General features: G+C 45.1%; 3 protein-coding genes across 5 annotated transcripts; 1 reads left to right on the forward strand and 2 right to left on the reverse strand.

Moving 5' to 3' along the window:
• Positions 1-16,558: 16,558 nt before the first annotated feature.
• Positions 16,559-24,406, forward strand: LOC136550209 (uncharacterized). The gene is made up of 9 exons (XM_066541693.1): positions 16,559-17,287; positions 17,375-17,438; positions 17,547-17,613; positions 17,716-17,761; positions 17,859-17,957; positions 20,109-20,177; positions 20,266-21,268; positions 22,047-22,180; positions 22,285-24,406. The coding sequence occupies exons 1-9, from the start codon at positions 16,757-16,759 to the stop codon at positions 24,094-24,096; spliced, it is 3,825 nt and encodes a 1,274-aa protein (XP_066397790.1). The 5' UTR covers positions 16,559-16,756; the 3' UTR covers positions 24,097-24,406.
• A 1,347-nt stretch (positions 24,407-25,753) lies between these two features.
• LOC136552419 (probable GPI-anchored adhesin-like protein PGA55) lies at positions 25,754-31,009 on the reverse strand. Its single transcript, XM_066543979.1, has 10 exons — positions 30,688-31,009; positions 30,381-30,575; positions 28,472-28,753; positions 28,325-28,359; positions 28,156-28,242; positions 27,751-27,880; positions 27,047-27,666; positions 26,670-26,954; positions 26,317-26,583; positions 25,754-26,211 (listed from the first exon to the last, which is right to left on the reverse strand). The coding sequence occupies exons 1-10, from the start codon at positions 30,782-30,784 to the stop codon at positions 25,960-25,962; spliced, it is 2,250 nt and encodes a 749-aa protein (XP_066400076.1). The 5' UTR covers positions 30,785-31,009; the 3' UTR covers positions 25,754-25,959.
• Positions 31,010-31,853: 844 nt separating this feature from the next.
• LOC136552420 (arogenate dehydratase/prephenate dehydratase 1, chloroplastic-like) lies at positions 31,854-46,776 on the reverse strand. 3 transcript variants are annotated; one of them, XM_066543981.1, is made up of 11 exons: positions 46,469-46,776; positions 35,569-35,633; positions 35,236-35,328; positions 34,945-35,145; positions 34,730-34,810; positions 34,557-34,652; positions 33,433-33,510; positions 33,238-33,327; positions 33,096-33,148; positions 32,484-32,565; positions 31,854-32,172 (listed from the first exon to the last, which is right to left on the reverse strand). In XM_066543981.1, the coding sequence occupies exons 1-11, from the start codon at positions 46,704-46,706 to the stop codon at positions 32,113-32,115; spliced, it is 1,137 nt and encodes a 378-aa protein (XP_066400078.1). In that variant the 5' UTR covers positions 46,707-46,776; the 3' UTR covers positions 31,854-32,112. The 3 variants fall into 3 exon arrangements, with proteins under 3 accessions (XP_066400078.1, XP_066400079.1, XP_066400080.1); XM_066543982.1 differs by lacking the exon at positions 46,469-46,776 and adding an exon at positions 45,227-45,536; XM_066543983.1 differs by lacking the exon at positions 32,484-32,565.
• Positions 46,777-71,738: the final 24,962 nt, after the last annotated feature.

Genomic DNA, 71,738 nt, shown 5'->3' on the forward strand with positions numbered 1-71,738 from the left:
CAAACTATCACATCGAATCTTGCGGCACATGCATGGAGTATTAAATATAGACTTAAAAAACTAATTGCACAGTTTGGTTGGAAATCGCGATGCGAATGTTTTAAGACTAATTAGTCTATGATTAGCCATAAGTGCTACAGTAACTAATGTGCGCTAATGACGGATTAATTAGGCTTAATAAATTCGTCTCGTAGTTTCCAGGCGAGCTATGTAATTAGTTTTTTTATTAGTATCCAAAAACCCCTTTTGACATTTCCGAAACATCTAACATGACATCAAAAAATTTTATTTCGCGAACTAAACGCAGCATGAAAGTAAAACCAACCTGTGCGATCCTGATGACTGATGAATATGAATCCCTGATAGACTGACTAGTCATCAGTCACCAAGGGCAGCTTGCTTGCCCTGCAGTTTGTTTCATTTCATTGACCCAAGCGGTGCTGCAGTAACATACATAGACTAGTAGTTACTCCTAGACCAGAGTACCAGATCAGTCAGGGAGGTGCAACCAACAAGCTGCACATTTCTACGGTCATAGTTATTGGAGTCTTTTACTTGTATGCCATTAAAAAAGATGGTCTAATCATCTATGTTCCTAAAAAGTTTGATTTATCGTCAGTGTCCAAGCTCGAAAAACTTTTCTCTCTCACGCCATTCTATCACTAACTGTGTGAAATATGGGTGATAAAGGACTTGAATGCCCCTGGAACTTTTGTTTCTCATGTGCCACTGCCTTCTGGCCGACGACATTGCCACGCTTGCAGAGGTGAAGGTGAACGGGTTCCCGTGCAAGGCGTCCGCCACCGCCGACGACTTCTTCTCGAGCATCCTGGCGAAGCCGGGCGCCACCAACACCACGTCCGGCTCCGTCGTCACAGGCGCCAACGTGGAGAAGGTCCCGGGGCTGAACACGCTGGGCGTCTCGCTGTCCCGCATCGACTACGCGCCAGGCGGGCTCAACCCGCCGCACACGCACCCGCGCGCCACCGAGCTCGTCTTCGTGCTCTACGGCACACTCGACGTCGGCCCGATGGCGTCTCCAGCGTCTGGGACGCGTACTTGCGCTGGTCATCTGCCTCCAGCTCCGCCACCCTCGCGGCCGTGAACGGGAACGCCCGCTCGCCGTAGCGGTGCACGAGGTCGGCGGCGTCCGGGTGAACAACCGCGCCGTCCGGAGTAAGCACCACCAGGCGTGGGATGCCCTCCACCTGGAACCTCTCGCTGAGGCGCTTCTTGCAGCGGAGGTCGCCGAAAGGCACGGCGGGCCACGGCATGGTTCGGTGGAACCGCTCGAACGACGGCCGTTCCTCGTCGCACGACACCAGCACGACCTCGAAGCCAGCACCGGGGTGAAAGCCTCGCATTTCGGGTACCAGTTCGCCGCGAAGTAGAGGCCGATGATCTTGCCGTCGATCTCTGCAAACTGAACCTGCCAGCAGGAAGACGACACCTTCGGTGTTTTGATCATGATAATTCACATGAGCAACAGAGAAGTGGAAACATGGATTTCATCATTTCGAAAAGAAAATGCTCCTATAAAGAATGACTGCAATACCATGTATTACGATTAAGTAAGCTCAATCTGCACAGTGCGATTCTGGTTCTTGTCGTACGTGGGAACAGAATGAACTGAACGGTTCTAAAAGCAAAAGTACAACACAAATAATGGTGCATATATTCTGGTTCGATTTCACGTACAGGTTATAAAGGGAGGACGTACGTGGAAGTTTAGAGAGGTCCCAACATGAGCACGTGTGATGTTGTTAGAGGCGAGATTAAAAAAAAATATGATCGATTTTTCCGCTGAACAAAGAAAGATGAGTTTGGACGCGCATATATTACGCGTGGCACAATTCTGATGAAACTGTACAGGCTCACATCTTTAGCTGAACAAAGATGAGCTTGTACGCGATAATGATGCCACACTTCTAGGTAAAGGCTCACATCAGTACGTGTTACATTTAGCTTTAAGATCCCTGTTCCCAAACCATACTAAAGTAGAATTTTATATAAAGCTCAACCACCAAGAGTCTGATAAGTCTATTGGAGACCAAACTTTAAACAGTGTTAAACTTTAAATCTGAAGCCCTCAAAAGCAATATCTTGATTAACTAGGATCCGTTGTCTAACTAAGTTTATACTTGCATGCCACACAAAATATGGCTATTAGCCTATTAGCATGTTTTTTGTGTGTGTTATCGATCTCCTATTAGATGTATCTTAACTTTTATTTGCATGTGCCAAATCCTTTCTATGAAGCAAGGTTGCACACGTACACATGATTTCAACATACCAAAAGAGGAGCGAGAAATCTGAAAACATACTGCTCGTTTCACATATACCAAACCTTCCTAACTTAGGTGTGTTTTAGATCAAACGTACGAGTAAAAGAAACTGAAGGAGAAGAACAACGATGAACCTTACTATATCGATCTACTCAAAAGTCAAATCACTACTACCAGAAAACGGGGGTGGGAGGGGGGGGGGGGGGGGGGGGCCTAGAGGGACAGACAACCGAAGCAGATGTAGAACAAACATGAGCTGAAACTGAACGAGATTTTACCTCGTTCCCGGAGGGAGCGACGAGCGAGCCCATGGTGAGCACGGAGCGTATGCCACCTTCCCCCACCGTCTCGCTGTCCCGCATCGACTACGCGCCAGGCGGGCTCAACCCGCCGCACACGCACCCGCGCGCCACCGAGCTCGTCTTCGTGCTCTACGGCACACTCGACGTCGGCCCGATGGATTTTTTTGGTTTAATCTAAACCGTTCGACCATCATAAAATTCATTGGTGAGGGTTTTTCTTCACTTTCCGATTAATCTTATAGTTTCTAAGTCATCTTGGCGAATATGGTGGCTTGATTTATTGGCGAAATACTAAGATAACAGATTTGATTTGAAAAAAACAACAACAAAAGGTAGTCTGCTTTGTACTGGCCCAATCATCTGGGAGGTTTTGTTTAAACCGCATTAATATTACTACAACAACTACCTTTATTTTAATAACAAAACAACTACCTTTATAATTTACCATCTTAGCATGGTTTTGTTGTCGCTCTTCTTTAATTTGGATTATCACGCTGCAAGCTGCATATGATCTGCATGGTTTAGTAAATACTAATTTTGTTGTCGCCGATGGCCCGAGTAGAGTACGTAGTATACTGTACACTACATATAGTAGCATGAGAAACAAAAGTTAATAATAGAAGGCAGTGGCACATGAGAAACAAAAGTTCCAGGGGCATTCAAGTCTTTTGCCACCCATATTTCACATCGTTAGTGACAGAATGGCGTGAGAGAGAAAAGTTTTTCGAGCTTGGACACTGACGATAGATCGAACTTTTTAGAGACATAGACGATTAGACCATCTTTTTTAATGGCATACAAGTAAAAAACTCTAGTTATTGCTGGGGTCAGATACGACCAGCGTGTTTACCTATCTTCAAAATTCAAAAATCAATCAAAAGCAAATGAAACGGCAGCATGCACACCCTTCTTGCCCTCTTGCTTGGCCCACTAAAACCACATTAGTAGATCAAGACTAGTACTACATTACTACTTGGAAACAGAGTACAAAACCACGCTATCGATCGAGTCAATCCCAAGCTGCAGATGCAGCTATCCGGAATTTCCTAATAATTGGGCTGAGAGCTCTCTCCTATACTTGCCGTTTTCTGTACACCAACCCAAGCCTTCGTGTCATGGGATGAGCTTGGGAAAGAGAGTAATGTACCTCACCTGCTGCTGCTGCTGCTAGAGCAAAAAATGACAAGAGTGGGTCAAGAGCAATGCATGACTCCAAAACAGTGCTCGTGCTTAGATTTATCACAGCCACCAATCCAACCACTATTATTGTTCCCCCTTTGTTGACTAGGTACACATTTTTTACAATATTGTGGAGCTACAATCTAGCAACAATTCAGAAACCATTAGCTAAACTTTCCCAGGCCATTTAAATAAACACCTGCGCATGTATATTATGCAAATGGAAGGTGCACATCTTCCTGCCAAAGCATGGCCACCCCCCATCGTAGCACCATGCTTCACACATCTTGCGCCTTATTAGCTTTTACCTCTCATTTTTCTCTTCAAATCTTAACCATCCACCTTAATGCTAACACATTGACCCATTCATTAATTATTATTCCTTATGGGTGCAGTTCCGTGTAGCTGCGGTTGCCAATTGCCACCACCAGTGTCTCAGACATTACTCGCATGTAACCCCGTGGCTCTAACCTAGACGAACATAACAACTAAGATCAAATTTACACAAACACATCAAATACTAATAGAATCAAAGTCAACAACATGGGTAGTTTTAGGGCCAGTTTGGCACCGCTCCTGTGTGCTCCGGCTCCGGCACTGTTCACGCACTGTAGCCGGAGCCGCAGGAGCTGGAAAACGAGCTCCGCCGGTTTCGTGAACAGTGAGACGAAAAAGTAGGAGGGAGAAAAACAGCTTTAATGAACAGTGTTGCTACAGTATAGAAGAGAGAAAATCGGCTTCATAAACAGTACCAGTGTCGATGGAAGCCGGAGCCGTCGGAGCCGAAACAAACGAGTCCGAAAAATTACTAACGGTAAGTACATATATGAACAAGCTTACGTTAAGAATTAATGTTCGAACAAGCATACACAAATGTTCTTCTAGAATTTGAGACGAAACCGTGATACAGTCGATCATGTGAATTCCTATTATGAGTCTGTTTGGTTCCAAGCCAAGGGCAACCACGCCTTTGTTGCGGCAGCGCCGCAGTTGCGGCGAAGAAATATGGCGCCTCCCCTTTTTAGTTCTACCTTAACTTTCAAAAAGTTGCTATAGTACCTGTCATATCGAATATTTGTGGCTCGTGCATGGAGCATTAAATGTAGACGAAAAGAAAAACTAATTGCACAGTTTGGTAGGAAATTGCGAGACGAACGTTTTGAGCCTAATTAGTCCATGTTTGAACACTATTTATCAAATAAAAACGAGCATGCTATAGTAGCCCCAAAATCCAAATTCCTATAACTTAGGCCTCGTTTAGATGCTGAAAAAATTTCAAACCGATGAATAGTACCACTTTCGTCTTATTTGACAAATATTGTCCAATCGTGAACCAACTAGGCTCAAAAGATTCATCTCGTGATTTCCAACTAAACTATGTAATTAGTTATTTTTTTACCTACATTTAATATTCCATACAGACGGCTAAAAATTGATGTGACGGAGAGAGAGTGAAAAAACTTGAAATTTTGGTAGCATCTAAACAAGGCGTAAACAAGGCAGCAGGAAATTGAACTTGCATGTGCTGTGGCTGCCGCAGCTTTGTCATAAACCAGACAACATCTTCGGTTTCCGTGGGCAACAGCAACTGTGGCATGGCGTGTTGTGGTGTACATCAAAATACGCCTAAGGCCCGTTTAGTTCATCCAAAATACCAATTTTGACACTATATAAAAAGAAAATTCCCCATCACATTAAACTTATGGTATATGCATGGAGTACTAAATGTTGACGAAATAAAAAATTAATTGCACAGTTTAGTTGTACTTTACGAGACGAACGTTTTGAGCCTAATTAGTCAATGTTTGGACAATTATTACCAAATAAAAACGAACAACTTACTGTACCTACAGTGCTTCGCGAAATCAGTCGGCGCCAACTTGGTGACCAACTAAACGTGGCCTAAGGGGGTGTTTGGTTCCATAGACTAAATTTTAGTCTATGTCACATCGGACGTTCGGATGCTATTTAGGAGAACTAAATATGAGTTAATTATAAAACTAATTATATAGATGGAGACTAATTTACGAGACGAATTTATTAAGCCTAATTAATCCACCATTAGCACATATTTACTGTAGCACCACATTATCAAATCATGGACTAATTAGGCTTAAAAAATTCGTCTCACAAATTAGCCACAATCTGTGCAATTAGTTATTTTTTCGTCTATATTTAATAGTTCATGCACGTGTCTAAATATCCGATGGGACAGGGACTAAAATTTTCCTGTAGGAACCAAACAGCCCTTAAGTTCTCATCAGGTGGCTATAGCCTAAAGGATGATCGATGTATCTCTCCCATACGTGTACTGCTCTTTCTTTGCTTGCCTGACCTATACCGCTATCTGCTCCACTGTCACTCAAGAAGGAGCCCGGGCAGACGCCTAGGGTCATCGGGCCCTAAGTCTGCCCCTGATGTAACCTAATGTGATTGAATGTCTAGCTCTATTTGGACCTGTCCAACCTAAAGTTATAACAGACATCACTACTCCAAGAGCATTACCTGGCATAGCTTGGAGGTATGGCTATTGTATTTTTAAACGAAACCACCACATATGCTAGAAATACCCTTCAAAATAAGAAAATACCGACTTTCACTACGGTGTAGGTATTTTGATGACCATAATACTCTTACACTACATGTACCATAAAATCCTTTTTTAAACGATAGCCTATAACATAGTACTTTGACTACTGACTCTTGATCAAAACAAAGATCTTAGGGTTGGACTTGTATTTAAGGCTCTTGAGGGTAGGACCAAGTTGCCTTCAGTGTGCTAATATTGTTAGAATCAGTTATATTGCGTTACTACACGAAACAAGTCTGCCCAGTAGAGTCTCAACCCTAAACATCGCATTGATGCATATGGTCTTGCAATTATGAATTTTTTATGAATCAGTGGCGAGTAAAGTTGAAAACGGACCGGAAAAATCTTGTTCCGACCTGTTCCGTTTTCTACTTTCTTCCATCCGTTTTTGTATTTGTGAGATCCCGTTTACGTATTTACGGAAACGGGAAAGTGGTTTTTCCGTCCGTTTCCGCGAGATCCGTTTTTATTCAGAATTGACCCATATTTATTCCGTTTTTCATCCCGTTTTCAATCTATGTGAGATATGTCTAGAAATTGATATGTTCATAAACCTACTAATCATAAATTATGCAGGTTAACATGTTAACACATGGTATACTAGTGAATATTGGACCGATAATTTCGTACGTGTATATTATTTTGTGACTTTGTTCATGTATACTCAAGAATATTTGATCATGTTATTCTAACTTATTTTTTCGGCTCTCCGTTTGTATTTGTCTGTTTCCGTATTTCCGTATATCCCCATTCGTTTTTAATTCCGTTTTTTCCCGAACCCGATCCCGTTTCCGCTAAAAATATAGAAACAGAAATGGGCGAGGAGTTTTTCTGTCCGTTTTCATCCCTAGTGGCGAGTGCATAATAACTTTAATCCAACCTAGTGGTTTGAATGTAATTTTTTCGAATAAAATGGGAATTATATTAGACCTTTGCATAATATATTTCCAAATTATATATGAAAGAACCTAAAATAATAAGAAGAAAATAATATCCTATCCAAATCTTTCCATCTTATTCGTCCCTAGTAGTCTTAGTCGATGCAACAAATGATCTAGAGGAATATAACCCCATTGAACACTGAAGCAAGAGTACATCCTTACGCCGACTAACCTAAAAATATTGGACGTGCCGCAAAATCTAATATTCCAGACTAGACAAAAACGCATCTAAAACGATGAAAGAACATCAACAATTAAATCATTGGGTATAGCACGGGCTGCAGATTCAAAACATCCAACCCTTGATCCTCAAGTTGGATGTCTGATTTTCTCTTAGCAGCCATCGATTTTGAGGTAGACCAACCGGAGTTAATACGCCCACGGGAGTGAACCGCGGCACTCGTACACCTGCATATATTAACCACAAACCGACTTTCTGCCGATAAAAACGACTCCGCGCACGACAACCTCTCGTCATGATCGTCATCACTGGTAAAAAGTGTTTGATCAAATATGTAATGATTTTACTAGTAGATTTATTTAGATTGAAATCTAATTGATCTAAAGAAATTCTTGACTTGAGAGGAGGGATGGGGCCTTGTCTTTCCTGCCACCGGTGACGTCGCCGAAGAAGAAGGTCCCAAGCCAACGACAGCATAAGAGTTTAGCTATTTTAGCTCTAACTTTTTTATAGAAATTGATAGTAAAAGTCTCGACATACAGTCAAGTAGCCCTGTTTAATTCCATTTGCCATGGTAAAAGATTAGCCCCTAAACTTTAGTCTTGCTTGTGGTGTTTAGATACATAGCAAAAGTTTAGGCTAAAAATATAAAATAAGGAGTCCTTCACACCTCTAATGCTTTTAGCCTAGTTTTTGCACCTTTTGAGGTGCAAATGGCAAAATTTTAACCTCTTCTTTTGCTTCACCTGTTTAGATTTATTTGTCCAAAACTGTGGGGGTATCAACCCCTATACCCTTACGGCTAAGCTTGGGCTGGCCCGGATCAATGGGTTCAGTCCACCCGAAAAACGACGTGCGGCTCGGTCCACCTGATCGGAGTCCCGCACAAGGAATCAAGACGGGTTTGGCGACCAAGCAGGATCCTGGTCGGTTAGAATAGGAATCCTTATCCGGCCACATATGGCAATTGTAACTGACTAGGATTAGTTTCCAGATTTGTAACCCTGCCCCCGGACTATATAAGGCGGGCAGGGGACCCCTCTAAAAAACATCTCTCATTGACATACAGCAATACAAATCAGACGCAGGACGTAGGCATTACGCCTTTTTGGCGGCCGAACCTGGATAAAACCTCGTGTCTGTCTTGCGTCACCGTCTTGTTTGGGGCTTGCGCATCTGTCTGCCGATAATCTACTACCTTGGGCATACCCCTAGGTAGACTGCCGACCATATTTCGTCGACAGTGGCGCGCCAGGTAGGGGTCCCCTTTAGGGGTTGTGCGCGCTGATCCTTCGGTGAACCAGATGGACCTCAAGTTCAACATGACGTTGTCCACAGGATCGTTCTTCGGTTTTGCACGGAAACTTCTTCGTCATCATCTACGGCGATTCGGCTACCTACAGAGCATCAGGGGCCAGTGCAACCGCCTTGACCTGCTCGGAAGGCACCTGGTCGAATCGTCGAGTTAGATTCCAGTGTCCAACTTCTGCTGAGTCCACACCGGCTCCGGCACGTGGGCAGTCTACCCTGACCGGCTCTGACTCTTCGAGAGAAAGCCTACGATCACCGTGCGGGACTCGGGCACGATGGGCAGCCTGTCTGCGACACACGATCAGATCCGTGTCTCCGAGAAACTCCTGCCGATCAGATCCAATCTCATCATCATGCCTAGGCACTTGAACGTGGTCCATTCAGGCTCATGCATGATCGACGGGCATGCAAGCAAATAAGGAAGGTGTAACGTGTACATCTATATGGAAGCCAACAACTCCGTCCGTTATGGAGTCGACCGAAACTCCAGATAGCAAGCTAGCCAAGAGTCATGCATATACGCGTATACGTCTACACAAAAGCATACATGCAAGCCATCTGATCGGGCAGAAGAGGTCAAGACGACTTGTCTATTTGCCGAAAAAGCTAACAAGATACGTAGCATGTATACATGTATATACATCTGCACGGATGCAAGCCAATAGCAACGCACGGAGGTCTACGCACAAGCAAATAGAGGAGTATGTGTGCATCTACAAGCCCATATATGCGTTGGGAGCAGATCCACTTGCTTGCATGTCGTGCTAAGGCATCCATCGGAGGCATCCATACAATACTAATACGTACAATGAAATACGTCCAAGTCCAAATACATGGAGCCATCCGAATCAAGTTGTTAACTGAGCCGCACGAGCTACCAAAAGAAGCGTCCGAGCCGTTTAAATTAGCCACGTCGAGACATCAAGAGAGCCGGCCAAGCCGTACGCAAGCCACGCCAAGCCGCGGAGCGAGCCGCTGAGCGAGCCACACCGAGCTCCGACCACGTCGACCGCGACCACGTCGACTACGTCCCGAGCAGCTCCGCCGAGCTCCGACCACGTTGACCGCGACCACGTCGACCTCGTCCCGAGCAGCTTCGCCGAGCTCCGACCACATCGACCACCAGACCATGTCGCAATGATGATCACCGCGAAGAACGGCGCTACGACAATCGCGACCACAGTCATGGCGACAGGCCGAAAAGCTCGAGGACTGGACAACTTCATCGCAACCAACCAGATGTCTATCAAAGATAAGTACACTTCTAATATTTATATTTAATATAATTTTCATTACGACGTTTCTCCACAATGTCCTTGTCATGATTATTCTTCAAATAACGTTTGTCTATGTATATAATCTAACATACAACTATACTTAATGCAAATCCTCGACCAGTCATGTTGACGCTCGATGCCTACAGAGACGGCCCTGTCTCCGGCTCCTCCCTACACGTGCACGAGCGTCTGCCCTCTGCGTTATGGGTGGTCGACAGCGGCTCCTTAGCGACGCCTTGTTCTTCCTACACGTGCACGGGCTCCGCGCCCCACGTTATAGTTCACGGGCTAGCTAGGGCTGGAGACTCAGCTACATACTAACTGGTCGGGCGGTTTATGTTAAGTGTAAACACAAACTTTACATTAACACTGATGTTTACAAAGCACCAACTGCTTTATCACATCATGCTCATTTGCAAATGACTACTGAGCGTCATACGCTATTTCTTCACCGCTGATTCTTCTCCATAATTTATTATTTTGTACATCATGTACTACCATTCTACATATTTATATTGCAGGAATTTCGAGCTATGCTCGGGGACTTCGTCGCTCGCAACTCGACATGTGCTCGGGGACTGCCCCGATCACTCTCCAACCACGGCTCGGGGACTTCGTCGCTCGCTCCTCGACCTGTGCTCGGGGACTGCCTCGATCACTCTCCGACCACAGCTCGAGGACTTCGTCGCTCGCTCCTCGACCTGTGCTCGGGGACTCTCTCGATCACTCTTCGACCACGGCTCGGGGACTTCGTCGCTCGCTCCTCGACCTGTGCTCGGGGACTGCTTCGATCACTCTCCGACCATGGCTCGGGGACTTCGTCGCTCGCTCCTCGACCTACGCTCGGGGACTGCCTCGACCACTCTCCGACCACGGCTCGGGGACTTCGTCGCTCGCTTCTCGACCTGTGCTCGGGGACTATCTCGATCACTCTCCGACCACGGCTCTAGGATTTCCTCGCTCGCTCCTCGACCTATGCTCGGTGACTGCCTCGACCACTCTCCGACCACGGCTCGGGGACTTTGCGTCTCGACTACATGTGACTGGCAACTCGCATACAGTTGGGATATTTTTCTCACTTAGACCTTGCTACAAGGCTCGTACCTCGCCTTCCAGCAAGCTCGGGGACTACATCGGTACGATGCACCTGTCGGTGCATCTCGTATCGCCTGTACGACGATTAGGTTCTCAATTTAACTGGGAATTCTTTTTAGACCCTGGCACCACGTGCCTAAGTCACCTACTACCAGGCTCGGGGACTAAGTGGGCACACTTCACCTTGCGGTGAATGTGCTTGTTTTTCGACCACTACGCCTCTGATGATCAAAGATGCTACGCTTCAAGACGCACTTACATTTCTTTTCAGAAATACAAGTGGGCACACTTTCCGGGATAGAAATCTTTTTCTTTCTTCTTAAGAGCACCATACATTCTTTGGACAACCTACTTCTCCGGCGACAACGGTGGTCGGAGATATCAAGAACTCAAGCCTCGCTGTTCGGAGAAGGTTAAAATGGCGTGTCGCATCAGAATACATGGCGCTCGGGGACTAGCTGTGGGGGATATACCCCCGGGTACCACAAGATGGTACATGGGCCGCACCATCCGAGGTGGCCCGGCCCGTAAGATCAAAGCTTACATCAAAAATATGGATACTTACAGTTTCGATTTGCGGAAGGATGTGGCGAAGGAACGTCTCCTCGACCGTCCCTGCTCAGCTTGCTCGGCAGTTCCCACCGGGATTTGATCAACCTCTGGTACGGGCGTCGGAGTATGACGCGGCATGTTCCCTTCGTCGGTCCTCTGTGCAGCAGTGGTCGGTGCTGTGACCACTACTGGTCCAGAGGAGCCACCCTGCTCTGTCGGTCCCACCTGCCTTCTCCTCTTTCGGGGGACGAGCCGGAAGATGTCAGCATCCTCTGCTTCGTCGTCCGACAGGGGGAAGATGGCTTGACGCCGTTTGCTGGCAGCCGGACGCTTGCCAGCGGCTCTGGTCGAGGCGTCTTCTACGGTCTCGAGTACCGCCCAGTGAACGTCGTCGGTCCTGGTGCTGGTCTGGGCGGCTGGGCCGGTAGCTTGTGGCCATTCTACACCAGGGGGAGGCGACACGAACACTCCCGCCCGGTCACGGCCATTATACTGTGACACAAAATGAAGGAAAAGACAGTTATTTTCTTGATACAACATGACTCTACAGTTAAAAGGAAGCGTCATTTACCTTTGGGGGAGGTCGAGCCAGCTTGAAAGCGTGCTCGATGGCGTTCAGTGCAACATAATTTGGATCGGCCAGATTGAACAGCTCTCCAATCCTGGCCTTGATCTCCGTCTTGTCGAGCGGCTCTTTCCTGGTCCTTGTCGGATCCGCGCCACCTTGGTATTCGAAGCCAGGATGAATCCTTTTCTGGCATGGCTGAATTCGTCGGCTAATGAAGTTGCCGACCACGCTCGGGCCATCAAGCCTTCCCCACGGGATCATCCCGAGCAGTTCGGCTATCTGTTCCAAGTTCTCGGGCTTCTCCGACCAGCTGTTCTTCTTCTCTGGAATTAGCCCCACGTCGCACAAAGTGATGGTGTTCGGCTCTTCACGGATGTAGAACCATTTCTTGTACCACTCGTCCAATGAGGTGTTCCAGGGACAGTGCAGGTATTGGGCTTTCATGCCGTCACGCAAGTTCAGATAGACGCCTCCGGCGATCTTTGAGCCACCACTTCCCTTTTTCCGAAGGCAAAACAGGTGGCGAAAGAGGTCGAAATGGGGCTGGAAGCCGCCATACGCCTCACAGAGATGGATGAAGGTAGAGACGAGAAGAATCGAGTTAGGATGCAGATTGCAAATCCCAATCTCGTAGTACAAGCAGAGACCCTGAAGGAAAGGGTGCACTGGAATCCCAAAACCCCGTTTGAAGAAATCTTCAAAAACCACAATTTCACCTGGTTGTGGATCGGGGAAGCTTTCTCCTTCGGGTGCACGCCATCCCGCAAGTGCCTTGTTGTGGAGCACTCCCATGGTGACGAGGTCCTCGATGGTCTGCTCGTTGCTCCGCGACTTCCACCATTCCTTCGCCATGACCCCGCCTTTCTTCTGGGCGTCTCTCTTCGCCATTAGTTCGTCCTTACTAAGTGGGTGGATGCGGGAGACCGAGGGGATTGGTGATGATTTTTGGGGGAATAGGGTTTGGCAGGAGGAAGAAGAAGGTTGCGGCGGCGGATGACAATGGGGAATGGTGAGGGTAACTTACCAGACCTACATTATATAAAGCAAAAGGGCACCGTCGTTTCGTTCACCCGAGAATATTGGGAGTCGTGCGCACGCGCCGCAGACGGTTGTTCACACAACCTCGAAATCTGCGCCAATAAACGCGCTCCTTCGTTAACAGTGTACGCGCCTCTTCGTTGATGGTGTAAGAGGGCCCACACTGACACACCTCAATACAGGTGTCAACCGACTGTTTGCCAAAAAAAAATAATAAAAATAAAAATAAGAAGACAGAATGACGTACTATACCTATTTACTTTTTCGACCAGACGTGTCAGACTGGTCAGACTGGACTTGGCAGAGAGTAGAGAAAAATAAATACACAAAATAATAGTACAAGCAGCGCACGCGATCGTGGATTTGCCCTGACCACTACTGTGCTCGGAGACTGCCCTGACCACCACTGCGCTCGGGGACTGCCCAGACCACTACCGTGCTCGGGTACTGTCCGGATCACTTTTGTGCTCGGGGGACTGCTCCGACCACGGTTGTGCTCGGGGACTGCCCAGACCACTACCGTGCTCGGGCACTGTCCGGATCACTTTTGTGCTCGGGGACTGCTCCGACCACGGTTGTGCTCGGGGACTGCTCCGACTATTACCGTATTCAGGAGCTGCTATGACAACCGCTGTGCTCGGGGACTCTCCCGACCACTTCTTGGAGTTTTGCTCTCCTCGGCTACATGTGATTTGTACTCACATACAGTTGAGAGACATTTATTTGGACTTTGCTACAAGGCTCATACTTCGCCTTCCAGCAAGCTTGGCGACTACGTCGGTACGATGCACCTGCCGGTGTGTCTTGTTTGGCATGTACGGCAATTGGATTCTTAACTTCAGCGGAGTTTCTTTTTTAGACCCTGGCACCACGTGCCTGTGTCACCTACTACCAGGCTCGGGGACTAAGTGGGCACACTTCATCTTGCGGTGAATGTGTTTGTTTAAATCGACCCCTGTGCTTTGAATGATTAAAAGGATTATTAATATGCTCGGGGACTGCCCCGACCACTGCTTGAATAATGGTTCTCCTTGGCTACATGTGATTTGTACTCACATACAGTTAAGAGACATTTCTTTAGACCTTGCTACAAGACTCATACTTTGCTTTCCAGCAAGCTCGGGGACTACGTCGGTACGATGCACCTGCCGGTGCATCATGTTTGCCTGTACGACAATTCGGTTTTCAACTAAACTATGAATTCTTTTTAGACCCTGGCACCATGTGCCTACGTCACCTCCTACCAGGCTCGGGGACTAAGTGGGCACACTTCACCTTGCGGTGAATGTGTTTGTTTTTCGACCCCTACGCTTCTGATGTTCAAGAATGCTATGCTTCAAGACCACTTACATTTCTTTTCAGAAATACAAGTGGGCACACTTCTCAGGACAGAAATCTTTTCTTTTTTTATATAAGAGCACCATACATTCTTCGGACAACCTACTTCTCCGGTGATGACGGTGGTCGGAGGCGTCAAGGTTCCAAGCCTCGCTTGTCGGAGAAGGTGAAAATGGCGTGTCGCAGCATAATACATGATGCTCGGGGACTAGCTGTGGGGGTATCAACCCCTATACCCTTACGGCTAAGCTTGGGCTGGCCCGGATCAATGGGTTCAGTCCACCCGAAAAACGACGTGCGGCTCGGTCCACCTGATCGGAGTCCCGCACAAGGAATCAAGACGGGTTTGGCGACCAAGCAGGATCCTGGTCGGTTAGAATAGGAATCCTTGTCCGGCCACATATGGCAATTGTAACTGACTAGGATTAGTTTCCAGATTTGTAACCCTGCCCCCCGGACTATATAAGGCGGGCAGGGGACCCCTCTAAAAAACATCTCTCATTGACATACAGCAATACAAATCAGACGCAGGACGTAGGCATTACGTCTTTTTGGCGGCCGAACCTGGATAAAACCTCGTGTCTGTCTTGCGTCACCGTCTTGTTTGGGGCTTGCGCATCTGTCTGTCGATAATCTACTACCTTGGGCATACCCCTAGATAGACTGCCGACCATATTTCGTCGACAAAAACATAGGATAAAAGTGTTGGATAAAAGTTTTACCAAAGAAAATAAACCGCCGCGCCTTTTGTGCTCGGTATTGAATGCCGCCATCATGTGCTCGCTAGTCAACAAAAAAGATTAGAGAAAAAGCAATAGAAAACGCAAGGAGGCCATGCGAAATTTCCTGTTGTAAAGCAAAGCGTGTGCCCCTAGCAGGCCATGTGGGAAAGGAGAAACTGGACCCCGGCAAAGACGGGCATGGATTTATTATCGAATATAAAAAGGACCAGAAATTGTCGTGCTGTCAGAGAAGATCGAAAGCAGAGCGGAAAAATAAGAGGAGAGAGAAAATATGAAAGCGACGCGGTCTCGCCGCTGCGTAGACCTGGCCCATGCGCCAAAACCCGAGGGACACCCTCGGATCTCCTGTCTCGGAGGAGCTCTTTGGCGGCAAACGGGGACTCAAATACGCTCTTCTTTTAAACCACTCAAATGCGTACATGGAAGGAACCAAAGTTAGCTTGATGTTTGAATTGGATTTTTTACATAGAGGAAAAAGTGTGTTATATGAAGAAGGAATGCCCCCGTGTTAGCCTTCTATAGTTAATGTGTTGTGCAGATTTTACATTTGATTATCATTTATAAACACTTTTGAACTAGGGAAAATGCTTTCCTTTTTACTAAGACAATGCCTGGATGTCAAAGTGCTGGTAAGTCTGGCTAAGAAAAGCAATAACCTGAATTGACAGAAAAAGCCATGATAAATGAAAAAAGAGCAATCTTCGCAACATGAAATCGGAACCCAACGTTCTCTCTGGGTTATAAGCTGAAGAAAACATTGGAGATTTAGATGGAACAAAGAGTTTTTGCAAGCCCAAAATGTGAGTGGTTTGTGTGGAAAGCTCAAACATGTAAATCCACTATGTTATCATATTACTATAACACAAGAAAGGTCTACCTAAGTATTTAAGAGTATATCCATTGTGTAACTAGTGTATTTATACTTTTTATCAAACCTTTTGCTCTTTAAGATGATTATTGGTACTCCATCGACCAAACCCTGACAGAAGTTATACGCTAATTCAATTCTGCTGTACCAGTAGTAGTCGGCAATAATTTCACTCCTCCATGGACCAAGCTCATCGTCCTCCCGGAGGAGAGAGAAAGAGATCAGCAAAAGTGGTTGGTGCAAGTCGCTAGGAGAGAGAAGAGAGAGGGATAGGAAGAGAGAGAGAGAGTGAGGAGTGTGTGGAAGCTAGGGAAGAGAGAGATGGCAACGCAGAGACGCAAGCGATAGAATTTTACTAAACAAACAAAAGCAGCCGTAAGGAAGAGAGAGAAAAAAAAGGGAAAGGCGAGCAAGAAAGAGAAGGCAGGCGAACCAAACCCCAAGGAGGCCAAGACGCGGACGGCAGCAGGCAAGGCAGGCAGCCAGCCATGCCGCGGTCGCCGTCGCCGTCGCCGGAGAGGCACCAGCAGCCCGCGCGCCGGAGGGTCGGCGCCGCCCCGTCCCAGATGCAGCTGCATCACCACCACCACCGCGGCTGCGGCCGCTCGCCGTCGCCGCCGCCCCGCCGCTCGCTCCGCCCGCGCCGCGCCGCCGCGCCCTCCTCCCGCCCGCTCGTCGACGACTTCTTCCCCTTCCCCTCCTCGCCGTCGTCCTCGCCCTCCCGCCCCCACCAGCGGGGGCCGTCGCCGGAGCCGTCCAGCTCCGACTCCGGCGCCGACGGTGGCGCCGCCGGCTCCTCGGCCTCCGACCGGCGCCAGCGCAAGCTCAAGCTCGTAGTCAAGCTCTCCCAGCTGCCCCTTGACCAGCACCACCGCCGGGCCCCACCTCCCCCGCCGTACTCTGACGGCTCCGACGGGGCGGAGGACCTGACCGGGGACGGAAGCGGCGACGAGGAGCAGGTCAAGCCGCCCAAGAAGCGCCGGATCGAGCCGCGCGCCGACAGATCTCGCCATCGCGAGGTGGGCCATGCCGCCGGATAAGCCGCCAGCCTTGACTTTTCTTCGCCGCGCAGCTGCTCGCTAACGCTAGATCTGCGCTTCTTGCAGGTTGGTGGTGGTGGGAGGAGCGACCCCGCGAGCGCGCCGCGGACGAAGCGGCCTTCGGTGCCAGGTCCGATTTGCTTTCTGTTCGCTCGGCCTCTGCTTGTTCGATGTTTGATTTTTGAGCGCCTTTTTGCGTGAAAATTTGATTTATTTTTTTCCCGCTTCGTGGATTTAGGGACCGCGAGGACGACGCCGCTGCCGGACCGGAAGGCGCTGGAGATGATTCTCGAGAAGCTTCAAAAGTGCGTGTTTCACATCTTTGTCGCAAACGCAAGATGGGATTTGTTGCGTCAAGTTTTAATGAGCTCGATTTCTCCCCCTTTTGCCACTGTTCTATTCCGCAGGAAGGATACGTACGGAGTGTTTGCGGAGCCAGTGGATCCAGAGGAGGTAAGAGCCCATATTCATTTGCCATGCTTCCTGGAGTTGCCAATTTGTTTGGTACGGAGCTGTTGAGTATTGAAATCGCGCTTATTGATTGACACAGCTGCCTGATTACCACGATGTGATTGAGCACCCAATGGACTTTGGCACCGTCAGGAAGAAGCTTGCCAGGAATGCATATCGCTCGTTCGAGCAATTTGAGGTCAGATTGCTAGGCTTTGGTCGTATATTTAGGCAGCGAATGGATAATGAAATATCATATTGCGATTTGTTGGCCGTTGAAGAGTTACTTTTCAGTTCATTTTGCTTTTGTCGTGAGCGAATTTGATGTGTAACGGTCTCCCAAAGCAGCAACCTGTGATACGTTAGATTTGCCTAAGAGAGTCAGGTTTGCCGTGCAGCCTGACAAATTCAGCGAGGTAGCTGGACTTCTCGATTTCATCATTCATTTGGAACCACATTTCTTGGTCTTGCCTTTCATGACAATTTTGTGCACAAGGAAGGTGGATAGCTTTCCGCTTTGTCTGTTGTGCTAAATTTGTGCTGCCTCATGCAAATAGTCATTAACCAGTGTTATTCTGCCCTACAAAAGTTGCCTTTTCTAAAATAGGCTTACATTAACCGCATGTAACAAAATACTAGTGATTTCTAATCATAGAATCACCATTGGTCGGCATGTGAATGAATCCAGGCTATGGGATATACTGGTTTCATTGGGCTTGAGTCGCAAACCATGTCTCATCTGGTTTTGTTGTGAAGAGCTAGGATGCTATACCTTTTTTAAGTCCTAGTAAAGGATATACTGAAGCTGAAACATCTCGATAATAGCTCAAAGAAGTTTGTTGACATTGAGCAATATTGAGATAACAGTCTCGTGGCGGATTTAGACTGGGCCAAGTTGAACTGGTCACAAAAGAAGTCGTCCTTTTGGACTCTGTGCAGTCAGCTTGTTAAAACTTTGACCATCAGTATACCGTCAATATAGACTCTAGAAGATTCGCTACAAATATTACAACTTTGTGTTCGAGTAAGTTTCATTCTGGCAATCCAACCTTGTCCACCGATGGCTAGTCTGGTTATGGTCTATAAACCATCACAGAATGGTTACTAGTAGTAAAGTTGAAAAAAGGGGCGTACCCAGTGCAGAGAGCTCCCGCTCTGTGCGGGGTCTGGGGAAGGGTGTTAGTGGCAAGCCTTACCCTCGCCTGTGCAATGCGAGGAGACCGCGACTCTAACTCGGGACCTTCCAGTCACAGGCGGTAAGACTCTACCGCTTGCACCAGGCCCGCCCTTCTAGTAGTAAAGTTGAAAACGGACGGAAAAAATCCCGTTCCGATTTCTACTTTCTTCCGTCCGTTTTCGTATTTGTGGGATCCCGTTTTTGTAAATACGGAAACGGGAAAGGGGTTTTTCCGTCCGTTTCCGCGAGATCCCGTTTTTATCCAGAATTGACCCGTATTTATTCCGTTTTTCATCCCGTTTTCAATCTATGTGAGATATGTCTAGAAATTGATATGTTCATAAACCTACTAATCACAAATTATGCATGTTAACATGTTAACACATGGTATACTAGTGAATATTGGACCGATAATTTCGTACGTGTATATTATTTTGTGACTTTGTTCATGTATACTCAAGAATATTTGATCATGTTATTCTAACTTATTTTTCCGGCTCTCCGTCCGTATTTGTCTGTTTCCGTATTTTCGTATATCCCCATCTGTTTTTAATTCCGTTTTTTTCCCGAACCCGATCCCGTTTCCGCTAAAAATATAGAAACGGAAATGGGAGAGGAGTTTTTCCGCCCGTTTCCATCCGTTTTCATCCCTAACTAGTAGGGGTGTAAATGGTATAGATATTCCTTGATCGACCGTTCGACCTAAGGGAATGGATAGTCCGTATCCGAATCTGGTCATTCAATCCGTGTAGTATCCAAATACTCAAAATCGGATGTATATATGTCGCTACCCATTTATATCTTATCTGACAATACCCGTACCCGAATCTGAATCCGAGGAAAAAAACCAACTATCTGTATTCATATATGTAGATATCTGTCCATATCCGATTTGTTTACACCCCTAGTTACTAATTATCGAACTAGTATGACCATAGCTTGACTATTGAAACAAAACATTTGAAGAGGATGCGAATGGCTGAATGAAGCACTAAAAACATAGACGAATGAATTTGACCTGACCTTCTGTTTACAAATTTGTCTTGAATAGGCAAAACTTGTGCCAATTTATTGTTTTGTCTTCTTTTTGGGAATGACAAGTGCTTCAAATGATGAGCACTAGTGCACCTTATTGATCGTTTTCTGTGCAATGATTTTCTTTTTAAATTGCAGGATGATGTGTTCTTAATTTGCAGCAACGCGATGCAGTACAATGCACCTGATACAATTTACTTCAGACAGGTATACAGTCCCAAAAAACTTCATGCGCTTACAATACCATGATTTGATTATTGGCATTGAACATTTTGTGCTATGCTTGGGAATGTAGGCTCATTCCATACAGGAGCTGGCAAGAAAGAAATTTCAGGAACTGAGGGATGAGGGCATACCTGCAGAAAACCCGATAAAGATTGAACAGAAAATTAGACCAAATTTCTGCAGTGGAGATCCGGTTAAGAAACCTGTTTTGAGGTATCCAGATGACGATCTAGACTTGTCCCGCAAAGAGCAAGTTAAGAGACCCAATTCAAATAATGTGGATGATGACATGAGCTTCAAAAATCAAGTTAAGAAAACCATGTCCAAGAATTCACAGGATCAAAGTTGCTTATTACAGAAAGAGCGAATTAAGAAACCCATTCCCAGAAATTCAGAGGACAATTTAAGTTCCTCATTCCACAAAGAGCGGCCTAAGAAACTGATCTCCAGACATTCGGAGGACGACCTGAACTCCCCTTCTCACAAAGAGCAAGTTCGGAAAGTCATTTCAAAAAAATCAGAAAATGATAAAAGCTCCCCTTTCCACAAACATCAAGTCAAGAAGTCCACTCTGCAGAGTTCAAAGGACGACTTCTCATCCCAGAAAAAACACATTAAGAAGCCAATTGGCAGAAATGGAGAAGATCCAGTATTTTCATCCTGCAAAAAGCCCATTGAGGATCCCATTTGCACAAATGTTGAAGATGCAGGCTTGTCATCTATGAAAAGGCTTTCTGAGAAGCCCATCAGTGTAAACAGAAAAGAGGACCTTGACCATTGTCACCAGGAGTCATCTAAGGAACCTAGTTGCAGAGTTGAGCAAGATGATCAAGGTTACTCATGCGATGAAGAGGCTGTTAAAAAGCCAGTTTGTATGGATAGCCACGATGCCCAAGGTTCAGATATCTCTGCTGCAACTATTGCTTCTGTGGGAGATGGCTCTAATGGTTTAAGCATGTCACAGCCTAATGCTACTGAACCTACTGGTGGTACTCTTACCAATGGGGTTATAGATAAAGATATGAACTCTCCACTAGATGAAATAAGATCTGAGAAGACTGACGATATTTCAGGTACTGTATTCTTTTTATTTTCTGGTCATTTCCCCTGAATCACCTTGTCTACTGATGGTCCGTTAGTCTTAAGGCCTAATCGTTATACTTTTGTGCATTGGTGATCACATATAGCAATTTTAGACTGGAATTTGGTTTATACCTATGTCACATGAGTGGATCAATTAGCAAAATATATAAATAAATGTGATGGGCCATCAAAATACAAAACTAGATGTCCAGAGGGGTTATGGTTGTATATAACATATACACTTGTACTACACGTTTGATGTTCATTTATTCAGGCCCTTTTTAGGTTGTTCCTTAAACACATAACTATTATTATCAAGAAAACTGAATTGCTAAAGTATTAATTATAATAGAGCTGTATATGGTAGGATGATGTCTGACATATAACCAAGGTTCACTTTTATAAGGCATGTTTTAATTTGAAAACATCAGACTTAGCAAGTTTTGGCCAAAAGTCAGTCCAATATATGCATTGCATGTTTTAGTGCGCAGAAGCTGTATCAATAGATTGGTATTTCCAAGTACTTCTAATACGATGCTTATTTTGTAGCAATTGGCTATATATTGTAAGATAACTTACAATAAAAAAATACTTTCGAAGACTTTTCGTTCTAAGATGCACCCTAAAGTTATGCACAGAATGATTTGTCTAAAGGACACTCAGTCATTTGTTATGATTGTTACTGCTGTGCAACCAAATGTTTTGAAAGGAAATTCAGATTCACTTTGTCGAATTCTAATTATTCTCTAATTTACCCTGTTTTTTCAGCCAAGCCTAGCTACAAGCCAATTGTGGTAGATGAGACTAGACGGAAAACTTATGATGCATCTGGAGAACAGCCTTCAATGGAATCTGATCCAGTTTTTGATGTCTTCTCTGCGGAACCAAAAGAGCTCGTGAATGTGGGTTAATGCATCTAATGATTAAATCAAATACCGACTTATCTGTAGTTAGTGGTTCAGTTTTTCTTATTTAGATTAGCTCACTGGCTGAATTTGCGTTGCAGGTTGGGCTTGATGCTGAACACTCATATGCATATGCAAGGAGTCTGGCTCGTTTTGCTGGTTCGCTTGGTGCTCAAGGTTGGAGAATTGCTTCTGACCGCATTCGGCAAGCTTTACCTGCTGATGTAAAGTATGGTCGTGGTTGGGTTGGAGAATATGAGCCTCCATTACCGTCTATTCTTGTTGTGAATGATCAACCTAGATACCTGAAGAGCTCTGAGACAAATAGACGAAGGAATGCTCCTCTGCCTAGGGATAATGAAAGGCTCAGACCAACAGAAACTAATAACCCAAAGGATATGAGGCGGATAACTACTTGCAATAATGTAGTTGGAGTGCCTGGACCACTAGAGAGTCCAGAATTTAAGCCAAGATTATTGGGTGTTACCACTGAGCCTCAACACAGGAGCACAGACACATCATCACTGCATGAGAACCATAGAGTGTCTGGTAATGTTGCAAAGACCAAAAGAACAACCAATGATCAAATGAGAAAAGGCAATTCATCTTCCAGTGCCCGACCTCTTGAGATGCAGCTACAGAAAGGAGCTTCTTCTGGTGCGCTTGATATCCCTGCCTCAAACAAAATGGCTGGCCAGCCTAGACCGTTTTTACAACCACCAGAATCAACTAGACCTCAACAAATGAGAAAAATTGACTCATCAAAAAGAAAAATTCCAATTGAAATGGCACCACAGCAAGTTGAGTGTGCAAAAGGTGCTGCTTCTGGTGTGCATGATACTTCTTCCTCAAATGGGCAGCCTAAACACTTCTTCCAGTCACAAGCAGCAGCTTCCTCTGGTGTGCATGATATGCATTCCTCTAATGGGCAGCCTCAACACTACTTCCAGTCACAAGCAGCAGCTTCCTCTGGTATGCATGCTATGCCTTCCCCTAATGGGCAGCCTAAACACTACTTCAAGTCACAGGCAGCAGCTTCCTCTGGTGTGCATGATATGCCTTCCTCCAATGGGCAGTCTAAACAATTTTTCCAGTCACAAGCAGTAGCTTCTTCTGGTGTGCATGATATGCCCTCAAATGGGCAGTCTAAACCCTTGTTCCAGTCCCAAGAAGCTGCTGTACTACAGCCCAAAAATGAAGTAACGTGGGTGTACCATGGACGACCTGGTGATGGAAAGGTTGGAACATCAAACAAAAGCAGACCATCCACCAGTACTGGGTTCATCAATAAAAATCAATCAGTAAATGCTGCAACTTTTGCCATGAATTTGAATGGACAAAAGATTGTTAGTGACCATACAAAATCAGCAGGCACAACCGCAATGCCTGCCCAGGCAAATATACCAAACAGAGGTCTTGATGCTCCTCGGAACATGTTCTCAGCATTTCCAGCTGCTGTTAGGGAGAACCAGAGCATTCCATCAGCTCCAGTGGCCCAATCCTGGATCTCATTTGGTGCGACAACAGAGAACAAACCAACCATTGTCAGCCCAACTTTCCTTGACAATAATTGTGGCTGGAAAATGCCATTTGCTAACGTCCAACCTTCTGATGATACCAAAATAAGTGCTGTTCCTCAGTTCTTTAGGCACCCTATTCAGGTAGTTAGAGAGAACTCGGTTCAAAACAAGGGTTTGGTAATATTTCCCCAGTTGGTGCAGCCAGATTTCGTGAGATCACAAGGGCAACCACAATGGCAGGGGCTGGTTCCCCACATGCAACAGAAGCTAGGCAAGGATGTACTCCGCCCGGACTTGAACATTGGGTTCCCATCTCCAGGTTCACCACCAGCTCGACAATCGTCTGGCATCAATTTGGAAGCACAGCAGCCAGACCTTGCTTTGCAGTTATGAGCTGGGAATAGACAATGAATACTTTCTACTACCAGGATTTATGCTATAATCTCTAAGCATGTAAAGGCATGAGGAGCTCAGGTGCGAAACAAGGCGAGAACAGCATTGGGACATCCGGTACATGGATCGGTGATGATTGATTGGGCACAGGCTTTACATGCCACATGGCATCATCGCAACTCATCAACTCATCCCGTCGCTGTACAAAGATATCAGAAAATGGATGGATGAACACTGCTTGGAATGAGATCATGTCTACTGGGGGGCATTCTGACAGGAGTTCAGAATCCAGCATTTGGAGAAATGCTTTGGTGGCATACATGTAGGTAGCATACCAGCATGCCCATGGTCTGAATACTTGGGGCGCTTCTCTGACCACAATACAGCTTTCTTCGTTGGAAATTTTGGCACCAGAATTTAGGAGATAAATCGTTCATTCGGTAGTGTAGATTTCGTGGTCACCCCTATGTAATGCCCATATCAAAATGTATGTTGGTTGTAAATGGTTCTGCGTTGAATAGATTGTTAGAGTAGGGAGGCCAGTGGCCTTCACCTCTCTTCTGAATGAAATTGCTTTTGTTCATGATGTATGTAGCAGGAAGCCAGGAACTGAGGTCTATGACCCATTCAGTTCAAATGGCATGCTGAATCTAAAAAGGTTGCCAATTCTCTCTCGTTAAAGATACACTGATTCAGTTTGTCCTTACATTGGATTCTAGCTTTATAATCAGGGATGTCATACTAATGAGCAATGCCATGCCTCTATGAAAGCATCACTTTGCTGATAAACTCTTATTTACTGGACATAAGTTTGCTTGGAATGTATATTTTACTCTGAACTGCAGACATGGGAGTACAGGTTGAACGCTGGGGTTTGCTGCTTACACCCTCCATCCCAAAAAATAGCGTTTGTTCAAACTCATGGCTAGAATGACTTTTTGGGATGGAGGGTGTATCTCAAAAAGAGTGTTTGTCTAGATTTATAACTAGAATGACCCTTCTAGGAAGGAGGGTGTATGTATCTGTTGCTAATGTGAGTCTTTGACATTTGTATTGCACGGTATCTACCGCCTCCTTGGCCCAACCAAACTCAAGTAGGCTTGGACTCCTCGAGTCCTAAAGCACAAAATTAGATATTTCGTTCGTCCTGAAATAATGATCATATTTCTAATAAAAAAATCATACGAAATATATTTTTGAATTTTATTTTCTCTTATAATATGCCGAATCTATTAAAACATAAATATCATCTATTGATGTAAGATTTAATGAGCAGAGCGGAGCCAGAAGTACCAGACGGTAAAAACAGGCCCTATAGGTAGCCGTTGTGGGTTGTGACTGGCTCTTACTGTATATTTCGTCCCATGAAGAACACGTCTCGCTTTTCCACAAGTCAATCAATCTCATGTTTAATCTATAGTGAGATTATTAATATTTTAGGCATAATTATAGAATATATTCTCATAATCAGAATATTTCAAAATATATGCTGATACTATTTTCTATAAATCTAGTGAAACTTAATAATAATATTAACTTAGTCCAAACCTAGAATTATATTCTTTTTGGGACTAAAGGCAGTAGAATCAGATCGTGCAATACAAGTACATTGAAATAATATCATAGAACCGAGACAAACAAACTAAAGTAATATTACCAAACACACTTTACTTGCAAAACGGCAATAGACAAAAGTCAGGTGTTCATGCATATGCATACAATAGAAAAGCTAAGTTCTATAAAGCCCTGTGCACAAGGATTTTACACCACAAGCAGGTTTAGGGAATTAGGCTCGTCAACTGCGGTTGCCTACAGATAACAAGAGGGTTAATCAGAAACAACCAGCAGCATACTATCCAAAGCTCATTCCCTGCAGGACCTGGGGGGCACGTTTGGGGTAGCCTCCCCAAGGGAAATGGAGGATAGCTTATGGGTCAGCAGATCAACTAATGAACTCGCATCGACATTAGCTTGTATATTCTGATGCAAAGCCGGAATATTCTCCTTCGAATAGTCTGCAACCACCACTGTTTCAGTCTTGCGCGTGCATGCTTCAGGTTCGGTGACAAGTTGCACTTGCAGCAGTCCTCCAGCGTTTTGGTCAAAGGATTTGTCCTGAAAGCATACACAGAAAGATAGTTAGAAGCACATCCACATAGGACATTTCCCCTTACACTTCGGTGGTAAAGAAGATACTCCAACAAAATGAAATGCATTTACTTTGGGTTTCGCCACAACTGGACTGGCCAGGTGTCTGCACACTGAAGGTTTGTCCACCTTAGAAGGTTCTACTTCCATGGGCACAGCTTCCAGAGGAGCTTCTACTTCCAGTTGCACAGCTACCAGAGGCGCCTTCGCTGTGTTACTTTTGCAAGCACTAACCTCATAAGGTGCTGCTATAGGTTTTAATACTTGCTGACCAAAGGTTGGATGAGAGTTTGGTGTGGCGGGTAGCAAGCACCGGAGCTCCATGGATTGCGGTTGCACCTGTACATGCACAGCAAGATAGTTAGAATCACACTGATATAGGACATTTTGCAAGGGAAAGAACATTTAAAAAAAAATGCACATACAGCTTCAGATCTGTCCACAACTGGATCAGTCAGGTTTGTGCAAGCTGGTTTGGCCACCTTAAAAGGCTCTACTTCCACCATAAGAGGCAGCGGCTTCACCACCTTACTTTTGGAAACACAGCTTTCCTCATGAGGCGCTGCGGTCAACTTTGATTCCTGTTGGTCGTAGGTAGCTGGTGCAGCATTCACATTCATGTTCTGAAATTTTGGTGTGCCAGGTAGACACGGGACCTTTGAAGGTTGCGGTTGTACCTGTTGACCAATGTTTTGGTCATTGTATTTCTCCTGAGACATACACAGCGAGATTGTTAGAAGCACAATAATAAAGGAAATCACCATTATTGCAAGTTAAGGAATAAAATTTTTTTTGCACATACAGCATCAAAATAACCAATCTTGGGTGTGGGCCTCCGAAGCCCTGATGGCTTAAAGCCTTTTCCCTGGTTGGTTATTTCTGCAGTAGCTTTTAAATTATCTCCAGAGGCTGCTGTTCCAGAAGAATGTCCATCTGTGACAATAGGAGGCCTAAGCTTTGGAGTCGGAGGGCAGTCATTGCTCTTCCTGAGGGATGGGAACAGTGCATTCAAACTCTCAGATGTATGGCTCATCCTCCCTACGGTGGAAGTGGTTGAAGCCCCAGATATGACAGAGCTCATGCTGTCCATGGAGCTGCTAGGTGAAATGTCTGGTGATGCACGGTCAGTACGGCCCTTAGCTGGGATCTTGTTCCCCGATGATCTTGAGGGAATAGTTTTGCTGATATCAGATTTTGATGCCGGACGAACAGGGACCCTCTGGGCAGTCCTATTCTTGTTGCTTAGGGTTGCCGTTTTGGTTTTTCCTTCTAGCTTAATGTCCATCGACACACCATGGGAAGAAGTTGCTGATGTGAAGGGACCTGATTTTGAGACCAAACTAGACTTTGTACCCCCGCCAGATCTCAGGCCAGCTGAAGTACTGGCAGTTTTACCAGCTGCCTGCCTGTTGACAGCACCCCCTGAAAGAGAAAAGTACATATTAGGCTAGGTTTATGTTATATTAATAGTATGAGTGAACAAAAAATGCATGCCAATTAACACACCAGTGCTGCTTCTTTTGTCTGAAACCCCAGATATGACAGCTGTATTAGTTGATGATCTCATCATAGCAACTCTTGGCAGAGCCCTAGGAGGTTTTGAGGATATCCTTGCTTCTGCAGCTCCTGGCAAATTCTACTCAAGCAAAAAGTGTAAATATGAAACTGACATCAGAATAACACACAAGATGGAACTTTTTAATTAAAACAAGCAAAAAGGAAATTGGTAGCTCAAAAGAAAACGACTATTGTTAGCAGGAAGTCAGTTGTGCTAAGCCCCATGATTAGAAATATAATGAACAAAATAGTTAGCCTTGCGAACAAGAGCATGAGGCCATCCTAGTCATTGAGTGAATGGTTAAAGAACTACAATGGTCATGATTATTAAGGAATTACAAACAGGGGACATACAACTCTTGCAGCCACAGGCTCTTTGGTGGTGACTTGGGGCCTTTGTCTGCCACCAGCTCCTTGGCTTGTTGAAACAGGGGCCCTTATCTGAAGATAAGCAAATGTAATTAGTGATCATAAATGATTACAGAAATTTGAGATTGAACAAATGATCAAGTGGTTAGCGTACCTTTGGCTGGGGCATCCGATCAACACCTTTTTTAGCTGGAAGGAACAATAGAATATGTTTGTCAGTTACCAACAGCAGGCAAAGCTCACTAGAGTTAAAGTTTTAGATGCTAAGTAGCACATTGCATCTGCATTTGAGGCCTGTTACCTGCAACACGAGGTACATTAGCTATGGCCTTTGGGGTGTTTGAGCCAGCAACAGGCCGACCAGGAACTTTATCAGGTTTGCCAAGGGACCTCTGGATCGAAGCACGCACATTGTCAAATAGTTCCGTCTCAAGGCTTTCCATTGCCCAGGTTTCACAATCCATAGTTGATGTTGTTGATTCCCCTGATCTCCTCATTTCCTCCATGATTCTAGGCAGCCTGGAACCCTGGGTCTTACGGAACATGCTGTTAACAATGGTCAATTCCTCAGCATCGAGAACACCTGCAAACATCAGGAAAAGATTAAGAGTCACTATCAATCTGCATCATCAAGGTTTACCAGAGCAAGCGACTGCAGCAGTTCCAGAACAGAAATGTTTCCTCAGTTAAATTCATGGCTTAATATCTACTGCAATTCATTCAATGCACATGGCACTTCCTGATAGATTTAAGTTCTCCTGCAAGAGTCTATTTCTTTTCATGATCTAGGATCAAGGTGCACAGACACATGGATATTAGAGAACTCCTAAGGAGCACTAATAACCTAATTAACCACCATATAATCTAGGTTCATAACCTAAGACACGCTCAATAAAATTCTTTGATTTACTCTAGCAGACATTTTTACTGAGTTGTACCACATTAAAAAAAGTTTCATTTGATCTCAGATGTTAGTAAGTTCTGCATAAGTGACCAGGTGAAAAACCAAGCTTCAAAACATATCCTTGAATCTTGTAACAGTATCCACATAGAAACTCGCAAGAAGAACAGCAAGATTTTCTATTCAGTTTCTCACAACTCATTTGAACAAAAAGCTATCAAACTCATACTTCTCTGGAAAGCAGGGAGATAAAAAAATCGCATGTGAACTACGTATTGACACCAAATCTGTTGTAGGATATGCATTAAACAGGGCATATAGTAATTAAATGCTCACAGTTCTGCAGTAGTTGCCTGTATCCAGCATGTGTTTGAGAAAAATGTTCAGAGAAGTAAAGATAATAAATGAACTAATGGTACTCAGAGATGGTTTCATTTTTACAAGAAAAAACCAAGTGATTTTGCAAGCAGGTTATATGCATATGCATTGAGATGCAGTTTGAGGCTAGGTTTGCTGCCCGCTGGTAGTTCTGTCTGTACAAGCTTGTGTTATTTAATGAAAAATGTTGACATGCAGGTAAAATCAATGGATAAATCTTATGCATATTTCTTGGTGCTGATTGGTGAATCCATAATTAATCTACTTCCTTCAGGTTGTTCTTTTCCAAGCGCTCTTAAGAAGTGCCCAAGGTGAAAAAGCATATCGCAGATTATGGGACGCATACCAGAGAAATCCATCAACTGCAGACTTCCTGGAAGCCCATATTTAGTTAATAGTATAGGGCAGGTCATGTAGAAATAGAAAAGTATTTTATAAACAAAGGCACAACAACATACCAATCCATGTAACATGCATACTTCATTTCGTTTGTAAAAGGAGGCTGCATCTACTTCATTTCGTTTGTAAAAGGAGGCTGCATCTACCTCAACAGTTGTGTGGAGTGTGGACATTGGACAACAACTACACATTTTGAGTTCTACAGGAAAGGTAGAAGCCTACATTAGTTTCATAATGAAACATTGCAACTTGTTTTTATTCGGTGTAATTCAGCTCACTTTGTTATTTTATTAATCTTTCCACTTCTTATTCGTGTATTTCAGGGAGCCAAGAGAATTAAGTAACACATATTAAACATCAGTACAAGTTAATAATGCAGGAAATGAAACCCATTCTAAGTGAGTTAAGAACCAGGCAGAAGTAGCAGCAAAAAAACAAGGATAGAATTTAACAGGCGCGAGTCTATAACTAGAGACAATAATTTCACAAAATAGATAGAATTTGGATCACGATTCATGAATTTGAAGCAAACCTTCACTGGTAAAAAAGGCGTTGTCCCAAGCCAAGCTCTTGCGGAGGTTTACCCCCTTCTTGGCCTTCCGCTGCTCCGGGGACTCCGTCCGCTCAGGGGGCGCCTGCTCCACCATCACACCGTCCGGATCCGCAGCCCGGCCCGCCGCAGACGGAGAACCAACGGAGGAGGTCGCCTCGGCACCCACCAGAGACCCTAAAGGAAAATCGTCTCCCGTCAGATCCACGAATCGCAATCGAAACAGCAGGCACCAATCCCGCGGTTCCTCCCGAGGAAATCCTCCCGAAATGGGGGCGGAACACCTCACCTGCGTGGGGCGGATCGGGACGCGACGGGGCCGGTGAGGCGAGGTCGTAGAGGAGATCGTCCTCGGCGGCGACGTCGATGAGGGAGAGCGCCTCCATCACCGCGGCGCTGAGGCCTGCGGCTGATCGGAGTCTCAGGTGGGGGGAACCCTAGATCGCCCGCCGGTGGGGATCGAAGAGGAGGCGAAGCGATGGCGAGACGAGCTGGAGCCTGGAGAGAGAGACGTTGGAGATGGGCGGCGAGGGTTAGGCGGCTGGGTAAAAAAATGTTGGGAGGGGAGGCCAGGAGGGGGGCGTTGCGGCCGCTGCGATGCGAGCGACGCGTCCTGCTGTTGCGGCAGGCCAGGAAGCGGGTCGACCAGAGGGGTTTTGTTGACCTCGGTTAATCCTTTTAGGGGGAGAGGGGAATGCGTGATCACACGGGCGGGATGGTTTGAATTTTGTCCAGTTTAGGCTGTATTTTGGGCCGTTTCTAGGGTTGGATACTGGATTTGTGGGCCAAGTTTCATGGGCTTTGAGTTTTAGCGGCCTGCCTTTTCTTTTTATTGCTCCCTCCATTTAAAATTATTTCAAATTGTTTTTCTAGCTGTGTTTGCTACGTACATATATGCTCATATGCAACGTAAAATATAAGAAGACTTTACTATTTATAACGCCTTTATATAGATAGAACCACATAAACTGCGAACATGGTGTACGTCTCTGGTCCGGTTTATATAGATATAACAGAAGTATAATAATAAGATGGCATGGATTATGAGCGATCCTATATGGAATCATATCGGACAGGTTGCAATCAATCAAATGTCGTTGATACTACTACCGTAACAGCAAGATGAATCCTAGCATATATGATAGGCTGGTCCATGAGTCCATCTGTAGAAATTGCTTGTGTTGTGGCAGACATGCACGCACGGACGCACGGTAACGTGCCCCTCCCCCAATGATTTTGCCCTTCAAAATGCGGTCATACACAAACACAGACACAGGGATGCATGTCGCGTCGCATGCGAGACGACGGCTTCGGACGCATTATTGCCATGATGATGCGCACAGATAGGCCTGCACAATAAGAGGAACCATGCATCACACGCGCCCAGCTCCATCACACTCACACAATAGAGGATCTTGCTGCTTCCCAGGAATACATTGACCATGCACGTGCTTTGCTGCTTTCGGATACAGCACATGGAAACATTGAAACTTCACCAGAATTTTTGCATGAAACCACACACATCTGATAGCAGCAATCAGGTTCGATTACAGTAAATCTGCTTGCACTGAACACTGGTGCTCATTATTTCAACATGGAACTACAGCTGGGATGCCATCGGAATTATTAAGTATTCATCAACTCGGGTGGAAATAGCAACCATCTCTCGCTCCGTCTTCAAGATGGAGCAACCGAGACAGCTTGATGCAGCAGTTCAGGTAATGGTTGTGCTGTACGGATAGCAGCCAAGGACACGCAAGAAACTTGCAATTTCCTGTAAACACATATACCCTTTGGGTTAATAACCTGACAGAAGGACGCAAACACTACCAGTATGAGCTTAGGCTTAGCATTTCACTTGAAAAATGTCTGCATATATAGTAGCATGTTCATCTTGAGCAAAACGATCGAGTGATTATCTCTCCTTTGGACGTCATGGATACGTCTTTTCCTCCTTGGCAGGCCGGGAATAGCCAACGACTACTGGATATTTGAGTACTGACTATGTTTCAGAAGATGGATGTAAATCGTATCATCCCTCGATTGTACTACTAGCATGCAGATGACACAACACTAATGACCAACCTGTAGATACTTCAAGGCATTTTGTGCACGGACATCTGCAGTCGATGCTTCGAAATCAACGTAGAAAATGTAATTGAACTGCCTGCAACCAAGACGCTGAATTTGATGAGACTGGGAGATGTCATCGATGTATCTAATGGAGGAACATACATTAGATATGTCCCGACGATATCTTGACAGCATTTCGTTAATTGTCAAAAAGGGAAGAAAATACTTAAGACATGTTCCTTATATAAGCAAGGCAAGAATGGTGTTTCAGGCTGGCCTAACTATTGTTTTACTGCAGAGAAGCATAAGCAGAAACCTAAGTTCTTGAATTTCTTTTCGTCAGACACACATAGTAATTAGTATCCCCCTCGACTGTTCTAAGCAGAATTTATGTATCAGCGCAGATAAATGCGAGTGTCGTCAGGATCAGATCAGAAGGATAACTTACTTGGTGGGAATTAATGAAACAGGAAAAAGAGAATAGCCAGAGGAAACATTCACAGAGATTCCAGCCCCAAAATAGCATATTCAAGTAATGATTATTTAACAGGAAGACATAGTAGTAGTTCTATATTCCTCAAAATAAAATAGTAGTAGTTCTATGCTGAAAGTTCAATAGCATACTTTTCAGTTCCGCGAGTCCTCATTGGTTTGCCTCTGTTTGGCCTGCTTTCAATCTTCAGGTGGGCAAATAGAAAGCAAATGATTCAGGACAAGGAATCCTGTAGCAATTTTGAAAACTCAAGACAAACTGTTCCAGTATCACCTTTGTCAAATTTATACCCCTCTTCCAAAATGCCCCTATAGCTTTGTAAAGTGTTCCAGGTCCTTCTTCGAGACCGAAAACAACGCTTGTCTGATATATAATATTAACAATTTAACATATATAATTTTTTCATCGCTGAACACCTGATACGAAAATGTATGTGATTTTACTAACATAGCAAAAATAAATAAATACCTTATATTGACCGTGTTCTTGGGGAAGGTTAGCAGTTTTTGCCAATACCAGATACCTTGTGACATTGGGTGATTCATCCTGCAACATTTTTTGTCTTGATAGTGTTAGATTTCTGAATGAGATGAAGCTGAACAAGTGAACATGAACCAAAACCTGGCAGGTTAAGAAGAATTCCTGGCAATATTTGTCAGAAAAAAATATGCGCAATCCGACAAAAAGGAAAATATATCAAAGAAAGATCTTTGAGCCCTTATGAATGCAGAATTTCACAAGAACTGTGCAGGAATTTCATAGAATTATTTCATTATCATAGGAAAAATGTAGAAAATAGGAAATTTTCCTATGTTCAAAAAGGGGCGGAAATTTTTTTAGGATGTTTTTTAAGAGAAGTGAAGAAGCCAATAGAGTTTTTCCAGGAAGTAGTATATAGAAAACTTCAAATAAAACTTATATATACCAATCATACACAAAAGGTACCATAGATGTGGATACTCTTTTCTATAATTTAATGAAACTTGACATAAGCTTAACTTAACACAAAAGCAAAAATGTTGCACTTTGCGGCATGGAAGTAGCAAAAATGTCGCTACAGATTACACGTGCCTAACCTAGGATATGCTACCTCAGTTCCATGCCACACTATACCGGTAAACCCTGAACGTAACTTTTTGCAGGTTATGCTTGGCGCCGTGGCGGCCTATCAGCATACCGCAGCCAGATAACCCGCCAAACTGATCTCTGTCAGGCAGCCTCTCCGATCAAATGAACCAATTTTATAACCGGAGGTCAAGTAAATTCTTCTGACAGAAACACTAAAAAGAAATCCTAAAGAGAAAATAATATATTTTGAACAATGTAATATATATACTTGTTCAGTGAATCATGATTGCGCAACATCGAGGAAACAGATAAAAGGAAAATCAATCAATAAGATAAAACAGTATGTATATTGCCATTGGTAGCCAAAACTCATTGCAAGAGCAACTTCAAGAGATTTTTCTATCTTTTTTAATTTATAGAAATAGAGATTTTGGTGAAAAATATCCTCCAATAGCCTCTTTATGTACATTGACTATTGGAAGAGCTCTAAACTTCAGATAAATGCCAAAAAAAGGTTTTACTACCTGAAAGTTGCATTCTAAGATGTTAAGCCCATATAATTCCGCGGCTCGAGCACTGCCTATTACTCCAGTATCCCTTAGATTCTTCTTGGATATAATCTGCAAAAGAGGTATTCAGAATCACATATCCGAAATATAACATATGAAAAGGACCATGGGATGTTTTTATTAGGTACCTCAGCACCTGCAGCTCCATGATCCACATCTTTCTTTGAAACACTTAAATTAGAAATGGAATGCTCGCATTGAGCAAGATACTGCATACAATACTCACATATGAGGAAGAGATTGAAACATAACACATTTGTCAAGACTAAGTGTGCTCTAATTTTTGTCTTTCTGGTAGTTTTTTCACATGAAATGCATATGAATGTTTGGTTTTTATCATAACCTGTGGATGGCTGAAAATTTTCTTCAAATCATCCTTATGCACTCCAGGTAAAGCTAGAAGACATAGCTCTACATCCATTTGTACTTCTTGCACAATTTGCAAATCGTGACTAAGAAGTATGTCATAGCTCTGATGGAAGCTTCCAGTGTATGAATTTTCAATAGGAAGAACGACTATGTCGGCAAGTGAAGACTCGACAGCCTATCAGTTAGCAAATGCATGAGAGAACTAATAGATTTTTTGAGACCTTATATGAGATATGTAAAATTTATAAATTATAAGCATGACAACCTCAAGTGCAGCTTCAAACCTTTTATGGGGAACTGCTGTACACATTGAGAAAGCTTTAAGCACAACTGCCTCAATGACCGTACCAGGTGATCCCTATGATTCAAGAGAAGTTGCAATAAACATCATATAGACATTTTTAGTTAAAAACATCATATAGACATTTTTAGTTAAAAACATCATATAGACTTCAAATCCAGTTTGGATAAATCCGTTCACTTCTAATACATATGGATTAGAGAGAGAAATGAATTGATCCCTCCTTAATCTCTCTTGGTCCACGTGAATCCACATGGGGAATGGGTTTATCCAAATAAACCCTACACAAGGCTATACCTGATATGCCACACAAACACCACACATTTCAGTATCCAACAACCGAATAGGTGAAGGCGATGTCCCTGCATAAGAGAGAGAGAGAGAAACTATTAGATCATATTGAATGAATATGTTGATAAAATAGCCATCGAAACACAATAAAGATGCAGATGCTCATGCGCACGCACACTCATCTTTATGAACAGCTATAACAGACTACTTGTCACAGAGAACATACTGAATGAATAGGCCAATTAAGTATGCATCGTACATTTTTTTGTAACACATCATAGATGCAATGCTCATACGCATGCGTACACCTACCCCTGTTAGATTGTCAAATCTAGGGTTTGATCCTTGGTGACCTTCACTATCCAAACTATTCCTTGGTTCCAAATTCTAACTGTACTTTTTTCTTGTCTCATTAAGAATTTTGTGTATGCAACCCAAGAATTAAGGTGTGTGAGAAAATAAAGAGTAACTTAATAGAGTATTCTCCATGACCCATACATGTAGAGTATTCCCTCTGTGCCCAAATTAGAGACACTATAGCATTCAAAATTTGTCCCACAAAGAAGACTATATAAATTCTCCCACTAAGGGTATAGGAGTAATTTGGGTTTGATCACTAATCTCACCTAGGAATCCTATAACGTCCAGCTTTCTCGGACAGAGGGAGTATATCCCGTTAGCGATGCCATTTTTAGGTATACAAGCTTACCAAGTTTATCAGCAAAGTTTCTTTTTGCAAGTTAGTGTCAAACCTTGGCTGGTAGCCTCCCAATACGAAGGTCCTACCACCTATCACTAGTAGAGAAACGAGCTGTAATCCCGGTTCTCAACCCCCTTCAGTCCCGGTTTTGGAACCGGGAGCACGAATCCGGGACTAAAGGGCCCCTCCTTTAGTCCCGGTTTCTCACCCGGGACTAAAGATCCACCTTTAGTCCCGGTTGGTAATACCAACCGGGGTTAAAGAGGCCTCCCGGATTGGCCACGTGGGCCGGCCCTTTAGTCCCGGTTGGTATTACCAACCGGGATTAAAGGTTTTCTTTTTTTTTCTTTTCTTTTGTTTCTATTTTCTTTTTCTTTCTATTTTCAATTGATGATTCGTTCGCATTCTAAGTTACTAGCGGGACTTTCAATTTTCGTTTGCATTCTACGCTGCTACCGGGACTTTCATTTTTTTTTCTTTTTTTTTGTTTCTATTTTCAATTGATGATTCGTTTTGGCTTTCGAATACGCATTCTACGTTGCTAGAATATACGTATTCTACACGTTTATAATGTACGAAGGACTTTTAGTCAAGGATGCAGCGGTACGATCTTATAGAACAGATCCTGTTCAAGTAAGATCGTGGTGCATGGCTCCAGAGCTGAGCTTTTAAGTTAGCTTTCATCCTTCTGAGCAAGCGAGGTGGTGCTAATAGGTGGGACTGGCCAGCAATTCCAGCATATTGCGTACTGGGCCGCTCCATTCTGGTATATGCTCTCTCCTATGTGTGGGCTTCAGGTTGAGCCAGCCCATCGAGGCTCCTGTAAACGCCCGGGACTAAAAGACCTTTAGTCCCAGCTGTTATTACGAGCCGGGACTAAAGATATACCTTTAGTCCCGGCTCATAATACCAGCCAGGACTAATTGCTACTTCCTAGTACAAACTGTAACCGGGACTAAAGCACGGCAACAAACTGTAACCGGCTCATAATACCAAGCACACAAGTACGTCTCGATCTAGTAGCACACACTATACAGTGTCACCACTCATAACCGGGACTAAAGCATGCGTCGTGGTTGGAGACAGCATGGCAACAAATGCAAGCAAATGCAAGTGTCAGTGTCAGTGTCAGTGTCAGCACGGCAACAAATGCAAGCAAATGCAAGTATAAATGCAAGCAAATGCAAGTATAAACCGGGACTAAAGCACAACAACAAATGCAAGCAGGGGACAACACCCTATCAATGTCAGCTCAAAAGATCGCCTGTTACAGTTTCAAGCTTTAGTCCCGGTTGGAAACAGCAACTGGGACTAAGGTCCCTTTCTAGTTCCGGACGGAGTCTCTAGCCGGGAGTAGACTTTTATTCCCGATTGGAGGGACCAACCAGGAGTAAAAGTTAACCTTTAGTCCCGGTTGGTAGCTTCAACCGGGACTAAAGGTCCCCTGCAGCAAAAGTCTGCCACAGTAGTCATTGGGCAGGGACCTTTAGTCCCGGTTGGATCTACAAACTGGGACTAAAGGTCTCTCTAGTCCCGGGCGCGAAAAATACCGGAACTAAAGCCAAATTTTAAGGCGGGATCAAAGGTCGTTTCTCTACTAGTGTATGTCCATGGGTAAAATCCAACTCACGGTATGATAATGTGATATTTTATTTTCTTCATGTTCACCTACCTTTTTTCTCTTAGGCTCAAGATAGCTTACACCATGTGTGATGAGTTGGCTCTAGGCTCCAAATACTTGGGACCTTGTCTTATATATGATTGTTTTCATAGGACCATTGTAGCCATTTTGATCGAGAGATATGGAATGGAGACTTCTGGTTGGAATGTTGGCAAAAGAGGAAAATATAAAACTAAAGAACTCTAAATTAAATAGGGCCACTAAATACGGTCACAGCTGAATGTAGGATGACATTGTGAATGATTGCTATAGAAACAAAATTATGTGCGCCTAAGACACATTTTGTGGTGGACTAAGGATGCTAATGCCATATACGTGGGCTATGGTTTTGACATGATGGACTAGCTTTTACATCCCGCAAATTGAAGGTTTCTTAGTGAAGGGCCAACTAACAGCTGCATGGTTGGTCAGGTTATCTAAGCAAGGTGAGAAATACCTTCTTGTTGATGGTGCAACCAAAGGATCAAGAAATAATTCTATATGAGCCACTGAATCTTGTAAAAATCCTTTTTAATTTTTTTCTCTCAAAGCTACTACCGGTCAGCACTGTTACCCATTTCCTCTATCATACCCTGATTTGGTAGCATATAATTTCCAAAATGGCTGTTTTGCCCTTGACCATTGGGTTACTTAGGTGGCTACCCAAGTGAGGGAGTGGTTCTGCTATTCCGCCTCCCTCCATGCTCCCATCCCCATCTCTTCTCTCCCTAAAACCTTGCTGAAGTCCAACGGTGGCAAGGTCAATTCAAAAGCGGAAACCTATATTCCCTCTATTCTCCTTTCTAACTGAGCGAATCCTAATCAGAAATGAATGATGGGCTAGGTTTTGAAGCTGATTCGTGACTTGGAGGCCAGTAGGAGGTGACCCGAGGCCAGCATGGGGGAGCCAGTGGTGAAAGCGATCACAAATCCTCTAGACTGCCCCCCTAGAAGGGGTAAGTCCTTGTGCCCCCTTTGACAGTTTTCTTTGATTTGCCATAGTCTTGAATCGTAGATGCACTAGGTTTGATGGCGTGTTGTTCATCTATAGGATGGATCCAGAAACAAGTTTCTTCCTTGATATGCGATTTTTTGGTAATAGCTTTTATACCGGAGTGTAGACGATATAGTTGCAACAAAGTTGTGGATTTTGATATAGTCAATTTCAAGGACTTCGTTGATGACATATTGTCCACATACCCTAGTGTCTATACAGAAGTAGTCAAATTTTTCTATGTTTGTATGAATTCAAGTGTCAAATGGAGTTAAAATAGACTAAGACCAAGTTGCTATGTTTAGAAAGCATTGCACATCTATTGGGTACTTTGATCCCAGTAAGCCTCCTATTCTTGTTCCTGAATGGAGCTCACCAAATGCTTTAAACTCTGAACATCTGCATTCCTACCTTGAAGATGTGCCTTGTAAACCATCTTTAGCAGATAAAGCCCCTGGTACTAATACCTATCGTAGCCAGACTGTTGAAGTCAGTGTTGGACCCTCTCATGCTAGCACCCAAGGTACAGAACCTAGTGGTGGTAGCCAAGCCCAAAATGCCATTGCTGACACCTACCTTTTGAACCCTTTTTCCTCTAAATTGCATCTTGTTAATCATCCAGGATGCCACGTTTAGGTTCAAACAAATTTGAACCTATTCCACTTGCCATTGTTGCTCCTTGGGAAGAATTTGGAATCCAGGCACCAAACAAGATAGCGGAGAAGGCAAAGAAAGTGCAAGCTGGAAAAGGCAAGAAAATCAAGAAGAAGGAGATTAAGACTAAGGTAGTATTTCCAACTCAACAAGGTAGTCTAGCAATGTGCACCAGAAGCAAAGGAGGTCAGTCCACTCCTAAAAGTCCAACTATGTGCACTAGAAGCAAGAAGAAGCTTTATGACTGACTTCCTAGAGTGTTGTCTTTTGCATGAGATAGTCAAAAAAACTTAATTTTGTTGGAACATGTTATTTGTATGTGTTTGATCATATTCTACACCTATGTGGTTTATGCATGTGCGAATCATTGTGCCAGTCAACCTTCATGTGACAAATCTCTAGATTGAAATGTGTTTGTTGAATCTTACGTGGACATTATGCATGTCTGTTGATGAGTCTCTTTGTTAAATCATTGCATAGAAATACCATTGTATTCGTGGTTTGTCTATTTTTCTTAGATCAATGGCAACAATTTTCATTTATTACATGGTTACTACTAGACCCTCTTACTACTACTATTAGCCATAAGATAGGTGCAGATACTACAACACTAGCCTACTTCATGAAGATAGCATACAACAGAAGAAGAATAGCAACATAGACTAGTTCCTCCCCTATCTAGCCTTTCCATCAACACAACATTGATCACTTTCAGTGGTAGTAACATTAGTTGTGGCTTCTCCCACACATGGTACCGTAGCAACAAGAACTATACCCTAGGCTACTTGTTGATGAGGAAACACCCTGCCATGCTCACTTGGGAAATTCATCATATCCTCCAACTAGAAGTACTAGCACCCTCCAACCTTCAGATAAGATCATAAGTGACTCGATTAAGAGTGAGGGTGTAGGTGGAGAGCAATCATACCAAGAAAACAAAAAAACTTACACAAAAGTATGGCACTTTAAGAATACACATCCATAGTTCTCTCTAGTGATCAGTGGTGGAGCGTGACCCAATATTAAGGGGGGGCTAATTCAATGCTAAACACTACAATTTTGCCTACTCCTACGTCTCTTGCTCTCTGCTGCCCCTTCCCAGATACTACTAGGCTTTACCTACTTTAGTCTTCATCAGCATGCTACTACTAGTCCTTCATGATTTTGCGAAGGCAAGCAGGGGCCGGAGCCCAGTTTTGCCTCTACTGAGCTCCGTCCCTGCTAGTGATTGCCCTATTTGAGTTGCCCAACACATTGTAATTGGGGCAGAAGACCCTCCTTGACGTCCTCCAGATGCTACTAGATCTTTGTGACATAGTCACCTTTGAGACTAGAGTTGAGACAAAGACAAGTCAAGAGAAGAGAGTCGACCAGAGGAAGGAAGAGATGCATAAAGTGTTGTGAGCTCACCCTATGAAATATGAAATCATTCCCCAGATTGGCACCAAAATGCCAAGTTTGGCGCCAAGATGCCTGCCTTGTCATTTCGCTCAACAACACATAGAGAAAATCTTCTTTGCTTCTGGTTGTGAACTAAGGGCAAAATGGTCCTTTTAGCCTCTACTTAATAGGAATTATATGGACTTAGGACAGTAGTGGCTTGTACAAAACACAAAAACTAAAATGATGGTTCAAATGTCACGGGATGTTTTCTAGTGGCATACAGAGCATTTTGTGAAGATTCAGTGGCTCATAGGGAATTGACTCAAGGATCAATCGAGGTGTGAAACATGTGCCTCCTTGGCAATGTGGAGATGTGGTGCTATGTACAACCATGTAAGTGTGGGTGTACACATCACAGGATCTTGTCAAGACCCATAGGGTGTCGTTCTTGATGCGAGTAAGGATACCATTTGTATGTGACAATATGTATGACCGTTTCGTGTGAACACAAATTTATTTGTAGCCTCGGCCCTCATATAGTCTATATAGTCAATGAGAAGTTGAGGTTCTACCCAATATGGGTGATAATTTTAGATTTACTATTATCACCTTTTGTCTCATGCATTTTGCTCTCTCTTAACATTTCTATTTTTCTTAGTTCTTCCTTTCTAGGGCATTTTTGTCGCATTAAAATGATTTTCCTCCAAGTATTGTTTTACATCATACAACTTATGCTATAAGGGAAAATGATGGCACAAGGACGATTAACATTTATAATTGGGGTTGTAATAAGAAAGACATACAACATATCTATTTTGCAATAGACACATATATTATAGTATCAACCATATAAATCTTGAAAACAACATCCTGTCAGGTGGTGCAACTAATATGAAGCGAAAGAACACGAGAGAGGCATGAAGTAATATTGGTGGAGACATGATATGAAAAGGATGCAAAATCAAAAGTTATGGTGATGAGGTTAGATTGGTGGGAATGCCTAAATATATATTTAGAGTCATACCCAACCTAAAGTTCCAAGATACTTTATAATTTGTGTCAAATTTAATTGTATGGTTAGAAAATTTGAATAGAAAAGGCAAAAATGAGAATAATAGAGTGTACTCATAAAGAGTGGCATATCATAAGTTTAAATAGAACATCCAGGAAATATCTATTTCCATTAGCTATTTGGAAGTGAAATATGATGAGTTATGAGATGAGGAATGGACAAGTCTAGACTAAGAGTCCAATATTAAGTGGATCTAGATAATATTGGTGAGATATAACAACAAACTTCTTCAAAGACATGTCATCCCCATCTGGACTAACCAGTGTGTACAATAAGAAGTCTTCACTTTGCTTCTTTATTGATGCTTGCGCTAATCCTTTATAGAGTCACTTAGGCTTTGGCACATGAGGTGGAATGAAGAAGCCCTAGACGAGGTGGGCCATTATTGTTAGGGTGGTGAATCTACATTGGGAATGACATATATAGGTTATGTCTGGCATAGCTCTAGCTCTAAGAATTTTTGGAGCTAGGCATCCCTAGTTTAAGAAATTCTTGTAGCTCTAACTATTAGCAATCAAAGATATTTAGTCAAGAAAATTTGATTTCTTTTTGTTTCAAATATACATTGTTTTATTCTTCAGCCAAAATCCTGAATGGGTATCAAGGCTAGAGTTATGCCAAACAGACCCGTAATATACTCAACAATTATAGAGTAGTCTCCTCTGTTTGTAAGAATTCCTTGGTGGAAGCACACTGCCAGCTCACCAGCAGGTGAGGATCTCCACATGATGAATTGGAGCTATGCTAAGAACTTGAACTATAACAAGAAAGACTCAGGTAGGAGATAAGAGGCCTCAGGGCATAACATTGCAAGACCAACCCTAGTATGGACTAGAAGGAATCGTTTTTTGATTCAGAGTTTGGCACGAAAAGTGAGGTTTTTGTTGTTTGTCTATGAATAACTTTGGAAGTGTAGTGTTCATCTTATAAATAACTATCTACCCTAATCGATTTTTTAAGAGAAATCATGTAAGTTGGAGGGGTTTGAAGAAAATGTCTATGAAGAGCTATGGCAAGTGAGGGTTTTTCTAGAAGAGAAGTAAAAATTACACCATCTCTAGGCTTTATATTAAAGATATTATTCCAAGATAAAAAAAATATAAACAAAAGGTATATATTTTGACCTTCGAAAGCATGTGATGCTATTCTATTTTTTTGAATGATTAACAACTTAGATTGTAGATAGGGTAGCTAGAGGGATACCTAAAATGTAGATCAAGATATAGTGGCCCATGGTGGTTGATCTCACCACATGCCAAATAATCAATACTACTATAATTGTTTTTCAGAGATAGTAAAAAATTATAGAGCAGGCGGCACCTCCCGACTCCAACAGAAAGTCAACATTAATCAATCTTTATAGATGTGGGCATCCCTGCCTCTATAAATGAAATTAAAAAGAAAAAAGCTGCAAGCTCAACACCGAGGCCGTTCATGAGCTCAGCGCTAAGCCTGTCGTTGCCCCGCCATCACTCCTAGCCATGGAGCCCCATCATGGAGCACATCGCTGCTCACCATGGAGCCTGCCAAGCCCACCCAATGCCACCATTGCTCGGTTGCCATCTTGGATGTTTCCCTTGTCGTCGCCACCTTACGCCCGACTCTAACTAGATCTGGTGTTGCGAACTCCGAAGAAGAGAGAGAGACAGAGAATCTGGCTATGGAGACCGAATAAAAGGAAGAGTGAGAGAGATTATAGGCTCACCTATGCTCGTCGGATTGAGAAGGGGGCCTGAAACTCAGTCGGGCCATCAGATACGCATGCGCCTAGTACCGTTGTTGAGGATGTCAGTGTATAGAAAGATGGAGAGGATTATGCCTGGATTGGCCACCTAAGTCGCACGAGCCTCTCCTGATGAGGCGGGGAAGACGAGATGCAGGCCTTATCGCCACGATTGCGCAAGGCAACTCTAGTGGTGAAGATGGAGATGCCCCTATTGTAGAAGACGAGCCGAGATCCTTACCCGAGACGAGTAGAGAAGACGAGCTGAGGTATCCAACACCGCATCCCGCGAGACACACCAGATGAAGAAGATGAAGTGAGTGGAGCTAGCGACGACCATGGGAGTTATGACCGACGGTGTTTTGGTGAGAGAAGAGTGCGAGGCAGCGGTTGTGAGGAGACGTGCTTGTGGGGATCTGTGGTTGATTAGGATTGGGAGCAGTTGTCATTATAGGCCTTGGGCCTATTTTTCCATAGGAAGTGCTTTTACGAAGGTCGGATGTGTAAATTGATTTAGAGAGACAACTCACTTAAGAAGCTCGCCTTTGTAAATCAATTTATAGAGACGGGCTTTTATTGAACTGTCTTCTAAAATAGGTTGGTTGTATCAGAAATTAATTAGATACTTAAGGAGACACTAAAATTTTTAGTCTGCCTCCGAAAATAAAATGCTTTGTCTCCTAAAATCTGTTTTATAGTAGTGAGTCGAGTCCCAAATATTTAATATATTTTTATAATTTTCCCAAAAAACGTAGTTTTCCAACTTAGTATGTTTGTTACAGAAGAGCCGTGAGAAGTGTAGTGTTCATCTCATAAATAATTACCCAAATCAGATTTGAAGAGAAATCAAATTGGAGGGCTTTGAAGAAAAAAATTCTACTATGTGTGTAACTGGGAATTGGCAACAATTTTTTAAAGAAGAGTAGTAAAAATCATACAAACTCTATGGTTTCTCATAAAGAAATTATTCTAAAATAAAAATATAAATAAAAGGCATATAATTGACCTTCAAAATCATGGGACACTATTCTAACTTTGTACTATGTGTGTAACCGGGAATTGGCAACAAATTTTGTAAGAAGAGTAGTAAAAATCATACAAACTCTATGGTTTCTCATAAAGAAATTATTCTAAAATAAAAAATATAAATAAAGGCATATAATTGACCTTCAAAATCATGGGACACTATTTTAACTTCTTCGAAGGTTTAACAAAACTTAGAATGTCAATAGGTGAGCGCATACATCTGCCAAAAATACCTAGATATAACGGTCTATGGCGGTTATCTAAGTTGTTGGATCTAGATATAATGGCCCTATATAAACCATAGTTTATATATGAGTACCAAATACTTAATCTCTTTTCATATTTTTCTAAAAAAATCTTGATATTTTGTCTTAGTATGTTTTATTACAGATAGACCACTTATTTGTAGTACCATCTTACAGATAGACCTCTTATAAGTATATTGTACATACCCTTCACAGAAAGTTTTGCAGCGCCGGGCGTGGTCCCGACGACGGAACGGCCCAGCGGCAACGCCGCCTCATCGCCGTCGTCACTGTCCATCTCCCCACGGCCTGCTGACGGTGCGGCGCCCGTCCATCGGGGTGGTCGCCGCCGGTTTGGCCTCACGGCCACCCGCACAGGGACGGCGGCAGTAGAGAGCGGGGAGCACGGTAAGCCGGCAACGACTGCCATGGAGGAGAGGACGCAGTGGGGGACCAGAGGAATTTTGGGGATCGGAGAGAGTGGGAGAGCGAGGCGTGCGCAGGCATGCGACGCATGAGCAAGCTGGATGGCGTGCGCGCGGCTGCTTGCATTGGCAACCGTGGATCGCCCGAGGCTAGCTAGCTGTATATCAACCAGGTTTCCGTTGCTCCTCGGAAAGCAGCTCTGCTCCAACAGCAGCTCTGATCGTATCAACCATGCTTATTAGTTATAATATAGTGTTTTTTTCTCACAACAAAACAACATTAGCCAGTTTATAAGCCACAAAAACGATCAGGCGAACTAGGTGCAGTGAAGCAGTGATGCATGCATGAGCTTTACCGTTTGTTTGTTTCCGTTCCACCTGTGGAGCCCTGGCGTATTGTGTTGGAGTCTCGGGGAAGCGATAGGTGTGTCTGACGCTAGGATGACTTTCCAGGTACAACAAAGTGTGCGTGTTTTGAGGACAAATTTTGGTATGTTTCACATATGGGCACGGGAAAGTTTGCGGTTATATATATTCGATTCATGCCCCTTATAATTTCAGAAAGGAAAAAGGTAGGAGAATACACTACTGCAAAGAGCCTTTTCAAAGATGGCTAGGAATTAGGATGGATTTATAGAAGCGGTTGTTTAGCCTGTTTCTACTTATATGTCAACAATTTCTAGATGTGCCAAAACTTAGTCGTTCCTAGAGATCGAGAGATAGGTCGAAACCTAGCCGATTCTAGAAGCAGAATGAAACCTAGCCACCTTTAAATATCGTTTTACAAAATTTGTAAAAATAGCACAAAAAAGTAATCCCTCCCGGTCATTCGTCACAAGTCCCACAAACGACCATGGGGATCAAACTCAAGGCCTCAAGCTTCATGCCTCGTTTTCTTAACCTCAAGTCATTCATAATTATATAATTTTCTAAAAAAAACAAGTATGCGTGGTAATTATAATTAGAATCACAAAAAAGAAATAAAGTGCATATATACTTTTGATTATATAGTACAAGCACGTACTCGACACCGTAGAAGCCCGGGTCCTCGCCTCCGACAACCTCGTCGTCGCCGCTGCAAGTTCTCCTCTTCCATCAGCTGTACGGCCGTTCCGACCGAGCCGCTGCCACGGCGCAGCGCCACCCGACTCGCCATGCACCGAACACTTGATGGATGATCGAGTCGAAAGGCACCGCCATCTGTCTCCGTCTCGCGTAACAATAAGGCGACCAGCAGAAGGAATGCAGGTTGCCCTCGCCATCACAGTGCGGCGGTGGCCACCAGCGACGACGTGGCCGAGCCCGGGCGCCGCCAACCTCCTCGGCGCCTGATGAGCGGCCATGGTGTGTGTGCAGCGTGCGTGGCTGCGTGCGCACGAGAGCTTGCAGTGCGTATATATGCGTCCTCGTCAATGGTCATGGCAACAGAATTACATGTGTAGTGCGCAGGAGAATATGCAGCAAAGCATGGTGACATGTTTGTGGTCAATGGCGAGGAAGTGGAGAGAAATTGTAGATCGGTTAATTTTGGGTTGCATTGGTTCGAAGTTTCCTTTTTGGATAACAGGGTTGGTCCAAAATTAAATGGACTTCTTTATGATGCCTAGCAAATTTGATTTTATTCCCGATTTGGTCAGTCAAGCGTACAATCGACGACGACGCTGAGCATTGAGCAGGTGCAAGTCCTCCGAGGGTCCTGCACCGCATGATTTAGCGTTGTTAATTCTGCTGAGATGACTCTCACGCTTGATAACAAGCTAGCCACCCTTTTATATGGTTTTTTTTTCCTGATGAAATGGACTGGGCAGTTGTCAGTTGTGTCACAGAAATTTCTCTGCTGCACGCAGGCTTGCACCATAGAAGGATAGAACGGTCAAATTAACGTCAGGTGGAAAAAGAGAAAACCCAGAGCAGTCAGTCCTCGTCGTACTCGTACCGGCCTGCGTCTCGTTCATACTGAACTCTCCGTCCTAATAAAATAATTACATACCTACTCCCTCTATTTAAAAAAGACGTAAATCTCATTTTTCAAGACAAGTTTAGTGAAAGTATGAAATTAAGCATGTGCCCCTCATATATCTTTCTTCTCCTGCGCTAGAACTCAAGAACAATATAGAGTGATTTGTCTAAAAAAAAAGAATAATCTAGAGTATTCCTTCAAAGTACAGCATGGGTTGCCTTGGTTTTTTAAAAGTATAGTGTTTTTATTGGTGGGATCCAACTGAAATCTTAGGATTACATTAATTTTGAGACAAGATTTAAACTATAGGATTACACGTTTTATGGGACGGAGGAGTAAATAAGATAGAGTGAGAGGGAGAGAGGACGAAGGAGTCCGAAAGAGGAACCGATGCCGCCTGCTGGGTTGTTCTTTCCTTTTGCCCCTTTGAACAAGATTTGTCCGGTGACCGTAGCACTCTTACGTACATGAACTAATCACGCCGGTTCTCTCCCTATGGCTCACTCACCGGTAGTCTATTATTCAAGTAGAAAAAAAACTCTTTTTTTAAATGAGCCAGATCGTCTATTATTATCCAAGTAGGAAAGGAAACCTCTTCCTTTTTTAAGTGCCGAATCGCCAAGGGACTAATAGATGCCTCAAACGTGCCGGATTTTGACGATCGACTTTGATGGCTATATTTTTTTTATATCTATATCTATATCTTTATATCTGTATCTATATCTATATCTTTATATCTCTATCTCTATCTCTATCTATATCTATATCTATATCTATATCTATATCTATATCTATATCTATATGATTATATCTATATCTGTATCCATATATGTAACTATATATAATATAACATTAAAAAGAGAAGGAATTCTTCTAACATTTTGTACTTTCCACATTGTGCTCACGTCTCTATCCCGTATTTAACTGTACTGTACTACATAATATTAAAGAGAGAAGGTATTCTTCCAACCATTTTTTTAATATTTACCACAATGCTCTCACCTCTTTCTATCTCTTATGTGATCTGAATTTATAACCTAGAACAATGTGTGTCGGAGCTGCAAATTGTTAAGTGACTGTCAGCGTGATGGGCTTATTGCCTCGTAAACGATCGTAAATTTCCAGCCGACAGTACTTTTTCACGATCCAGCAACGAACAAGCCCAGCCAAACGAACAGGTTGTATATAACAAGTTCTATGATTTGTTGCATGCACAATCATATTTGTTAGTATACAATTAAAAAATATTAGTCAGTATTATGGTCTATTTGGTACAGCTCCGACTCTAGCTAAAATGGCTATAGCTATGACTCTTTGGTTGAGCAGTTTTATTTAGCTCCAGCTTCACTTGTTAGAGGAACATTTAATAAAACAATTTCTCATCTTTGACTCATGGCTTCCTATCTCTCTCTCACCTCCCTTGCATCCCTCTTTCTCGCCTGCTCCTCCTCTGTAGCGTCGAGCCTCATCCTTTGGCGGTGCCCCTCACGGCCTCACCCGCTGGCAGCAGGGTGGAGCGCTAGTGCCAGCGTCGGAGGCAGCACGCGAGGGAGGCGTGGCCGACGGCAATTCGTCCTCAGCTCCTCTAGGGTGCAAGGATGGCGGGACAACTGGAGCGAGAGGGAGCCAGGTGAAGCTTGATTTTTTTACTCATGTGTCGCGATCTAGCTCCAATCAACGGGTTTTGCCAGACTCTGCGCATGGAGTTGTTACCTAGGAGCCTGTTTAGTGGCATATGCTGAAGTGGTTCGCAGAGCGACGAGAGAAGCGCTACCAAATGTGAATTTTGGAGGTGTTTGGTTGGTGGAATGAAGTGATTCATCATCATCATCATCTCATTTTCTAGTTTTTTTTGTTTGGTTTGTGGAATAGAATGAGCTAATTCATCACCACCTTATTCCTTAGAAGCTAATAATTAATACTAGTACGAGGAATGGTGTTATTTTACTAAATTTGAGAAATAGACTCATCATGCATCACTTCATGATTTCCGAAACCAAACACTCCATTTGTATCGCCATCCAATCCAATTGGCAGGCAGCAAGCTAGCCCTAATCGCCCGCCCACCCGCTACTTCAGTTTTCCCTCCCCCATGCTACCTCTTTTTTTTTGTACCCCTATATTCTCCCCTCTGGTTCTCTTTACCCCTATTGCCCCCTCCGGCTCTCTCTCTCTCTCTTATGTTTTACTCCCTCCGTTAGAAAAAATACAATTCTCATGTTTCGAGGAGTCAAACTGTTTAAATTTTGACTAAAATTATATAAAAAAAGTACTAACACTCATGAGACAAAATAAGTATCATTAGATTAGTTATAGAATATATTTTCATCATAAATTTATTTGGAGACATAAATGGTAATATTATGTACTAAAAACTTGGTCAAATTTGTTGACTGACACATAATTGCATTCTTCTTTGGACGGAGGTAGTAATTCTCATGATCAACGATCTAGGAGTACATTTTTGAGAGGAAGGTGGTAAAGCCTACGGCATGTAGGCCGATGATTCTGTCCTACAAAGCGCGGACACGAAACACATGGATTTCATTTGCATGCAAACATCTTCAGCAGGCGCATCACTGGCACTCGCATCATGCCTGGGCCTACACAAGCAAAAGGAACTATCGATTCATCGATCCTAGCAACATACACGTCCTTCCATTCCATTCCATCCACCTCGCTTTCATGGTCAAATATCTCATAGTACTACTGTCGGTGCGAAAAGTAACCAAGTAAATATTTGTAGTTTTGCCATGCGTTGTGATCGGATATGGCCTAGCACTCAATGACACAGGATTTATACTGGTTTAGGCAACATGCCCTACGTCTAGTTTCAGTCGGTCGGTGACTTTATTCCTGAGCCTAGGTGCTCGAAGTTTGCTATGGGGTTACACACGAGTAAGAATAAGAAGGGGGTGTTAAAGGCCCGGTCGGACTCTAAACCGAAGGGCCGAGAGTGACAGAGGCTCTAACGCGCGCTAAGTATTGGAGCGTATGCTCTGTGTAGCTTTAGAGTTCTAGAGCTATTGAGTTATTCGAGTTCTCAGGTCCTCGAGTGCTCGAATCATCTAGCTTCTCTTTTTTAGGAGAGCCAGAGAGAGAGAGCTCATCCCCTTTTATAGTCGAAGGGATGGCCTTACAAGTTGGAGAAAGAGAGAGAATGTATATGTGTGCTACCTAGTCTTGTTGCCCATGTTGTCGGGTACGAGACGGTCGTCGGCGCCCACAATACTATTTATGTCCAGATGCATGTGGCAGGCTCTACCATGTTTGCCTGGTATGGCAAACATCGGCGCCTACAATACTGTTTATGTTTTGACATGCCTGGAAGGTTGCATAGTGCCCATCTAGCATGCCCTGGTGGCACCGTCCTATAGATGCGCAGGGTATGGCATGGTACCGTCCTCGGTATTGCGGTTTGACTTGAGCGCCTTATCTTATCAGCTCCACCTGATCCCTGGCTCCTCACTGAGCGGGCATGCCCGATCGGTCGTTCCCAATCGGGCCCGACCATGTCGGTCGGGGAAGAACCACGAGTAGAGGTCCGGCGTATCCTAGGTCAAAAATGGAGGTTGGATTCGGACTATGTCCCCACCTTGGCCAGGCCTTCCGGTTGGGGACCAAGTCGTTCTCCTAGCCTATCATTATGTATCTAGGCTGGCCCAGGAGGCACGTGTTGTCGCTACGCCGTCTGCTAGGCTGAGTTTTTGTAGGGAAGCGGGTCCATTGGGGACCTCGGGTTTATGAACCCGATAGGAGCCTCCGAGCCCTTTTGGGACTTCTGTGAAGTCGTGAAAGGGTTGTTTACACTTGTTTCATGGGCGCACCAGGTGGGTGTAAGATCGTGGGTCATCGTCGGACGAGACGGAGCACAAACCTGAAGTGTTGGGCGCGGCCGAGGGTCGGGCGAGATGGGGCGCCAACCTAAGCGTTGGGCATGGTCGAGGATGGAGCGCCAACCCAAGCGTCAGGGGGCCAACCCAAGTGTCAGGCGCGGCCGAGGGGTTGAGCGAGATGGAACACCAACCCAAGTGTCGGGCGTGACCAAGGGGTCAGGTGAGACAGAGCGCCAACCCAAGTGTCGGGCACCAACCCAAGGGTTGGGCGCGGCCGAGGGGTTGGGCGAGACAGAGCGCCAACCTAAGCTTCGGGCGTGGACGAGGATGGAGCACCAACCCAAGCGTCGGGCACCAACCCAAGTGTTGGGCACGGACGAGGGGTCGGGTGAGACGGAGCACCAACCCAAGTGTCGGGCGCGACCGAGGGGTCGGGCAAGACGGAGTGCCAACCCAAGTGTCAGGCACGGCCGAGGGGTCAGGCAAGATGGAGTGTCAACTCAAGTGTCAAGCACCAACCCAAGTGTCGAGCGTGGCCGAGGGGTCAAGTGAGATGGAGCGCCAACCCAAGTGTCAGGCTCCAACCCAAGTGTCGGGCGCAGCCAAGGGGTCAGGCAAGACAGAGTGCCAACCCAAGCGTCGGGCGCGACCGAGGATGGAGCGCCAACCCAAGCATCAGGCACCAACCCAAGTGTCGGGCGTGGTCGAGGGGTCAGGCGAGACAGAGCACCAAGCCAAGTGTCGGCCATGACCGAGGGGTCCAGCGAGACGAAGCGCCAACCCAAGTGTCGGGCGTGGCCTAGGGGTCGGTCTAGTTTCGTGCATTACCCCATCTATTGTTTCCACAACCGGAGGGGTTGAGCTAACGTCGCTTGCCTCGATGGCTCGAGTGACGCGCTCGGTGAGCTTAATAACAGGTACGTCCGAGTGGAATCTGGGTTAGTTGTTCATAATAGGGTCGGCATAGCTCTCATGTGGCATTCTACTACTCCTTAACCTACCTCCTGGTAGATGCTCGAGCTATTCCAGAGACTGACTTAGGTGGCCCGCTGGCCTCCCCTCGATGGAGATTCTGTGGGCATGGCTCGATGTCAGGATCGAACAAGAAGGTCAAGATGACCCTATCTGCTTCTGAGCAGATCGGGCGAGGGCTACTAGGGCTCATCTACATTTTCTCCCCTAGCTCTGTGTTGACGCGAGGCGGCATTGAGCCCTTTATGGGTCGACCTTCGAACCTCGGTCGGTCGTCGCTCATATCGAATGAGGCGACTACCGCTTCATGATGCAACATGAAGTGTTGTGATGCAACAACTGCATATGCAATGCTTGGATGTATGGGATGAATGAATGAATGCATGCATGAGAATGGATGAATGAATGATTATGCACTAGAAAACAAAAAGGGGTTTGGTAAGGTTACCTCGATGGCTCGAGTGATGGGTCTAGGGAGCTCCTATCGGATATGTTCGAATGGGATCTGTGTCCATCATTTGTGACAGGGTCGGCATAACCTGCATGAGGCATCCCGCTGCTCCTTACCTGTCTCTTAGCAGTCGCCCGAGCCATCCGATTGACTTGGGTGACCCGTTGGTCTCACCTCGATAGAGATTCCGTTGGTGGGCCCTTCCAAACCCTTCCTGGGAAGGTGGAGGATCATTTGTGCACGGTTGTGCCTTATTTCCCATGCTTAGGTTGCGGTAGTGGTGGGCCCTACCCAAGCCACATCCCGCTAATCGAGCAACATTTCGTCGGGTAGGGCATGTCCCATCAGCCAAAGCCACGTCTCGTCGCATGCCTTTCCACATTAAATAGGGGGAAGGAAGAGGATTTTCCTCCTATTCTTTCACCTTCCTTCAACCGCTATCGGTCCTCCTTCCTTCTTTTCGCCAAGTATGTTTGTGTGCCGTGGTAGTTTCTAGGAGAGAGGAGGGTAGATCAAGGGAGAGGAGAACTCATAGAGAACTCATAGATTCATTCATAAATCTGAGGCGTGATGTCAAACTAGAGGCCTTCTAACATGGATGAGGAGGTGCTAGCTGCCTTCGTCGAGAAGGGGTTGCTCCCGTCGAAGGGGGTGGCGTATTGGAGGGCTCCTGTATCAAGGGAAGTTGTTCCATAACCCTAGGCCAACGAGGTTGTCTCCTTCCTTGCCTTCCACAAGCGCAGGCTCGGGTATCCCGTGCACTGGTTCCTACACGGGCTCCTCAATGAGTGGGGCTTGGAGCTATAGCACCTCAACCCGATTGGGGTACTACACATTGCCATCTTCATCACTATCTATGAGGCCTTCCTTGGGATGGAGCCACATGTGGACCTCTTTCGACGGATCTTCAATGGGTGAGCCCTGTTCGAGGGGAAGCTGCCCTGAATCATGCTGGTTGGGGGATTTCCCTTGCAAAAGAAGCTATAGCCGTTGGTCCCCTACCCTGCATACTCCCCTTGTGACTCCAACTGGGGGTGGCACGGTGAGTGGTTCTACATCAGGAACCTAGCAGAAGTGCCATTCCCGACATTCACCGGAAAAAGGCTAGAGAGGAGGGAAAGCTGGTTGTGGGGTCCCACCGGGCGGCAGAATAAGTTGGAGGTTATCAAGACGGAGCTTTAGAGGCTTGTGCAGCATGGCTACAAAGGGTTGCGGGTCTTCCATACCTTCTTCTGCTGTCGGGTTACCCCGTTGGCGGAAAGAACGAGGTCGATGTGGGAATACTCCGGCCTAATGGATCCCGACCGTGCATCGTCGGAGGAGTTGCCAAAGGATGAAATCTAGAGTTGTCTCGATCGGGTGCTGTAGTTGAGGGATAAAGACTCCCTCAAAGAGACACCCGGTCCCCTTCATTCCGTGAAGCTGTCCAATTTGGTATGCCCCCCTTTTTTGTGACATTTTCCTTCTTGTTTTGATGTTTTGATTGATTTCGAGTTGCCCATTTTGAAGGGACTTGTGGGCTATAAATCCTACCCGCATCTTCTGAGAGGGCTGGAAGGCATGACTCGGCAAGCTACCTAGAGGGAGACGACGCTTGCCAAGAAGAAGTAGAAAGCCAAAAAGGCCCGGAGGAGGTTTGATAAGGAGAAGGAGATCAACCGGTAGGTCCGGGTGAGGAGAGCCAGAGTGATGTGGTGGTGGAGCTTGAGTCGGAGGAGCCCACAGAGATGGGTGATGACACAAGTGCCTCAAAGGACAAAGGAGTTAGGGGTGCTATTGTGTCCTCAGTGGAGCATCGTGAGGATGCACGGCGATGTTCCTAAGTCGAGGAAGCATGTTGCGAGCGAAGACACCGCCCTCATACGAGAGGCAAAATGGGAGCGATCGCCGCGCCCTTTGGAGGCATCGTCGGCTTCGTGCCCACCTACTCTAAGTGTGGCAAAGCATGCTAGTTGGTCAGGGACGTGATCGTTCCCTTGCATCTTTGGGGTTGGCACGTGTGCGCGACCCCTAACAGGGGGATGCCCCACCAGTTGCTCCGGTGGTTTTGCCATGAGCTGGTGGTCGTGGCTGTTCGTGGGCCGATCAAGGACTGATCGGGTCAGCCCCTCCCTCGGCCGATGCAAGGGGGCACGGGTTGAGACCCATGAGTGATCCTCGTCTAGTTGGCTCGTCGTCAGCCGGTCAGGGCTTCAGGGCTCTACCGCTTTCGTCTAGGTATGCATTCATGCTCCTTTTTGTTCTCATAGTTGAGTTTTTGAGTGTGACTGACCTGCACTTGTTTGACAGCAGCTAGGGTCTAGCAGGATAGGGAATTTTCCCACCTCCCATGTGAGAAGAGTGGAGACCTAGTATGTAGTGGGTCACGACGAGCGACGGGGGAACTAGGTTGGCGGCGGCGTGACCTTCTCTACTAGGGGTTGCGTCTTCCCAGCCGGTCATGAGAACGGCGGCGGTGGCTATGATGGCGGCGATCCCCATGGTGATGACAGAGGTCAGATCGGAGGTGACTCTCATAGTCCCTCCCCTAACAGTTGTGGAGGAGGAGAGGAGGGAAACTAGGCTCCCTGCCTCACCCTATGGAGGAGCGCATGGTTCGCCTACCTAGTCAGAGCTGGAGGGGTCAGGAGGAACCATAGCCAGGCCGAAGGTAGTGGATTCGCTGGCAAGCTATGGAGTCCTAGGGTGGACATCCCCTTCTCCGACAAGGAAGACACTAGGGTGGAGCCACCAACCATCCTATCGTCTCGGGAGCTGGTGATGATCTAGTTGTTGCATGATACTGCGATGGCTAGATCTTCCAGTGGGTCGAGGGTGACCCACGAGCTAGTGTGGCCTTGCCCCGATAAGCCGAGAAAGGCCCAGTTCGTCCTTTATGATGAGGAGGAGGTGAAGCTCTAGCACCTACTCAGGGAGAGAGGACTATCGATAGAGTCTGATCTCGCCCTTACCAAGGCGAAGCTCAAGAAGGCCTTGGAGGGGGTTAAGCTCATCCATCAGACCATGATAGTCGACCTGCCATGCATTGTAGAGGTAAGTTCTCTATTTTTTTAGTATTGTCCTTGACTCCTTGGCCTTTCAATGGTTGTTTCAGCATACCTACTTCTTGTCTCACAGGATCTGGAGATGATGTCGATCCGTAAGTTCTGATTTCTTCAAGAGGAGCATGGTTAGATGGAGCAGGAAGCTACGGTGTCGCGGTGGGCTGACGAGCTCAGGCACCAGCTAGAGTCCACCCACCATGAGTCCCAAGACCGAGCGACCGAGGTGACAGGAGCATGGGCGGTGGAGCTACGTGCGGTCGAGCGAGTGACTGCTGCTGAGCGGGAACTTGACGCGGCAAAGGTCCACTTGGTGGAGATTGAGGTGGCGCTTTAGAAGTCCTTGAGGCTCTAGAGGTGGAGTGGAAGGCCTAGTCAAATGCCGAGCAAGAAGTGGTTGCGCTCCGGGGGCAGATGCTCGGGGTAGAGGAGTCAAATGCTCGACTGCTCGAGTGGGTGACCCGGCAAAAGGAAGGGCTCTCCATTCTTGAAAGTGTCTACCTTGGTACATATCTGTTCCACCCTCGGTTGATGCCTTGATTTTTCCTTTCCTTTGCTTCTAAATTTCTTGTCTTTTTTCCAGAACTGGGTGGAAAGATTGGCTCTCTAGAGCAAGAGCTGGAGACGATCAAAGCGATGGTCGGTCGGGGCGTGGAGTCACTAGCCTAGTCCCTTGAGGAGCGATGCGCTCTTGAGTGGGAGCTTGACCAGATTTGCAACATCACGTAGGTGGTCGTCTCTGAGGTGTTCAGGTCAGGACCGAGCACCAGTACGACCATTGTCCAGCTGGTGGAGGTCCCGAATGAAGTTTGGGCGCTCATCTCTGATGGCATGTTCTATGGAACGACGGGGGTGCTAACCTCAGTGGCGACCCATCACCCCAATCTAGACTTCATGGCCATCTGTAGAGGATACACTGACGGGTGGAGCACAGACAAAATCCATGTGCTGGGGGAGACTTTGGTGCCACATGCACAGATGGTTGCCGAGCAGGTCACCTTGTAGTGGGTGATGGAGGCTTGCCGTTCGTCCATGGCTGAAGACGTGCGCCAGGAAGATGTCATCTATCCTATGGAGGGAGTGGAGACCCGGTCAGAGGCGAGCTTCATCCTACCCCCAGAGCCGAACATCGTCCCGACCGAAAGTGAGCTGCCTTCGTCCTTGTTGACCGTACCATCAGCCGATGCTGCCAAGAGGCCATAATAGAGTTTAGAGTAGAAATAGTCAGTTTATGTAAGATATGAGTTTGTGGGGGAGCCCCCATGTGAATAGCTTTACATTCGTGAATATTCTAAGTTCATTTTGTGATGAAATCACTCGTGAAGGGAAGCTTGTCCCATCCAGCCTTATTTTTACCCTAGTGTAGCTTTGTTTTTTGTCCTTTCTTTTTTGCACCTGCCTGTTGACCCATAGGCTACAACCTTAAGAACCTGGGCATGGCCCGCAAGGCTCAGCTTCTCGTAACCATAGGTCGTGGTAGGGTGTGATCGGTCAGGAGGTTAAAACACAAGTTACGTAGGGTAATCAAAGAAATGGAATGCCCTTTCGTTTGGGCGACGACCTTTCGTTTGGGCAAAAAGTATTACTATATGATAGTAAAAGAGGAGGGTAGTATCGCACCCCTGTGGAGCCCCCAAGTGACCAAGGCCAAGAATTCTCAGGTTGGGATGTTGTAGGAGCAAACGTTGAATGGAAAGAGAACGGTAAGACCGAGTTTTAAGGTAAGAAACGACATAACTGTTTGATGTTCCATGTGTTGGTGAGAACATTGTCGTTGTCATCCTTCAGCCAGTAGGCGCTTGGCCAGATCACCTCGGTCACCATGTAGGGTCCTTCCCATGGTGGAGAGAGTTTATGTTTCTCTTTGGTTGACTGGGTCCTTTAGAGTACAAGGTCACCGACCTTGAGGATCCTCCCTCGGATTTTTTTTCATGGTACTTGCAGAGAGTTTGCTGGTAATGAGCGGAGCCGATGATGGTTGTCCCATGAGCCTCCTTGAGCAGGTCGACCACATCCTACTGAGTCTCTGTGGCTCAGTCTTGGTCGAAGGCCTTTACACTTGAGGTGTTATGATCGAGGTCAGAGGGCAACACTACTTCGGCTCCGTATGCTAGAAAGAAAGGGGTGAACCCTATGGACTGGTTTGATGTCATTCTTAGGCTCTAGAGGATCGCTGGAACCTCTACAACCCATCACCCGACATACTTCTTGAGTTGGTCGAAGATGCAGGGCTTGAGTCATTGGATGACGATGCCATTGGCCTACTCGACCTGACCATTGGTACGTGGGTACCTGACCGAGACCCAATCGATCCTGATGTTGTATCCATCACAGAAGTCCAGGAACTTCTTCCTAGTGAAGTTTGTTCCGTGGTCGGTGATGATACAGTTTGGAACACCAAACCGATAGACGATGTCGAGGAAGAACTTGACCGCCTCTTCTGAGCGGATATTGGTGATGGGCTTCGCCTCTATCCACTTGGTGAATTTGTCCACCGCTACGAGCAGGTGAGTGAAGTAGCCCGAGGCCTTTTTGAGGGGTCCAACCATGTTGAGGCCCTAGACCATGAATGGCCAGGTGATGGGGATGGTCTAAAGCTCCTGTGCCAGTAGATGAGTTTGCCGAGCATAGAACTGGCATCCTTCACACCTGCGAACAACCTCCTCTGCATCTCGCAGCGCAGTGGGCTAGTAAAAACCTTGGCAAAAGGCTTTCTCGACCAGTGACCTCAGGGCTGCGTGATGTCCATAGATTTCGACATGGACCTCAAGGAGGAGTTGTTTCTCTTGATCGGTCGGGATGCACTTCATGAGTACTCCTGACGGACTTCGCTTGTAAAGTTCATCACCGATGGCGATGAACGTCTTGATGCGTCAAGTGATTTGTTGTGCTTTAGTCCGTTTCAGTGGGAGAACCTCATTGAGGAGGTAGGCGAGTAGTGGTGCTCTCTAGTTAGCCTAATTGAGTGCCACCATGGTGATGTCGGCCGGCGACGTTGTCATAGAGGCGCCAAGGTTGGAGCCCCTGACCACTTGGTCGGGGTCGGGGCACGTCAGGAGGTCGGAGCCCCTAAGTGCTAGATTAGTGTCAGAGGGTGTCTAGATTGGATCCTCTAGAACATGGGTAGATGGCTCATGGAGATCGTTGATGAAGACCCCATCTAGAGATGGAACCCGCCTGACAACCAATTTTGTGAGGAAATCGATGGCATCGTTGTCCTTTCAGGAGACATGATACAGTTCAATCCCTCAGAACTTGTCATTGAGCTTGCACACCTCCTAGTAGTATGCTGCCATGAGAGGGCTCTTGCAGGAGGACTCCTTCATGACTTGGTCAACGACCAACTCCGAGTCACCATGGATGTACAGCCACGTAGCGTCGAGCTCAGCGGTGATGCGCAGTCCGTTGATGAGGGCCTCGTACTCCGCAACATTGTTTGAGGACAAAAAATAGAGATGGATCATGTAGCAGAGACTGCTCCCATCTGGGGAGATCAGAACCACTCTAGCCCCAAGCCGAGTGCCATAACTGACCCATCGAAGTACATTGTCTAGTACTCGTGGGTGACATCCGGGGTCAAGAGCTAGACTTTTGTCCATTCGGCGATGAAGTCAGCGAGAGCCTGAGACTTGATAGCAGTGTGAGGGACATACCTGATGTCATGACCCATGAGCTTGAGAGCCCACTTAGATATTCGTCCCATGGCATCGCGGTTGCGGATGATGTCTCCCAGCAGGTACGAGGTGATGACCATGACCTTGTGGTCGATGAAGTAGTGTAGGAGCTTCTGGGTCACCATCAGCACGGCGTATAGAAGCTTCTACACCTAGGGGTATCGAGCCTTGGCATCGGTGAGTACCTCACCGATGAAGTACATCGGTCGTTGAACCTTTAGGGGGCGTCCTAGCTCCTCCCTTTCGACAACAAGGGCGGCGCTCACAATGTGGTTGTTCGCCACGATGTAGAGGAGGAGGGGTTCTCCCTGTTCGGGAGCGACGAGGACTGGGGCCAACGTCAGTGATGCTTTGAGGCTTTCTAAAGCCTGTTGTGCCTCCTCTATCCAGACAAATGTGTTTGTCTTCTTGAGAAGTTTATAGAGAGGCATCCCCCATTCTCCTAGTCGGGAGATGAGCTGACTTAGGGCGGCCAAACAGCCGGTCAGCCTCTGATGGCCCTTGACATTGCATATAGGGCCCATGTTGGAGATGGTCGTGATTTTTTGGGGGTTGGCTTCGATGCCGTGCTCAGACATGATGTATCCAAGGAGCTTCCCCTTTGGAACTCCAAAAACATATTTTTTTAGGATTCAATTTGATATTGAACCTTCGAAGGTTTGTGAATGTTGCGGCCAAATTTGCGATCAGGTTGCTAGCTTAAGACATTTTCACCACTATGTCATCTACATAGACGGCGATTGTTGGTTTCGACCACTCGACTTGGTCAGGCTGGTTGGGCAGGTTGATTTGGTCGGCGAAGTATCATAGCATGCACCGTTGATAGGTGGCACCGACGTTCTTTAGACCGAAAGGCATGGTTACATAGCAGTACGAACCATATGGGGTGATGAATGAAGTCGTGACCTGGTCGGACTCTTTCATCGTGATCTAGTGGTAGCCTAAGTAGGCATCCAGAAAGGAGAGAATTTTGCATCCTGAGGTGGAGTCAACTATCTAGTCTATGCATGGCAAAGGAAAATAGTCCTTTGGACACATAATATTGAGGCCAGTATAATCAACACACATTCTCCATTTTCTGGTCTTTTTTTTACAAGAACAGGATTAGCTAGCCAGTTGGAGTGGTATACCTCTTTAATGAACCTGGCTGCTAAGAGTTTGGTGATCTCCTCGCCTATGGCCCTGTGCCTCTCATCGTCAAAGTGACACAAGCGTTGCTTTGGCGGTCTTCGAGCCTAGGACAAGGCGTAATGCATGCTCGGCAACCTCCCTTGGTATGCCCAGCATGTCAGAAGGTTTCCATACGAAGACATCATGATTGGCGCATAGAAAGTCGGCAAGCTCACTTTCCTATTTGGTTGGGAGCTTGGTCTCGATCCGTACCATCTTGGTTGGGTCGGCGGGGTCAATCCCCACCACCTTGGTTTCTTGGTTGGGTGGAAGGCACTCGAGGAGGTTAGGTCATTGTAGTCTAGGACTGCTGGAGTTGATGAATTCCCAAGCTCTGGGAGCTTAGCGGAGTTGATGACGGCCGTGGTGAGCTCGTAATGCTCGTGGTCACATGTGTAGGCGTGTGAAAAGGTGCTACCCACGGTAATGATGCCATTTGGTCATGACACCTTCAACTTGAGGTAGGTGTAGCTGGGGATCGCCATGAACTTGGCATAGCATGGCTGCCCCAAGATGGCATGGTAGGACCCTAGAAAGTCTACCACCTCAAAGGTAAGGACCTCTGAGCGAAAGTTAGCTTGGTCGCCAAACATGACAGGTAGGTCAATCTGCCCGAGTGGGTACGCTTTGCGTCCCTAGGATCACACCGTGGAAGGGAGAGCTCACTGGGCGGAGCTTTGACTAGGGGATGCGCATGGCATTAAGGGTGTCGATGTAGAGAATATTGAGGCCGCTGCCTCCATCCATCAACACCTTGGTGAGGTGCTTCTTGTAGACAATGGGGTCAACAATGAGCAGGTAGTGACCCGGTCGGGTGACATGGGAAGGATGTTCTCTCTGATCAAAAGTGATCGGCGAGTTCGACCAACTAAGGAAAGAGGGGATGGCTGACTCAGCGGCACATGGCTCTCTATAGTGTATCTTGTGCTGACGCTTGGAGTGGATGGCGTCAGATCCCCCAAAGATCATGAGGCATTCCTCGGGGTCGAGGAAGACGTCATCATCCTTGCCCGTTGTGCCTCCTTTCTTGGTCGCCTCCTCCTTGCCCTTCCTTTCCTTCGGCTTGTTGGCCCGTCGTAGAAAGAGCTTTAGGAGCTCATAGTCCTTATAGAGGTGCTTGATGGGGCAGGCGTGGTTGGAGCATGGACTCTCCATGAGCTTGTCAGAGTGGTCGGGCTAGCCCTACTGGGGCTGCTTGCCCACACGATTGGCTACGGCGACAAAAACTAGGTTGGTCGATCGACGCCGATCCTTCTTGTTCTTCTTGCCCTTTTGTGTGGAGGGGCCCTCGCCTTGGTCCTTGTGCTTAGCCTTGCCCCTGTCCTGACTGTCGCTGAAGACTGCCCCGACCACCTTCTCACTAGAGGCTTGGTTCGTGGCGATGTCGAGTAGGTCATGGGTGGTATGAGGCTTCAGACAGTCGAGCTTGTGGATCAAGGACTCACATGTTGTCCCAGAGAGGAACGCACTAATGATGTCCGCGTCAACGACATCAAGAAGGGAGTTGCACCGCTTTGAGAACATGCGGATGTAATCCTGTAGGGACTCGTTAGGCTCCTACTAGCAGCTCTTGAGGTTCTAGGAATTCCCAGGACAAACATATGTCCCCTAGAAATTTCCAATGAAGACCCTCTTGAGATTTGCCTAGTCACGGATGCTATCGGTCGGGAGGAATTCGAGCCATGCTCCCCTACGCAGATGAGGAGATACTAAATGATGAAGTGGTCATCATCCACTCTTCTGGCTTGGTAGGTGAGCCGAAAGTCTTTGAGCCATATACCGAGGTTTGTTTCTCCTGTGTATCTGGCGATGTTGGTGGGTGGTCAGAAGCGTTGTGGGAACGACGCTCTCTGGATGTGACGACCAAAGGCCCATGGCCCCAGGCCATATGGGCTGGGGCTCTGGTCATTTGGTCAGCCACCATGCCTAGGATGCGTGTCCCCGCACTCCTCAATGGTCAGGCTGGGGCCCGTGCTGCCTGCTCTCGCCACCACTTGATGGACGTCATCATTGTGCTGGTGAAAGGTCCTAATATGGCTAGAGGGGGGTGAATAGCCTATTTAAAAACCTATAAATTAACTAGAGCAATTTGATTAGTATGACAAATAGCGTAATGCAAACTTGCTCTAGCTCTACAATGGTTGCAAGCCACCTATCCAACAATTCTAGTTGCAATGATTACTTAGGCACACAAACTTGCTATATAATTACTCACTATGAGCTCTCAATCTTGCTACTCTAAAGAGCTCAACTAGATGAATGTAAATAATAAAGCAAGCTCTCAATTCTAATTACACTAAAGAGCTTGTATCAACTAGTTTGCAAGAATATAAATAAGTGAGTAGGGTGATTACACCGACGTGTAGGGGATGAACCAATCACAAGATGAATATATAGCCAATCACCAGGACAATGCCAAAGACAAGAGACAATCGATTTTCTCCTGAGGTTTACGTGCTTGCCAACACGCTATGTCCCCGTTGTGTCGACCAACACTTGGTGGTTTGGCGACTAAGAGGTGTTTCACAAACCTTGTCCACACGATAGGACACCGCAAGAACCGACCCATAAGTGAGGTAACTCAATGACATGAGCAATTTACTAGAGTTACCTTTCAGCGCTCCGCCGGGGAAGGTACAACTCCCCTCACAATCACTGAAGATGGCTATGAACAATCACCAACTCGTGCCAATCCTCCACCGCTGCTCCAACTGTCTAGGTGGTGGCAACCACCAAGAGTAACAAGCGAAATCCACAGCGCAACACGAATACCAAGTGCCTCTACATGCAATCACTCAAGCAATGCACTTGGATTCTCTCCCAATCTCACAAAGATGATGAATCAATGATGAAGATGAGTGGGAGGACTTTGGCTAAGCTCACAAGGTTGCTATGTCAATGAAAATGTGCAAGAGTTGTGGCTTGAGCCGGCCATGGGTCTATATATAGAGCCCCCATCAAATAGAGCCGTTATACCCCTTTACTGGGCAAAACGCGCTCTGACCGGATGCTCCGATCATATTGACCGGACCCTGGACTCATCATCCGGTCCACTGATTTATGCCATGTGTCACTAGCTTCAAACGCTGTTTGTTAGATTTCAATGGCTACGTAGTTGACCAGACGCTCCGGCTAAACTGACCGGACGCAGAAGCCTCAGCGTCCGGTTGTTTCCAGTAAGCTCCCTGAGGCATATTTCTTCGACCGGACGTGTTCCATCCACCTTGACCGGACCCAGACCAGCGTCCGGTGCAGTACCCTAGGTACTGTGCTGACTGACCAGCTTGACCGGATGCATGCTACTAGCGTCCGGTGCTTTCAGACCCAACGTCCGGTCAGTTGACCGACGCCAGCGTCTTCGCGACCAACTCGTTTTCACTTCTAACTTCTTCACCCTTGTTCCAATGTGCCAACCACCAAGTGTATCACCATGTGCACATGTGTTAGCATATTTTCACAAACATTTTCAAGGGTGTTAGCACTTCACTAGATCCTAAATGCATATGCAATGAATTAGAGCATCTAGTGGCACTTTGATAACCGCATTTCGATACGAATTTCACTCCTCTTAATAGTACAACTATCTATCCTAAATGTGATCACACTCACTAAGTGTCTTGATCACTAAAACAAAATGGCTCCTACATTTTATACCTTTGCCTTGAGCCTTTTGTTTTTCTCTTTCTTCTTTTCCAAGTTTAAGCATTTGACCATCATCATGCCATCACCATTGTCATGATCTTCACCATTGCTTCATCACTTAGAGTAGTGCTACCTATCTCATAATCATCTTGATAAACTAGGTTAGCACTTAGGGTTTCATCAATTAACCAAAACCAAACTAGAGCTTTCAATCTCCCCCTTTTTGGTAATTGATGACAACCCTTATACAAAGATATGAATTAAAGTTCATTTGAATCCATGTTGCTTGCCCAAGCATATTTACCATGTGTAAAGGATATTGACAAGTTTCATGAACTCCAAATGGTAGCAATTGCTCCCCCTACATATGTGCTAAGAGTTTAGATTGTAGCTTGCACATATGCTTAGATAGAAAATATAGGAGACAATTTCTACCAAATGATGCTAAGGTGTAAGAGATGGACCTTTGAAGCGTGATACCAATCGGAGTGCACCAATATATCATCCTTAGCACCATTAGTAACTAGACATATACTAGGACTAGAATACCCCATGAAATCAATCATTACATGCAAGGGTCTAGTTTCCATAGAATGAACATAAGTCTAGTTACTTAGCCTATGCATGCTAGTTTTTCATTTCAACATTCAAACCTACAACTAGCATACACCACACAAGCATGGATATTTAATATTAAACTTATGCCATGCAAGCAAACATATGTAATGCTCATTCAAATGTACCATACAAGTTTATGAGATTGCTCCCCCTATTTGTATGCTCAAAATTTTAATTGATCCCCTTCTTTTGTCATATATTATCTCTCCCCCTTTGTTTCACTATCTTTGTACACTATTTCTCCCCCTTTGTCATCAATGACCACAAAGGCTTAAAGTATAGATAGTGGTGACCTCAAATTATAGATATGTTACGGTGAAACCATGTGAAATGAGGATCATTTTCCCAATTTGTTCAATCTAGAGTACTTGCAAAAGTTATTTAACTCGGTTTGATCCAAGGACAAGCTTCTTCACACCTCCAAATAAGGGTTATCTTGTACCATGTTGAGTTAAAAACTTATAGCTCATTTTCTAAATCAAACACTAGGTTTACAAGCCCACAAACATGTCATATGCTACCACTAGATCATTTCAAACATACAAGCAATAGTGGTACCATACAAGCATCAAGTTTATTTAATCTTCATGAATGAGCCTATTCAAATGTGAAATATGTCTAGATGCACTAATCATGTCCTTAGCAAGGATGTATGTCATGCCAATCAACTTTTACCTTGGATTGCTCGAAGGAGAGGCATGTCAAATAATGGGGGTGCATCAACACATATTTGAGAAGTCAAGTATATTCAATTCATTCCTTAGCTTGCAAAACCTCTTCTCATCAAGTGGCTTGGTGAATATGTCGGCAAGTTGATCTTCGGTGCCCACACTCTCTATGCAAATGTCCCCCTTTTATTGATGATCTCTTATGAAATGATGACGGACATCTATATGCTTTGTTCTTGAGTGTTGAACTGGGTTGTTGGTGAGATTTACGGTACTTTCATTGTCACATAGCAATGGTACTTGCTTGAACTTGATTCCAAAATCACTCAAAGTGGCCTTTATCCAAAGTAATTGTGCACAACAACTACCGGCCAAAATGTATTTCGCTTCGGCGGTTGAAAGTGCTACACTATTTTGCTTCTTTGATGACCAAGACACAAGTGATCTTCCCAATAGTTGACATGTGCCCGATGTGCTCTTTCTCTCAACTTTGCATCCCGCATAATCAGAGTCCGAATATCCAATCAACTCAAATCTTGCTCCTTTGGGATACCATAATCCCACATGTTGTGTATGCTTCAAATACCTTAATATTCTCTTAGTTGCCTTCAAATGACTTTCTCTTGGTGAGGCTTGAAATCTAGCACACATGCATACACTAAACATCACATCCGGCCTTGATACGGTCACATAGAGTAGGTTTCTAATCATAGACTGATATATCTTTTGATCCACCATGTTGCCACTAGCATCACTATCCAAGCTTCCACTTGTCCCCATTGGTGTACTAATAGCTTTACTCTCATCCAATTCAAACTTCTTGAGCATGTCCTTGATATACTTGCCTTGACTCACAAATGTGTCATTCTTCATTTGCTTGATTTGAAGATCAAGGAAGTAACTAAGCTCTCCAATCATGGACATCTCAAACTCACTTGCCATCATCTTGTCAAACTCCTCACAAAATTCTTGATTTATTGACCCAAAGATGATATCATCAACATAGATTTGTATTACAAATAAGTCATTCCCAAGCTTCTTGGTGAAGAGAGTGGTGTCAACCTTTCCCATCTTAAATCCCTTAGAGAGTAGGAAATCCCTCAATCTCTCATACCATGCTCTAGGTGCTTGTTTCAATCCATACAAAGCATTTCTCAACTTGTAGACATGGTTGGGTTTCTTCTCATCTTCAAATCTGGGAGGTTGCTCAACATACACAAGCTCATTGATGTACCCATTTAGAAATGCACTTTTCACATCCATTTGGTACAACTTGATGTTGTAGGCACAAGCATAAGCTAGCAAGATCCTAATTGCTTCCAATCTTGCAACCGGGGCATATGTTTCTCCAAAGTCAAGACCTTCAACTTGAGTGTAATCTTGAGCCACTAATCTTGCTTTGTTCCTTATTACTATCCCATCTTGATCTTGCTTGTTCCAAAAGACCCACTTAGTTCCAATCATATTATGATCCTTAGGCCTCTCAACTAAATCCCATACTTGGTTTCTTGTGAAGTTGTTTAGCTCTTCATGCATAGCATTGATCCAATCAACATCCCTCAAAGCTTTATCTATCTTCTTAGGTTCAATGGATGACACAAATGAGAAATGCTCACAAAATGAAGTCAATCTTGATCTTGTTTGCACACCTCTTGAAATATCACCTATGATAGTGTTCAATGGATGATCTCTTGCAACATTGGTTGGTTGAAGCACTTGCACTTGATTGCTAGCATTTGATTGATCACTTGGTTGAGACGATGAACTAGCCATTTGTTGATCTTGCACATTGCCATTACTAGTGCTTGCTTGGATTTGATCATAAGAACCGCTAGCTTGCACATTTGAGTTAGAGAGCACTTGATTCTTGTCATCTTCAACATCAATTGCCTCTCTAGGCCTTAACTCACGAATGTCCATGTTCTTCATTGCATTGATCAATTGAGTGCCTTTTACATCATCTAGGTTCTCATCTTCCTCTTAGGAACTATTTGTTTCATCAAATTCCACATCATGAACCTCCTCAAGAGTACCACTAGCCAAATTCTAAACTCTATAAGCCTTGCTAGTAGTAGAGTAACCAAGCAAGAAACCTTCATCACATTTCTTTTCAAACTTGCTTAATCTAGTGTCTTTCTTCAATATATAGCATTTACAACCAAAAACCCGAAAGTATGCTATGTTGGGCTTTCTTCCATTCAATAGCTCATAAGGTGTCTTTTCAATCATAGGGTGACAATAGAGTTGGTTGCTATAGTAGCAAGCCGTGTTGATTGCTTTGGCCCAAAATGAATGACTCACATTGTACTCACTCAACATTGATCTTGCCATGTCAATCAAAGTTCTATTCTTCCTTTCAACTAAGCCATTTGATTGAGGAGTGTACTTGGCCAAGAATTAATGTCTAATTCCAAATTCATCACATAACTCATCAACTCTAGTGTTCTTGAATTCACTACCATTGTCACTTCTAACTTTCTTGATTGTGGTTTCAAACTCATTGTGAATGCCTTTAACAAATGATTTGAATGTTGCAAACACATCACTCTTATCAACAAGAAAGAACACCCATGTGTATCTAGTGAAATCATCCACAATTATAAATCCATATTTATTTCCACCAATGCTAGTGTATATGGTTGGTCCAAACAAGTCCATGTGCATCAACTCAAATGCCTTAGATGTGCTCATTATGCTCTTCTTAGGATGTGTATTATCAACTTGCTTTCCGGCTTGATATGCACTACATAGCTTATCCTTCTCAAATGTGACATCTTTCAAGCCTCTAACTAGGTCATGCTTAATTAATTTGTTCAATTGTTTCATTTCAACATGACCAAGCCTTCTATGCCATAACCAACCCATGCTAGACTTAGTGATCAAACATGTTAACTATCCGAAGAGCCATCACTATCCCATGTGACCATATAGCCTCCACCTTTCTTCTTCTTTTGGAAGGTCATCTTCTTCTCTTTCTTCTCCTTCTTTTCTTTCTTATTCTCCTTGTGTTTCTTCTTCTCATCATCATCATTGTCACTATTATATGGACAATTTGCTACTACATGATCAGAGCTCTTGCAATTATAGCATCTTCTCACATACTCCTTTTTCTTGGTGTGATCTCTTCTCTTTCTTGCACCATAGCCCTTCTTCTTCATGAATTTTCCTATCTTACGCACAAAGAGAGCCATAGCTTCATCATTAATATCACTAAGATCATCATCATCACTTGATTCTTTCTTGGACTTGCCCTTGTTCTTTGATAATGATGAGCTAGCCTTGAATGCTATGCTTTTCTTCTTCTTGTCCTCTTCTTCCTTCTTATCATCCGTGTCATCCCCTTCCCTTTCCACACGGTATGTCTCTTGTGTCATGACATCACCTAGTACTTGGTTAGGGGTGATATCCTTTAAACCTCCTCTTATGATAAGCAATCTCAACATCTTAAACCTTGGAGGTAGGCACATCAAGAATCGATGAGAGACATCATCATCCTTGATCTTCTCTCCCAAAGCCTTCAAGTCATTGACAATCACTTGTAACGATGGAACATCTCTGGAATGCTCTCATCTTCCTTCATCTTGAAGCTTGTCAACTTGTCCTTGAGAATATACAACTTGGCACTCTTCACCACCGGTGTGCCCTCATATGTTTCCTCCAATCTTGTCCACACCTCATTAGCTCTTTCACAATCCTTGATTTGCTCAAACACCTTGGAATCAATGGCATTGTATATGGTGTTGAGAGCTATTATATTGCATTGCTTGTCGGTTCTATCTTGGTTGGTGGGATTGTCGGGATCAATGATGACATAATCATTTTTGGTCACTTCCCATACTTGATCATTGATTGAACCAAGATATATTTTCATCTTTCTTTTCCAATAGTCATAGCTTGTGCCATCAAAGAACGGTGGTTTGCCCCCCACATGGTTGAACACAACTTGAGCCATAATATGACACCGAGGTTGTTAAGCCTTCAATCAAATGGTGACCATGACTCTGATACCACTTGAAAGGTCCTAATATGGCTAGAGGGGGGTGAATAGCCTATTTAAAAATCTATAAATTAACTAGAGCAATTTGATTAGTATGACAAATAGCATAATGCAAACTTGCTCTAGCTCTACAAGGGTTGCAAGCCACCTATCCAACAATTCTAGTTGCAATGATTACTTAGTCACACAAGCTTGCTATGTAACTACTCACTAAGAGCTCTCAATCTTGCTACTCTAAAGAGCTCAACTAGATGAATGTAAATAATAAAGCAAGCTCTCAATTCTAATTACACTAAAGAGTTTGTATCAACTAGTTTGCAAGAATATAAATAAGTGAGTAGGGTGATTATACCGATGTGTAGGGGATGAACCAATCACAAGATGAATATATAGCCAATCACCAGGAGAATGCCAAAGACAAGAGACAATCGATTTTCTTCCGAGGTTCACGTGCTTGCCAACACGCTACGTCCCTGTTGTGTCGACCAACACTTGGTGGTTCGGCGGCTAAGAGGTGTTTCACAAACCTCGTCCACACGATAGAACACCGCAAGAACCGACTGAAAGGTCCTAATGGCTAGAGGGGGGGTGAATAGCCTAATAAAAATTTCTACAACAACACTTAACCAAATGGTTAGACAATTATGAGGCGAAGCGAGTGTTGCACTAGCCTACTTAAAATGCAAGCCACCTACCACAATTCTAGTTTAGATAGTGTCTATTCACACAATAGCAAAGACACTATCCTATGTTAGTGTGCTCTCAAAGACTAACTAAAGAGCCACACCAACCAAGCAAGCAAGCTCTCACAACTAGCTACACTAAAGAGCTTGTCAACTAGTTTGCGGTAAAGTAAAGAGAGTGGTTAGGATAGTTATACCGCCGTGTAGATGAAGAGCCAATCAATCACAAAGATGAATAACAATGAAGACCAATCACCTCGGAGTCAATGATGAAGACAATGATTTTTTACCGAGGTTCACTTGCTTGCCGGCAAGCTAGTCCTCGTTGTGGCGATTCACTCACTTGGAGGTTCACGCGCTAATTGGCTTCACACGCCAAACCCTCAATAGGGTGCCGCACAACCAACACAAGATGAGGATCACATAAGCCACGAGCAATCCACTAGAGTACCTTTTGGCGCTCCGCCGGGGAAAGGTCAAGAACCCCTCACAATCACCACGATCGGAGCCGGAGACAATCACCACCTCCGCTCGACGATCCTCGCTGCTCCAAGCCGTCTAGGTGGCGGCAACCACCAAGAGTAACAAGCGAAACCCGCAGCGAAACACGATCACTAAGTGCCTCTAGATGCAATCACTCAAGCAATGCACTTGGATCACCCCCAATCTCACTATGATGATGAATCAATGATGTAGATGAGTGGGAGGGCTTTGGCTTAGCTCACAAGGTTGCTATGTCAATGAAAAATGTGCAAGAGCTATCCCTTGAGCCGGCCATGGGGCTATAAATAGAGCCCCCATCAAATAGAGCCGTTATACCCCTTCACTGGGCAAAACGCGTTCTGACCGGACGCTCCAGTCGTGTTGACCGGACGCTGGACCCCAGCGTCCGGTCGCTCGCAGACGACCACGTGTCCTGATTCCAACGGTCACTTGACCTGACCGGACGCTCCGGTATAAACTGACCGGACGCTGAAGGCCCAGCGTCCGATCGTTTCCAGTAAGCTCCCGAACATGACCGGACGCGTCCGGTCGAATGTGATCGGACGCAGCCAGCGTCCGGTCACATTCCAGCTACTGTGACACCGTACGTCAGCGCGACCGGACGCAGCCTGCCAGCGTCCGGTGCATTCAGATCCAGCGTCCGGTCAATTGACCGACGCTGGCATCTTTACGACCAACTCGTTTTCACTTCTAACTTTTTCACCCTTGCTCCAATGAGCCAATCACCAAGAATTTTGCATCCGGCGCAATAGAAAATAGACATTTCATTTTTCCAAAAGAGCCGAATCCCGCCTCGCAAGCTCGGCGGGAGGGAGAGAGGGACCCAAACCCATCTCAACCCTGCAAACACCTTGTGCACATGTGTTAGCATATTTTCACAAATGTTATCAAGGGTGTTAGCACTCCACTAGACCCTAAATGCATATGCAATGAGTTAGAGCATCTAGTGGCACTTTGATAACCGCATTCCGATACGAGTTTCACCCCTCTTAATAGTACGGCTATCAAACCTAAATGTGATCACACTCTCTAAGTGTCTTGATCACCAAAACAAAATAGCTCCTATGGTTTATACCTT

The sequence above is a fragment of the Miscanthus floridulus genome, chromosome 4 (genome assembly GCF_019320115.1).
Source record: "Miscanthus floridulus cultivar M001 chromosome 4, ASM1932011v1, whole genome shotgun sequence".
Lineage (NCBI taxonomy): Eukaryota > Viridiplantae > Streptophyta > Magnoliopsida > Poales > Poaceae > Miscanthus > Miscanthus floridulus.

Excerpts from the sequence above, each read along its gene's own strand:
- LOC136550209 (XM_066541693.1), top strand. The coding sequence starts at position 16,757 with ATGCCGCGGTCGCCGTCGCCGTCGCCGGAGAGGCACCAGCAGCCCGCG. Across the intron at positions 17,439-17,546 it reads GAAGCGGCCTTCGGTGCCAG|GGACCGCGAGGACGACGCCG; the intron begins GTCCGATTTGCT and ends TCGTGGATTTAG. Across the intron at positions 21,269-22,046 it reads GAAGACTGACGATATTTCAG|CCAAGCCTAGCTACAAGCCA; the intron begins GTACTGTATTCT and ends CTGTTTTTTCAG.
- LOC136552419 (XM_066543979.1), bottom strand. The coding sequence starts at position 30,784 with ATGGAGGCGCTCTCCCTCATCGACGTCGCCGCCGAGGACGATCTCCTC. Across the intron at positions 30,576-30,687 it reads TCCCGATCCGCCCCACGCAG|GGTCTCTGGTGGGTGCCGAG; the intron begins GTGAGGTGTTCC and ends ATTTTCCTTTAG. Across the intron at positions 28,360-28,471 it reads TAATGTACCTCGTGTTGCAG|CTAAAAAAGGTGTTGATCGG; the intron begins GTAACAGGCCTC and ends TGTTCCTTCCAG.
- LOC136552420 (XM_066543981.1), bottom strand. The coding sequence starts at position 46,706 with ATGGCGAGGGCAACCTGCATTCCTTCTGCTGGTCGCCTTATTGTTACG. Across the intron at positions 33,511-34,556 it reads TCTTAGAATGCAACTTTCAG|GATGAATCACCCAATGTCAC; the intron begins GTAGTAAAACCT and ends AAAATGTTGCAG. Across the intron at positions 33,149-33,237 it reads GGGGTATAAATTTGACAAAG|ATTGAAAGCAGGCCAAACAG; the intron begins GTGATACTGGAA and ends GCCCACCTGAAG.